Source organism: Mercurialis annua, linkage group LG1-X (genome assembly GCF_937616625.2).
Source record: "Mercurialis annua linkage group LG1-X, ddMerAnnu1.2, whole genome shotgun sequence".
Taxonomy (NCBI): domain Eukaryota; kingdom Viridiplantae; phylum Streptophyta; class Magnoliopsida; order Malpighiales; family Euphorbiaceae; genus Mercurialis; species Mercurialis annua.
Genome location: NC_065570.1, coordinates 12453721 through 12525809, shown reverse-complemented (window position 1 = coordinate 12525809; position 72089 = coordinate 12453721). Strand labels below are relative to the sequence as shown.

The 72089-nt window shown below is 33.6% G+C and overlaps 7 protein-coding genes and 1 long non-coding RNA gene across 9 annotated transcripts; 5 read left to right on the top strand and 3 right to left on the bottom strand.

Moving 5' to 3' along the window:
• The first annotated feature begins 18809 nt into the window (after nucleotides 1–18809).
• On the top strand, nucleotides 18810–21788 carry LOC126665888 (momilactone A synthase-like). The gene is made up of 2 exons (XM_050358821.1): nucleotides 18810–18873; nucleotides 20919–21788. Exons 1-2 carry the CDS (start codon nucleotides 18857–18859, stop codon nucleotides 21694–21696), a joined length of 795 nt encoding a protein of 264 aa, XP_050214778.1. The 5' UTR covers nucleotides 18810–18856; the 3' UTR covers nucleotides 21697–21788.
• Nucleotides 21789–26394: 4606 nt separating this feature from the next.
• On the top strand, nucleotides 26395–27182 carry LOC126664982 (uncharacterized). The gene is made up of 3 exons (XM_050357626.1): nucleotides 26395–26706; nucleotides 26835–26892; nucleotides 26989–27182. The coding sequence occupies exons 1-3, from the start codon at nucleotides 26395–26397 to the stop codon at nucleotides 27180–27182; spliced, it is 564 nt and encodes a 187-aa protein (XP_050213583.1).
• An 8618-nt stretch (nucleotides 27183–35800) lies between these two features.
• On the top strand, nucleotides 35801–36439 carry LOC130015620 (uncharacterized; the record flags this gene model as incomplete). Its single annotated transcript, XM_056106087.1, has 1 exon — nucleotides 35801–36439. A coding segment is annotated over exon 1 (375 nt), but the record flags the coding sequence as incomplete, so codon positions are not given.
• Nucleotides 36440–40817: 4378 nt separating this feature from the next.
• On the bottom strand, nucleotides 40818–41531 carry LOC126664822 (uncharacterized). Its single transcript, XR_007637474.2, has 2 exons — nucleotides 41276–41531; nucleotides 40818–41143 (listed from the first exon to the last, which is right to left on the bottom strand). It is a non-coding gene; the product is annotated as an uncharacterized LOC126664822 (long non-coding RNA).
• A 6596-nt stretch (nucleotides 41532–48127) lies between these two features.
• On the top strand, nucleotides 48128–48588 carry LOC126664671 (uncharacterized). Its single transcript, XM_050357181.1, has 2 exons — nucleotides 48128–48287; nucleotides 48335–48588. Exons 1-2 carry the CDS (start codon nucleotides 48128–48130, stop codon nucleotides 48586–48588), a joined length of 414 nt encoding a protein of 137 aa, XP_050213138.1.
• A 10831-nt stretch (nucleotides 48589–59419) lies between these two features.
• On the bottom strand, nucleotides 59420–63414 carry LOC126664541 (glucan endo-1,3-beta-glucosidase 5). Of its 2 annotated transcripts, XR_007637451.2 has the most exons (4): nucleotides 62848–63414; nucleotides 60591–61543; nucleotides 60413–60508; nucleotides 59420–59889 (listed from the first exon to the last, which is right to left on the bottom strand). XR_007637451.2 is itself a non-coding variant. In XM_050356973.2 (3 exons), the coding sequence occupies exons 1-2, from the start codon at nucleotides 63189–63191 to the stop codon at nucleotides 60442–60444; spliced, it is 1446 nt and encodes a 481-aa protein (XP_050212930.1). In that variant the 5' UTR covers nucleotides 63192–63413; the 3' UTR covers nucleotides 59420–59889; nucleotides 60413–60441. The 2 variants fall into 2 exon arrangements, 1 of the variants encoding a protein (XP_050212930.1); XM_050356973.2 differs by having other exon boundaries at nucleotides 60413–61543; nucleotides 62848–63413.
• Nucleotides 63415–65358: 1944 nt separating this feature from the next.
• On the bottom strand, nucleotides 65359–67647 carry LOC126678180 (ATP-dependent 6-phosphofructokinase 2). Its single transcript, XM_050373073.2, has 2 exons — nucleotides 67024–67647; nucleotides 65359–66277 (listed from the first exon to the last, which is right to left on the bottom strand). The coding sequence occupies exons 1-2, from the start codon at nucleotides 67537–67539 to the stop codon at nucleotides 65456–65458; spliced, it is 1338 nt and encodes a 445-aa protein (XP_050229030.1). The 5' UTR covers nucleotides 67540–67647; the 3' UTR covers nucleotides 65359–65455.
• Nucleotides 67648–67790: 143 nt separating this feature from the next.
• LOC126678188 (superoxide dismutase [Mn], mitochondrial-like) lies at nucleotides 67791–68420 on the top strand. Its single transcript, XM_050373085.1, has one exon. The coding sequence runs from the start codon at nucleotides 67791–67793 to the stop codon at nucleotides 68418–68420; it is 630 nt and encodes a 209-aa protein (XP_050229042.1).
• The last annotated feature ends 3669 nt before the right edge of the window (nucleotides 68421–72089 follow it).

Genomic DNA, 72089 nt, shown 5'->3' with positions numbered 1-72089 from the left:
TCACTTCTCTAGTATCTATATCAACACCATAATTACTTCAAGAATTCTAAAGGAATTAATTCTTCCATTACCACTACTTTCTCCCTTCTTTAAACTGGGACTGACCTTACTCTTCTCTTTGTTCACCCTCTAGTTCTGATTCAATTCAGAATTCACATATTCCAACACATTATCATTATGTACTAGCTCAATAACAATAGAGTAACTCACAACTATATTCTTTTTATTTTCCTCTTTCTTTTCAGTTTCCTTCTTGGCACGAGCTTTTTTTAGTATTCTGAGCTATTATACAATTCTTGACAGAATGACCCATTCTACAACATTTATCACGGAACAAGGGCTTCCATTCATAAATTATCTTTTGTTTAGAAACATTTCCACATTCATCTTAGAGCTCAACTACTTTTGGGAAGGGACCTAAAACTTCTATTTTAATACGAACTCTAGCAAAATTCAACTTAACTTTGCTAATAGTGCATTGATCACTATGAAAAGGGGTATCACATTAGCTCCCAGTCTTACTAAGGATCTCAGACGACCAAAAATCCCATGGAAGACCAGGGAATTGAATCCACACTATGATTGAATTAATAGCATTACGATCCGTATACATCCTAGGGTGTCCTTTTTTAAGTAACAAAGATTTTTGATCAAAGGTTTAAGGGCCATCACCCAAGATCTTAATATAATCATATTCATATCAAAACTCAAACATGAACATTGAGACATTAATTTTAACCACATTTTTCAATCCAAAGTTCAACCATCTGCTTCTAACAAAAGCTTTTAGTCTCTCAAATTTAAAATCACATCCAATGATAGAATACTTCCATTAATTTTTATTCTTAGTAACTTCTTTTGAATTAAAGCTTAAATATATGTAATATCCCAAAAAAATGTTAATATAATGAGACTATGTGTAATACCCCTAATTTTCAAAATATGGAATTTTTGAAAATACGGTGAATCAGAAATTAGCGGCGGTAGAGTACCGGCTTAGAAATTGATTTTCGGTGTTTAAATGCATGTGATTGATTTATTTGTGATGTTTGATTAATTGTTTAAATGTGTACGTGTGCATGGCTACGTAAATTGAATTACTGTGCATGGGTGACATTTTTGTAATTTTCGGCCATTAAGTGATAAAAATTGATTTAAATTATTAAAACGAAAAAAAAAATAAATTTTAAGTATTTATACAAAAGGTTTGACATTATAAGAGATTAATTAGTACGGAAACGTTTTCCAAGAAAGATTTTATAATATTTCGAAAAACGTCAAAATAAGTATTAATGATCCTATTTTGTGAATAAGAAAATCTAAAAATCTCTACAAAAGAAATTGAAGAGACAAATATATGATTGAGTGGGTAAGTTGCACATGGGGGTGGACACATGTCACTATGCATGACACAAAGGTGTCACTTGATTGGGGATTAATTGCCCTCCAAGACAAAAGATAGCACTTTATTAATTTAAAAGTTTATCTAAAAATAGAAACTATCCTTTTTTCTCATCTTCTTCTTTCTTAGAGAAGACAAAACTTCAAAACCTTCCATTTTTGCTCCCTAATTGCCGAACCCTAGCAAGAAAATAGGAGCTTCCATTTTCTTTTCTCTACAAGTATAAAAACATAAGCAAAAGGTATTTAACACTCTTTTAGTTTTAAACTCAAATGATGGAATTTGTGTTTTTAGTGTTAAATGTTTTAGTTTTTTTTTAAAAAAAAATAACAATTTCCTTTTACTTGAAGTTTTTACTAAAGATAAGTTACCTAGCAAGATTTTAAAATGGGTTGTGGTTATTTTTCTTAGATAATTTTCGGTTTGATTAAAGATAAGATTTTTAAAGATCAAAATCTACATGCAATGATACATTTGAGCTAACAAAGATGATCAAAAACTTGGGTAAGAGTTGTTTAAAGAAAAATCAAAGTATTTTTCATACTTAAGAGTAAATTCAAGATCAAAATCTATTTTACCTAGGCCGAATATTTTTGGTGGCCATTGCTAAGCTTTGAACTTGAAAAGTTTGTATATTTCTTTCATTTGATAAAAATTTCATGTATGATTGAAAAGTTTGATTCTTTTGGAAATGTGTTTTAAAATTATCAAAATTATGGGTATGGTTTGATTATAATAAATTTTGCTTCTTTAAGCTAAAAATCAAAATAAATAAAAGGTAATTAATATTTTCGGTAATTATAAAACTTTTCTTAAGGTTATGTTGTATATAATTTGGGTATTTTAAATTTCGTGGAAACCGAAAATATTAAGATAAAAATAAAACAAGTTTAATTATGAAATGAGTAAATTTTGAGAATTTAAAAGGAGATACCGAAATATATGGGTTAAAAATGTGTGAAAAATGATTGGAAGTTTTAAATAGAAATTGTTTGATATTTTGTTGATCTTAGCCGATATATATATATATATATATATATATATATATATATATGTGATTTTTATGATTATTGTTTTATGATTTATAGAAATTTTCATGTTATATGTGTTGTTTTAGATGAGAAATTGAAATGTGATTCATGGTAGAAATTTATTAAATGTGTTGGTAGGATTTTGATTTGGCCGAATGTATATTTTCATTGGTGCATGTTTAATTTGTAAAAATTTGTTAATGGGTATTTGTTGAAATTATATGTATGGGATTTACATGTTAAATTTGAATGATATTGGTATGAAATATGCTAGATAAGTTGTGTTGATAGTAAATTGCATGAAATGATGTAAAAATATGCTTAGCATGCAAATATTTAAATATGTGTTTGAATGATATATTTTGGGTTGGCCGAATAAATGAAAAATGAAAATAAATAATTTTTATTGTTTAGATGGCATGATATTTGGTGATTAAATGAGATTGAGATTATGTTTACATGATTATGTGGATTGAAATGTTGAAATGCTAAATTTTGGCTAGAAGCCGAATTAGTCCATGATTTAAAAGAAATTGTACTTTTAAATTTATTGATTAAGTATTGAGTTAATAAACATGCCATGAAAATGCTTAATTGTTAAAAATTGTGATATATGGTGATTTGGTGTGGTGGCCGAATAGTTGGCTATTTGGTGTTTGATTGTTTAAATCGTTTATGATGTGATTAGTGTTGTTATATTTAATCAAGTGTGATTAAATATTTTAGTAGAGTTAAATTTCATTCAATTTGAAATTGATTGGCTAAATTTTGGTATAGGTGGTAGAAAGTGGGGTGGTGGTCGGCGAACCACTACCGGCCGGTAAACGGAGCACGGTGTCTCTGTTTAACCGAGCCAAGATTTGGTCGGGTTGAAACCGAACCAATATGGACCGGGGCCAAGTGGGGCCAAAACCGTAAATTAGATCCCGGACTTAGAACTTTGGACTTTTATTTAGACTTGACTAAATAATTTGGACCCAAAGTTAAAAAAAATTAAAAGGTAAGTAATGAATTGAAAATTTGTTAAAAGGACTAAAATGCAAGATTTGAAAGTATAAGGACTAGTATGTCCTAAATGGATTTTTGGTGGACTTAAAAGGTAAGTGGAACCTTGGATTTGTTTAATTAAAAGTTTTTAAGATTTTAAACTTTTAATTTGGGCTTAGACCCAAAAGATTTATATTTTAAAATGGGTTAGAATTAATTAGTTAGATATAAACTAATTAATATTTTATTTAATTAAAATTGGAAAATTTTAATTAAAGGATATATATATGTATATATTATTTTTATAAAAGAGGATTTGAAATAAGAGTATTTTGGAATATGGAAATTAATAAGGTCCGAATATTATTTTTAAAATATGGAAATTTTTCCGAAAGGGTAAAATGGTAAAATTTACCTAAGGATTTAGAATGGACCAAATTATGAAATTTAATTGGATTCCTAAGATTGAACCCGATACGTAGTATGTGTACGGGCCACGATGGCGATCGTGATAATTAGTGGGAAACGTTTTGATTATCAAACGTTTATTGTATTGACGAAAGGTCAATCTCGGAATGCGAGACATTCACGGGGCAATGATTGAATAATTGCCGAGGAGCTAAATGTGGATTAGCGTGCGTAAATAATTGTGGAACGACAGTCTGTGAGTTTGCATTATTACATGCATACATTAAAGTAATAAAATTACTATTATTACTTTAATGTGAAAAATTAATGTCATAAAGCATTTTAAATATATCGTATATTACTTTGAGTAAATAAAATTATTATGGAATGAGTCTATGAAACGTACCATCCTATTTGGGCTATAATAGGACTATGTGATCACTAGTTATTGCATGCATATTTATCTTTACGTTAAGTGGATGTGGAAATCTAGACGACGGTCTAGAAGTCTGAGACGACGGTCCAGACATAGTGGGAGAGCTTCTAAGACGACGGTCTAGAACCCCGAACAAGTTAACGGCGACAGAACGATAGAGTTCGGCTGATTGATTTAAGGACTAACGGCGTCATGGAACATTAAATGTTATCGGTCGTTGAGTCCATGAGAAAAGTTGGGAACAGTCTAAAGAAAGGTTTAGAACTGTAAAGGATAGTGGAAAATAAACTAGAGTCGAGTGAATCTACGGGTTCAGCCGACTAGTTTATTAATCTAAGTCTGAAAAGGAGACTTAGAGGAATATGGATTAGAAACAGCATTTCATTCAAAAGCTTTACGTTTCTGTGATTGAACCGGTAGTAAATATTTAAATATATCTATTTTATGACGAATTAAATTATTTAATGTGTGTTTGTAAGATGTCAACTCACCAGTTAATCTGACCCCGTTGTTGTACCAATTTTTCAGGTACGTAGACTGTCATTTTGGTGAGGCTTCATATTCTTGTTCATGAAGTCTCTATTTTGGACGATGTGGTATTTTGTAAATATTTTACTATCTTAGTGCTGCAGTAGAACTGTCTAGACGGACGTATTTTAGCATGCCTTATTTTGCGATGAACTGCCACGTTAATACTCTGTTTAATTATCATCGCTTTATTATTATATATTTATATATGCATGCTTGTTATGGTTATTTGCGATGCCTCTCGGGTATTTGAGATACCGAGATAAATGTGGAAAACAGTAAATGAAACTGTTGGCATCGAGACGAAATGTCTATGTGGGCCCGACGTGGCATAAATGTGAATTGCATGTCATACCCTGAAAACGTTTTGAAAAAGGGTTATGAAAAATTGACATGTTGAGAAAAAGGAAAAGAGGTCCCACGAAATGGTTGACCGAATGTTTATGTTTCGGAATTGAAAATGTATGATTTTATTCCGCGAAAAATTTATAGTGAATTTCGAAACAAATTAATACGAGAAAACTTTTGTAAGAAAAGTTAAATTGTTTTTAATGGGAAAAATGGAATTTATTTTAAGGCTTGCTACGGGTTTCGGAGCAACCACTCCCATTCCCTAGCGCCGATCTCGATCCGGGAATCGGGTCGTGACACTATGCCATATGTCCTAAATTATGAAATTTTGGCTGAGTAGGTTGGAAATGCGAATCGAGTATATAAGAGCTCATCCCAATCCTCAGAGTTAGCTTGCCATCATGAACATCAATAAGAGCTCTACTTGTGTTCATGAATGGTCGCCCTAAGATCATTGGGCACTCCTTGTCAAGTGCATAGTCAAGGACAACAAAATTCACATGAATATGAATTTGTTGACCTTAACTAAGACATACTCCACAATCCTATATGGCTTCTTCAAAGAATGATCTGCTAGCTGCAACATCATCGGGGTAGCCTGTACCTAATGATCACCAAACATACTACGAAAAAGGGATAAGGGCATCAAATTAATACTGGCACCTAAATCGCAAAGAAAATTAGTAGATTGCATGTTACCGATAGTACAAGGGATAATGGAACTCCCTGAATCCTGTAGCTTAGTCAATAGATTGCTCAATATGATTGAGCAGCAGTTCTCTGTCATATGCACTGTACCCTCTGCCTCCTAACTCGTTTTATTGGTGATGATGTCTTTTAGAAACTTGGCATAGTGTGGCATCTCTCTCGATGCGTCTGCCAAACTGATTTTATCTGTAGCTTCTTGAAAGTTTCTAAGAACTAATGAAACTTTCAAGTGTCTTTCGGCTTCTTCACTCTGTGTGGGAAGGGCACCTTTGGCAGTGATAGGAGTATTTTACTCCTATTTAGAGTGTCGTTTCCGCATGCTTTCATTATGTCTTGTCATGTTTTTATGGTATTCTGAATGCCTTATTGCATGTTTTAATATTTCAGATACTTGGGAGCATTGCAGAAGCATTTTGGTGCAAAAGATGGAAAAGTCGACGAAAGAGAGGCGAAAGCTCATTTGTAATTCTGAAAAGCTGACCCCTCTGCACAATTTGACCAATTTGGATCGGTTAGAGGTCTCTAATGAGTTTGTGTTCTTCATAATAGTTGACGTAGACATCCTAAGCTTTCCAATGGTTCAAGAACCAACTCATTTGGACATTTCTACACCGAGTTATGAAGTTTTGAAGTTCAAGGTCATGAAGTCTGTGAGTTGCACGATCCGTGCAAAGCCTTGCTCGATCCGTGCATGAAAGAATGAGAAGCAGAAGTTCCCCAGAAGGTTGTGCACGATTCGTGCACCCATGAGTAAGTTGGGTTGCACGATTCGTGCAAAGGCTTAAAGTTAGAATCGAAAATCTGAAGAAAATGACAAGGTTTATGCACACTTCCTCTTTTGGCCCAACATGCTTTTGTAGGATGTTTTTATTCCCTTTTTAAGAACACTATAAGTACCACTCTATGTTTCAAATTAGGGTATGCAACATTCATTACTATTATTCCTTTTGTGTTGCCTCCATAATTAGTTTAGAATCTCTGTAGAATTTTGTGCTCCATCTTTTCCACCATTGTTGGTGAAGTTGAAGCTTTTAATGTTTGATTGAACAAGATCTCTTATTAATTAATGCAAGTTTATTTATTGTGGAATCTTCATTATCTTGTATGAGTTATTGTTCTTCCATTTTACTTAAGGTAACCTTTCTCTACATTTTAATGTTTAGTTATTTGATTAGTGCTTGTACTGAGAACTTAGCCATGTGTGGCTAAGCCCCTTGTTAGGGGGTTGGTATGATAGCCTAGGGTTGTATGATTGGTTGGTTCATAGTGTTGTTTACTCATGTTTTACTCCTATTTCTTATTGCTTGTTTAGGATTAGCTACCCTAATCATGTTTAGAGTTTGATTAATGCACCGAGAGGTAGTTGATTAGATTGACTAATAGGATTGAAAACCTAGGTTTTAGAGCGCCACGAGAGTGGGTTTGAACCTAGGTGGCCCTAGAATTGATTGATTAACCGCTAGTTAATTGTTTGGCTATGCCTTGTAACACGAGAGTGAGCTTGGTATTGATTAGGTGATTAGGTAGCGGTTTTGTTGTTCTTTGAGGCTCGAGAAAGCGGGAATGACGCATTAGACTTCACTCGGCCCTTGAAATACTTCCGATTTGACCAACCATGAATGCATAACCTAGGTGTGATTACCAATCCCTTGACGTTTCCCTTTATTGAATTTAAATCGTTGATAATTAGTGCTAATTGAGTTATTGTATTTTAGCGTTTAGTTGATTCTTAATTGTTAGAATTGTTACCTAAAACCAATCTTTAATTGTTGCTTTCCGAATTGAATTTCACAATCGATTTCACTCACTTTAAACCTTTTGTCGTTGTGGGTTCGACCTCGACATGTCGAGTACTACGAGTTGGATTTTCGCTAACAGGCACAAAGAAGGTGGTGGACGTAGCTTAGTAACTACCTTTTCAGGATCACCACCCTCACACTGTTCCTTTGCCGCCTCTGTTGTAGCGCTCACTGAATATGGATCATCTAATGCCTTCCCACTCCTCAACTCAATAGCCTTGAGATTATCTCTGGGGTTTTTCTCTAATACCAGCACGGAAACGTTTTAGAAACTGGAAACTCTCAGAAACTTATAAGGAAACGTTTCGGGCCGTTTCTGTAAATAAAAATATAAAAAAGTTGTAAAAAACCCAAAAACTCTCAACAAATTATATTTCGAACCAATTACCCATGATTTTTATTGTTCACGCTATCTACGATATAACTTATTTTCTTCTTTTTGTTGCATTTAATTACATTTGATTTATCATATAATTAATTGGCATAAATACATAAGTAAAATTTAAAATATATATCATTTTATAATTTTAATTTTATAAATTTATACCTATATTTTTATTATTTACACGTTTCCCCACGTTTCTTGCCTTCATTTTAGAAAAATGCCCGTTTTCGTGTGTCCGTTTCGTGTCGTTTCCGTTTCCGTGCTACCTAGTCTGCTGGTTCTGCAACTCAAAGTTATGAATAGTAGCAGCATGATTCTTGAACGTTTGTTGTGTCTCCGCTTCCTTCTTCTACATCAAATCAAACATCTTTTCAAACTTTCTATGAAGAGACTCTCTGCCCTCTCTGCTGAAAACTAGGTGGATGTTGTGGCCTATTGCCATGGTTGTTGAAATGTCCCTCGTTTTGGTTGTTAAAGTTACCCTGATGCTGCTGTGGTCTAAGTCCTCCCTAAAAGCTAGGACTTGCTTGAGCATTTGCATTACCACCATTATCTTTCCATGAGAAATTCGGGTGATTTCTTCATCCTGGATTGTATGTGTTGTAATATAGGTCATTGCTTGGTTTCTGTCCACCCACATAGTTGATTTCCTCATTGAACGGTTGTGACATCACATAGCGCTCGCTTGTCACATGGCTAGAATCTCCACAAACCTCACAGCTACTCTGAATTGCAGCCACACTGCCTATGTTAATTGTTGCAGCCTGTCTCATGAGAAAGTCAACTTGAGCCCGCAGTGATGTATTTTTGAATTTAAGTGTCTCCATTGCAGGGTCAACATCAAATTCAATAACTCCTCTCTGAACTGGTCCTCTAGCCCTATTAGTTGGCCAAGAAGAATTGTTCATTTCCAAATGATCCAACAAAGCAAATGCCCCATCGGTGGTTTTCCTTATCAATGACCCTCCTACAGTTGCATCTATGGTGCTTCTGCTGGTCACATTTAACCCATTGTAGAACGTATGGATCAAAATCTCCCTGTTGAGATTGTGATGATGAAAGTTTCTCTACAACTCCCTATTCCTCTCCCAAGCATCATAAAGTGATTCCCCATCATTCTGCTGATAGAGCATGATATCTCTGGTCAGCTTTGCAGTCTTCTCCATAGGGAAATACTTGTTCAAGTATTTCCATGAATCAATTCCATCTATAGGTAGAGATTTAATCCAAGATCGTGCCTTATACCTCAAAGAAAACGGGAATAGATGCAACCAAATTTTGTCTTCAGACACGCTGTTGAGCTTGAAAGTACTACAAACTTCCAGGAAGTAGAGATGCAAGCATTTTGATCCTCACTTGGTAGCCTATAAAATTGACAATGAGCTTCCAACAATTGAATGATGCTAGTCTTGGTCTCAAAGTTATTTTTCTGAACGGGATGTGCAAAATAACCATGAGCCATGTTGCCCATTTTTGGTTGAAAGAATTCCATCACAGTGGGTTGCATCTACCGCTTATCATCCTGCTGATTCGGACCTTGGGGAATCACTCTATTATCCCCAATATTATTGAAACCAGGTGGAATACCATCTTCATCCGCCATTTTAATGTTCCTTTGAACTGATTTTCTGACGCTTCGCCCAAAATTTATGAGATCCGGTTGAAAAAGTTCTAGAGGTAGTCTTTTGTGTCGTGTATTATGCATACACTACAAGAAGAGTACCTGAAGTAACAAAAACAACAAAATCCCATGTGTAAAACAAAAAAAATAAAAATTAAATCAAGCTGAGCTATCCTAACATAGATGTTAAATATATGCTTTCCCCGACAATGGCACCAAAAATTTATTGGTAAAAATCCGCAAGCGTACAGATGCCAACTTGTAGTACGGTCTGTGAAGTCCAGATATCATACCCACATGGAAAGCTACTAGATACACCCAATTAAAATACTCAATTTGAATAACAAATAGAATATTTGAAGAAAGTGATTAAACTAAATTAACAACTATAACTGAAATTAACTAAAGCTGAAATTAAACTGGGAATAAACTACATGAGAAGGAAATAAGGGATTATTAACTGTACTTGTGTTTTTCAACGAATTGGCTATGGATATAGTTGTTTTAACAGAAGTTCAGACTATTTAAAACCACCTATATCGCTCTTTTAACTCACTACAGGCAAAAACACACACACATCAACAGAATCACTCACTCTCGTATAAATTAAATAATTGAATGGCAGTTATTAAGCAAACCCTAAGAACACGTATTCATTAATTTACTCTTACGTAATTAATTCCTACGTTGTTAATTGTTATGGTCTAATTTCAATTTAGTTTTCTCGAGTCAAAACTAAAACACAAGGCAATAGGCTAAGTGTTCAATTTAAACTAAGCATTAGAAACAAGAATTAACATGCAATTTGAACAATAATCCATAAACCCAATTCAATAAATAAACATAATTCAGTGAATAATCCCCAATTAAGGGTTTAGCTACACATAATCGTTGAAAAATCAACAAACAATAATAAGGAATTCATAGTTCTAATGGTTATAATAATCAATGATCTCTCGAAAATCACCGTACCTTTATCGCTTGATTCCTTATATAATAATGCTGAAAAATCCAGAAAATAATAGATAACGATGAATAAAAACTAATGCTAAGCTAATTCTAAAGTTTAGGTCTAAAAACTATTGTGTTAACCCTAATTTTGATGTATAAAGTGCTATATATACGTCTTACGCCTTAGCTACTAACTTTAGGTCGAGTTCTAGTAAAAACCTTGAAGCACCCTTGAATTTGGTAAAGATCAGTGACATGTCGAGACATTTTTGTCCAATTTTCTCGAGTTCCTGTCGACGTGTGTGCCCGCAGACTATCCATACGCGCCCGCACATGTCGTTTTGGGGAGGTGTGCGCCCGCATATACTTGTTTCGAGCAAGTGTGCGCCCGCACACTTGACTTGTGCGTCCGCACAAGTATGTTCTGACTCAGAATTTTAGGTTTCGGTCCTACAACTCAGCTCCAATTCATTCTGATATTTAGCAACTCCTGAATTTCACCAATTTATCTCCGATTTTTGCAATATAGGCACATTTATCCTGAAAAGCTCATGATGATAATAAGATGACAAAACAACTTAAAAACATATAGAAATATGCAAGTATCGAATCATAAACATACCTAATTATAGGAGTATTTATACTCCTATCATGGAGCCCAATTCCGAGCTCAAACGAGCCCAAAAACATAAAAACCAGGTCGGATCGGGTCTAGAAGCATCTACGAAGAAAATTCTAGGAAGGGGGGATGATGAACATCGCGCCACTGTGAGTGGCGGCGGCGCCATAGTGAACCGGCAGTGGCGCCGATTCTGGGAGGTAGAGGGGCTGTTTTTTTAGTTTCGGGAAAATGCAAACGAAGCTCAAAACAGGTTAAAAACATTTTGGAAACATTTTAAAATGCTCTGGAATTGAAATAAAATAATCAAACGTGTGTTAATTACCGTAAAACATGCTTTCTAGGCTGATTTTGAAGAGGAAGCGACAAGAATACCAAGAATACGTACAAGACAGTTTATCTCTAACATGCTCCCTACATACCAGAATCAATTGGAATTCGAATATAACATAAAAACCACAATAGGACAGCCCTAAATATGCTAATAATCAAATTTTCATGGAAAATTCTATAAGTCAGGGCAAATGCAGTTTATGGCAAAAATACAATTTTAGGAAATTTCATAACCTAGCATGCATTCTAAAACATAAAATCAACAATTCTATGTTATATGAATCAAAGTGATGAGAGAATCAATAGGGTCCTCAGAAGTACTGTTTCAAGTCATTGGCTCGTGTTCTGGCACTTCAAACGTGGAATCCAGCTTCAAATCAGTGCGTAGTAGCTCGTTTTTGAGTAATTAAAGCGTTTAAGCTTCTTTTTTTCGAGACTGGAATTGACTACTTTTGTGTGTGCGTGGTCTTTAGAATTCGGCCAACACCTCTTAAATCTAGGGTTTGTGCGTGATTTTTTATTGTCTAGTGCCACCTTTGGCTAGGCTGTCTAGCAGTGCTATATATAGGGGTAAGATTAGGTCTAGGGTTAGTCAAAATCTAAGTCTGTTGGATTCTAAAAGGGTAGTGTCTTAGATAGATCAAAGAGTAAGTTGATAAGCTTTTTAGAATTAGGATTGAGTTAAACTTCCATTTAATTAATTATTTCTCGTATTAACACTTGGTGGCTAAGTAAAGTATCCTTAAAAGTCAGCTTTAGTGCCTAATAGTAGGTGTGTATCGGTCGGTTCGATTTTTGAACCGACCAAAAACTGCAAACCGATCTGTTTTTTGTTAAGTGAAAATCCAAACCAAACCAAAATAGGCTGGAAATTTTGGTTCGGTTTGATCGGTAACTGATATATTTAAAAAGTATAATTTGACAAAGAACTATAGTAGTCTGATGGTAGCGCGTGCATTTTGTTAAAGTGTGGTCCTGGCTCGAATCTAAGTGTAGAAATAATTGTTGTGTTGCAATTATTTTTAAGGAAACAAGAAAAATGTTAACTTGGAAATCGATCACAGGACAAATGGGAATATACATGGACAACTTACCACTAAACTACTTCAAAATTTTGTTATATATCTAAAAAACATATACCGACTATTTCAGTTTGTTTCGGAAAGCCGGTTTCGGTCGGTTGGATAAAAATGACTTAACACATTATCAAATTGCACCAATGAATGAGTGTCACGTCATCACTGTGTATTAATTTGGGAAAATATGAAAGTTGGTGTATTTTTATGAGAAATTTTAAAGAACGTGATTAAATTGAGAAAACGTGTAAAGTTGGTGAATTTTTATGACATTATCCTAATATTTTTAATGTTAATATCCGTGATATAATTTTAAGAATTTATTGGTAAAGTTTCATGAAATAATAAGATAGTTTTAATAATTGTCGCAGTCGATAATTAAGTAATCGGGTTAAAGTGATTAATTATCACCAAGGATTAAACTGCAATTTTAGCCAATACACTCCGCAATGCTCCAATATCCATGAAACACTCACACATGCTATAAGGTATACACTAGAAAAGCGCGGTGAAACATAGTAAAAGTATGCGGAAAACAACTCAATACATAGGACTATTTTACACCTATCAATATACTAACCAGATATGATATAATACATGCCACAGCAAAACAATTGGAATCAACCAAGCATACTTCTCCGAAAATTATGCTAAATAAGCATTCGTAGCATTTAGCCCAAAACGGATCCAAACATGCATCACCAATCTAAAACACCTTAGATCAGATTATATACATGCCATATCTAATAATATGAAATCAAATCAGATCCTAAGTCACCACAAAGCATCGAATCCGCAAACATGGCATTTTAGCATAAACCTAAGTTAGTCTCGAAATTAAGCCAACACATACTAACACCAAAATGTATCAACATTCAAAACTCATATAGATCAGTAGCATATCTCATGTGAACAAATAATATCAAGTTAGATCAGATCCAATCACATGCCGAAGTTGCTAATTCAATCGATAACGTAATTTTTTGTTAGAAATTGGCTTCACATGCCAAAACATTCCAAGGCTTGAATCATGTAACAATTGATTATAAGTAAATAAAATATTATATTAATAATTTTACATTAGTAGGTACATTATTCCAATACATTCATGTGATTACAACGTTCATAAATTATGAAATTACCATTTTTACGCAATAACACATAAGATAATCGATCACATGCATATATATTGTTGAACTCAATAAAATCAGATTATAAACATAAAATCCATCACCCTATTCATACAGATCATTAGAAATATCATGGCACATCATTTTACATGGATTTAATCAACCGAACCCTAGAATATGCAAATCGCAAAATCATACAACAACGAAACCATAATTCAAATAGGAGTGAAATTATTACCCAAAGATGATAAACAAGATGTTAATTGATGTAAATAATCAAGGTTTAAAGTGCTTGATCAAAATCAAATGGATCCAAAAGCCACCAACGAAGAACACAACGTAGAAATAACTTAGGTCTTGCGGGAGGGATGCAAAATCACGTTTTAAGCGTAAAGATTCACACCCGAACTTGTTAGAACGAAGAAAATATGTAATTTCAGTGTGTTAGGTCGTTTTAGGGCTTGTGGGGGAGAATGTATGCTGATATCTCGAGATAGGGGGTCTATTTATAGTCACCAACTAAAATCTACGGCGGCGCGTTACGACGCCCTTTGACCCAACGTGCCACCAGAAACTCGCCTCCCATACCCCCAAAACTTCCCCCCCCCCCGAAGCTTTATAACTTGATTCAAAGGCCCTAGGTTGATCCCCTAGGCCCGAGGAACACCAAACAAAACCAAAACGACACACCGAAGGTCTCACGGGTCAAAACGCGACTCCCAGAAATTAAAATACAACCCAAAGCGGCCGAAAACAAAATTGAAAAGTTCATCAGAACTAACTTGAAAAGTACGAGGTGTCATATTCTCCCCAATTTAAAAACAAAATCGTCCTCAATTTTATCAATAAAGAATCGAAAGCATAAAAACAATATAGTGCGCACATAACAAACATAAAAACACATAAACAACAAACCCAACGTACTTTAAGGAAAAAGAAAAAGGATAATATTTCCGCATATCGGACTTTGTGTCCTAAGTGCGCTCCTCAACATAATGATGAAGCCACAAAACTTTTGACCATCATAATCTCCTTGTTCTGCAACTTACGCATCTGCGTATCGACAACCTCAACAGGCTGTTCCTCATATGCCAACTCTTGGTCAATCTCAACGCTCTGGGGTAAAATCACATGGGAAGGATCACAATTGCATTAATTTATGCAACAAAGAAACATGAAACACTCGATGAACGAACGATATATCCGGTGGCAAAGTCAAATGATAAGCCACTGGTTCAACACGCTCTATAATCTCATAAGGCCCAACGTATCTCGGTGGTAACTTCCTTTTAACACCAAAACGAACAACATCTTTCATAAAGAAACACATAGTCACCAACCTGAAATTTAATATCCTTCTGCTTAGGATCAACATAACTCTTATCCCGATTAAAAGCAGTCTCCAACGTACGCTTTATCAAGGTACCTTTTCTGAAGTAATCTCATTGATTTCTGCTCTAGAAAGCTTTCGCTCACCAACCTCCTCCCAACAGATAGGAGATCGATACTTGAACCCATACAAAACCTCGTAAGGTACTATCTTGATACTAGCATTGATAATTGTTGTTATAAGAAAACTCTATCAACGACAAGTATGTATCCTAGCTACCCTGAAAATATGACGACATGTTAAATTAAAAGTTTATTTTTTAAAAAAGTTATTTTTTTGTTTTTTTCTCATATAATATAATTATTCTATATAGACTTAAATGTTGATCAATTATAATTGTATTTCACACATGTAGTAATTAATTATATTTAAAGGTATCATGTTTTTTATTTATAAACTTTATGATTTAATAATTTTTTATTAAAATTAAAATTTATATTTCTCATTTAGAGTTATTATTATATATTTTGTAATACTGATCATTTATAATTATATTTTATATAATAAAAAATTTAAAAATAATTTATTTAAATATTTTATCATACTTTTTAATTTATAATACATGTATTTCTAATTTAAATAATTTATTTTTATTTATAATTAAATAATCCGGTTGAACCCGGTTGAACCATAAACCTCCGGTGAAGCCGGTTCCATCTCTCCGGTTTTAAGAACATTGGGCATAACATGTTTGGATTGATTATAATTTTAAAAAATGACTGGCTTAATCAACAATAAAAATAAGAGACTTTTTTTAATAGTTAAAATTAAGAGACTTGCAGAATAATTGATTATAATTTGTTCATTTAATAAATAACATCAAGTAGTTGATAAGAAAAACCAAACAAATAGAAGAATTTGAGAAGACTTTCAATTATTAGTTATGGTCTACGTTCACAAGTTTTTATATAAATCTATGCATGAAGTAGAAAGATGCATCTGATGTACTATAATCTTTGCGATTATATATTCAGTACCTAACCAATGAACGAAGCATATACGTAATCGTAGCACATTATTTGTTAAATTTATTCTCATGTTTTGATCATTTGATGGAGTCATTCTGAATTTAGTGTAGGTGATGATTTTCCTTTTAATTTTAAAGGTATAAATTCGGACACTTGATATAAAAAAAAAACCTCTAAATATGTAAAATTAGTACTCTTGATAAGGGATTTTTCAAAGGCAAAATCTATCTTAAGACTTCTGTATTTTTTATTTTATTTTTATTTCGTTTTTAAATGTTTATATTTCTTTACTTGATACTTGTACTTTTAAAAATATTTTTATAAAATTATTGTATTAATAAAATGCAGAAATGTGAGGGACCAAGTAAAACTATCTTTTAAAGTAAGAAAACTAAATGAAGAAATAAAAAAATACAATAAAATAATTTTAAAAAATATAGGGATCTAAAAAAAATGAAATGTATGTACCTTAGAATAGGTTAAACCTTTCCCAAATGATGAATAAATTTTGGACTTAATCCTTCAAAAGGTCCTTAAACTTCAATATCGGGTGCTTGTTTAAAATTTATTATTCAATATAGGTTCTTATACTATTAATTTTCTATTTCTGAGTCCTTTTATAGATGGAAGCTGTGAGTGTGTGACTCAGTCGCCGTTAAATGATTAACAATTTCCACGTCGGAAATAACAAAAAGTTCTTATACTTTTAAATTTTGTTTAATGGTCCTTTGTTTAAATTCGGCTCCATGCGCATTGCAAGGTGAATGTAATGCATATATGCTTTTTTTTTAATCTAGAATACGATCCATAGATACAGACGGAAATTTAAAAAAAGATCATATAAATAAAGTTATAGAAGTGTAGAGAGCTAAAGATAGGTTTGGCTAAAATTTTACATATATATTTTTTATTTTTGGAACATACTAACTAATAGATTGGCTCAAGTTAACAATACATAAAGATTAACGTTAGAAATTTTTGTGTTATTAAATTAAAATGGAAAAATAATTTTTTTATATTCAAAACTTTCATCCTTTATTAAATATATCCATATAAAATAAGATGGTTATTATAATCCATTAATTTTACTAACTGAACAATTATATTTAATTCCCAAATAATATATATATTTTCAGAATTTAAAAAAAGTTATTTAGATTTAAAATGAAGTTGTATGTCCGAAAATAAATTTAAATAGAGGATTGAATATTTTTGTCCAATGCCAAACTAATATACAAGATGTGAGAGCCAGGTCACTCATGTCATGAGATTTATTGAAAGTATTTTTTTTATAATAATAACGATATTTCATTAATAGATAACTAAAAGTACAACTTGATTTAAAGTTAAGTTGAACAATACATTCAATGAGTATATAGAGAGTAGAACATCAGTAAAATAACAGAAATTTATATCTAAATTCTTCAAATGCGTTGACGGAGCTTTTTGGATGTGTAACTCGGTAATCCGCACGCTTCACTCGGTGGTTATATTAAACCATAAATATACTCTTTAGTGTTTGTATGTGTCCGATTAATAGAATAATAAAAATAAAAATTCTATTGATAATACTTTAGATCTACATCCTAAGATAATTTCCATGAAGGAAATAACAAGTCACATGAAATAAATAACAAGTCCCATGAAGAGTAAACTTATTGGAAGTATTTAGACGGATTGTTAAAGGCTCGTGTTAGATAGGAAGTCTGGATAGTGAAATACCAAAATTAACTTTCCCGAGAATTTATCAAGATGGTTGGACTCTTTTTCAAAATGGTAATAGGTCAGGAGTTCCCTCGTCAACACAAATAAAAAGAAAATATAATAGAATGTCCAAATTATTTTTCAACCACATGTCTATACTATATATAAAGCACGGATTGGCGGCGGGGGGCATATTTATGTTATTGTCCTTTTTACTTTATAAAACATAATTATTAATTAAAAATTGTTAAGATAATTATTAGAGTTAATTAGAGTTAGAATACTAACTAAAATAAACTACTTATAATAGTACATATAGATAATTGTTTAGAATTCTAACTAAAATAGACTACTTTAATATTAATAATTGTTATTTTAATTATTATTTAATCATTTAGAATTTTAATTAAGATAAATTATTATTAGAGTTAATTAGAGTTAGAGTACTAACTAAAATAAACTACTTATAATACTATCTAGATATAATTATTTAGAGTTTTAATTAAATAGACTACTTAAATATTAATAATTGTTTATTTTGATTATTATTAAATTGTTTAGAATTTTAAATAAGATAAATTATTTTTAATAAATTATTATTTAAAATTTTCAATTTATATTCTCTATAAATAAGATAGACTACTCCTAATTATTAACTATTATATCAATAATTATTTGATAATTTATGTTTAAATATAATTTATAATTATAAAAAAAATTATTGCCTAAACATATATATAATATTTTGACGAGTCACACTACGAGCCACGTGTGAAGTACGTAAAGCGATACTAATCTAATAAAATGGTTAAAGTTGTAGATATTTTTTTTGCAAATTAAAATGGAATGTTTTTTTTGTTACAAATAAAAGAAAAATGGAAGTAGTAGGGAAGAAAAGGAAGTTTAGGGGCTGCTATGAAAATTACCCGTTTTCCCCCCTATAAAACAAGGCAAGATGACTTGCTTTTATCTACACAAATCAACTTATAGACACTGTTAGTTTAGTAGCCTTTCTAACCCTCCAAACACATGGCAACCGAAAGAAGGTATGCCATATTAGACTCGGTTACATTTTAATTTTATTAATTTGTTTCTATAGGTATTTTTTCTTGTATTGTTCTTTGAATTAAACTATGTTATTAGTAATATTTTAATACTAGTAAAATGCCCTCATTTCGCTTCAGAAAATTATTAACATAAATTTAAAATCATGATTAAAATTTTAAATATAGATATCGCTTAACTAATTGATGAATTTCTAATTGCTAAATGAAAAATAAAATCATAAAAATATTCAACAACATATTTACTTAATATACTCCTAATTTTAGAAAGAGAAAGAAAATACAATTTTTTTCATATATATTATCAAATATTTTTAATTTATTCTTATAATTTACTGAAACCTAAAATTTACCTACACTCGAGCAAATTTTATTTTGCAATTTAGACCAAATATATATATATATATATATATATATGTAAAAAGGAAAAATACGTAAGTAATAAAGAAATAGGGATAGTTGTAAATTTAAGCTAATGAATAATTTTTTATTTATTGATTTAATTATTAGTTATTAATTACATAATGAACTTAAATCTGAAAAGTTATTTTGTTTTTTTATTTTATTACTAATTATAAAATTATTTTAAAATTTTAATTTATTGAACTAATACATAAATTAATTCAGATTTCTTTTTACTGTATGTCGAATGTCTTTATATATATATATATATATATATATATATATATATATATATATATATATATATATATATATATATATATATATATATATATTATCATAAATTAAAATTTATCGAAAAAATTAAGATAGTCTAGAATTTATAAAAATAACTATAGATATTAGTTTTTTTGATAACTGAGGAGGGCGGAATGCTTGTAGGAGAATTTAAATTCACGACCTTAGCAATTTGATGTCCAATATTTATATCATTTGAGTTACAGCTCGTTGGTAAATATGATACTTTATTAAGTATAAATTATAACAATTTGATATTTTAAATAAATTTATAATTAATTTTTTTATTTTATTTTTCTCAGTACAACAATATATAATAAATCATATTGTTATTTTATTATACTATCTTTTTTCTTTTTAAAATTTAAGTTCTTAATAATAATATTGATTTTTTATTTTATTAAAATTATAGACTAACTTATTAAAATAGCTTAAGTTTAATCAATTTGATCCTTTATTATAATTTTTGAAGCAATTGTAAGTTTTGTTGATATAAGGACTGACTGAGTGTCATATTTGAAATATTCTAAAACATTATTGTTTATATGAAAAATTTAATAGAGTTCCTAAATATTAGTGTTATTTTTATATCCAAAAAACATCATGATGAATTATTTTAAACTTATATGAATAAATATACATGTATTTTTATAGTAAGAATAATATTATTTATTTTTTTAATGAAATATTTTATTTATGTTAATCCGAAAACTTTATTATTTAAGTATATGACTAATAAATTAATATAAAATATAATGATTAATCATTTTAATCCAAGTAATATTAACTATGTAAGTTGTTTTAAGTAAATAGCAAACATCTAAATTTTAGCCGTTTAAAAGGGATTGTAATTTGTAGCCATTTAATGGATCGTTGATCACATCCCTTAACTACCCCAAGAGATAATCTGTACACAAACAAAGATAATTAAGGCTTTCTTGTAATTTCTTTTTGAAAGAATGGCCTTTATAATAAATTTCAAGCTAATGGTGAAGATAAAACAAAAATATATTGGTTATGCTTTGGGCTTTATGTAAATAAATGAGAAAATTTGTCCTTTTAAATTCGAAAGAGTTGGAATTTACCAATAGAGTCAAAATGTGGCACAAATGAATCCTCACATTGCCGAAAATAATAGAACAATAATGAATAGAATAGTAAGTGAACCCAAAAACACTGTTTAATGTATAGTGTTTTTGGGTTCCACTTTATATTATATATATTGATATATTGATGAGTCGAAAGCATATCTTAAATTGTTAACAAAATAATTATTATAATGAGTTATTACATGATTGATTGAAATGTAAAACCCTTAAATATTGTAGATTAGAAGGCAAGGTGGCTCTAATCACTGGAGCAGCTACGGCCATAGGAGAGTGCATTGCACGGACCTTCCGTAAACAAGGAGCTAAAGTGGTAATCGCGGACATTCAAGACGACTTAGGTCAATCCGTAGCGAATGATCTCGGACACGACGTAGCCAAGTTCATACATTGTGACGTAACCGTAGAATCGGACGTCAAAAGAGCCGTAGACGCTGCCGTATCCATTTTCGGTAAGCTCGATATAATGGTGAATAACGCAGCCGTGGCTGATCCACGCAAACCTAACATCACCGACAATGAATTAGCTGATTTTGAAAAAGTGTTGAGCGTAAACTTGGTAGGACCTTTCCTAGGCACTAAACACGCTGCTCGAGTAATGGTTCCAGCTCGGCAGGGTAGCATTATTACGATCGGTAGTGTCTGTTCGAGCATCGGCGGCGTTGCTTCTCATGCATACACAAGTACGAAGCATGGAACTGTAGGTTTAGCAAAAAATGCTGCTGCTGAGCTCGGACGGTATGGAATTAGGGTTAACTGTTTGTCTCCTTATTTTATCGAAACTCCTTTAGCTACGAAATTCTTCAAGATGGATGAAGATGGAAGTCGCGGTGGTGTGTATTCCAATCTTAAAGAGGTGAAATTGAAGCAAGAAGATGTTGCAGATGCTGCAGTTTACTTGGCAAGTGATGAATCTAAGTATGTTAGTGGACATAATCTAGCATTAGATGGTGGCTTTACAACTATCAATCCATCTTTTGGCTTGTTTTCTAGAATTTAGATTGAATTTCTTTGCATGCACTATCCCATTAATGTACCTATATTAAACTTTGTTTTTGAAACGACGGGCAATAAACTTTGTATTTTACTCAACTTTTTTATGTAATTTACTTGCTAAATTTAAGTTAGTTTAGGCTAATAGGCTGAAAAAACTCCGACCTTTGCTTTAGTTTTCAATTCCACCCTGACGTAGTAATTTTTTCAATTATACTCTATTTCGGATTTTTGGTTTTCAATTGCACATGATGCATCAAATTGAATTCTTTTCATTTGATTAATATTCAAAATAGGTCCTTCATTTTTATTAAAAAATCTAAAAGTTTTTTAATGTTATAAATTATACCAAAAAAACTTTCTTCTCTATAAAATAAATTAAAAATTTAATTTAAAAAAATAAAAAAATATGAAATTTCCGGAGGAGGCTGCTCCTCCTCCAGCCCTTAACGGAGGAGCTTTCTGCTCCTCCGTTGAGGACCTTCTGCTCCTCAGGCGAGGAGCATCTGCTCCTAAACGGAGGAGCAGGTCTGCTCCTCGCCTGAGGAGCTGCTCCTCGCCTGAGGAGCTGCTCCTCGCCTGAGGAGCTGCTCCTCGCCTGAGGAGCTGCTCCTCAGGCGAGGAGCATCTGCTCCTCAACGGAGGAGCATATGCTCCTGGCATGAGGAGCAGCAGCTCCTCAGGCCAGGAGCTGCCGGAGGAGGAGCACAAACACTTTGTTCTCTGATTTCGTTCGTCAAAGAAATCCATCAAATTGCTCGTGAAATCGGTAAGCATCCTTCTCTATTTTCAGTTTTAGTTCAATAGCGCAATGTTCCGTTTCTCATCAATATCTCGTTTGTTTTAGCATTGAATTGGGATCTGTCTCGTCTCAGTTGTAGTAGACATAATCCTCTACAATCCTAAGCTTTAAAATCGTAATTCGGTACATTAATCTATCCGTTATACGCCCCGTCGTTTCATCGCTTTTGAGAATAATTTTTACTGCCTTGCTCTTGATGTTACTGGCGAAGGTTTTGTTTTTTGATAAAGTTGTTATGTGGTTCCTAAGGCTTTAACTAATTACTAAGGTTGCTTGTTAACTGATTTACGCTAGTTTTTATAGATTGCATCGTCTGTTCTTCGTTAATTACCGGTTCCGGTCTCATGGTTTCTGTCGAAGGATTATTGTTCTAAACTGTATATTATGTCGCTTTAAAAAAATGATAATCTGAATTGGTTATTGATTGTGTGATTTAAATGTGAGTTGTTATTGTCCACTGATTCACGATTATGGAAATTAATTGCTTAGCTTAATTGATATGGTTATATGAATTGTAAATTTCAAATAATGGCTTTATTTGAGGAAGATGAGTTATGAATTTGGTGTTAGACGGTAATGGCCTTATTGTTCTAAATTGTTGGGCTTCATTTTGGTTCCTTATTTTTTATTGAAATAGGCGTGGGCTTAAGGATGTTGGTGTTTAATTGTTGGTCCATTTGATTTTGAATTCTTTTGATTTGGTTTATTAATCAAAGGTCATTGAATTAATTTCGATTTGAATCCGGATATTAAATTATCGTTTCCATTTCTAAAATTCTAATAGATAAAATTATTTAAATCTAAAAATATTTTCAATGTATCGATTTCAATTTAGATTGTTTTGATTATTTTAATTTAGAAACGATCTTTATTTATAACCTAAAAAATTATGTAATTACTTGGTTAATTATTAATTTTTTTTTATATTTTTGGCTTGGCGTGTTGGCTAAATTTCAATTGAGATTTTAAATTTATTTCTTAATTTATTTTAGTCAAATAATAGTCGGTAAATATTGGTTACTTTTATTTAAAGCTGTTGAGTTCCGTTTTTCAATTATGATTTATTATTATTATTTTTGGAATTATAAACTGCGGTTTATATTTTTGATAAATGTTTGGGTCGGGTTACACTTGCATCACCCGGCAAGTGAGGTAGCTTAGTAGTTATCGGTAACTCGGCTAACCCACTAATTGGAAATAGAATTGATTTATTATTAAATATTTATTTAAATAATATTTTCTGTAATGAATTTTAAAGCGAGAACTCAATAGACTTGTATTATTTTGGGCATTATAATTTATTTGAGTATTGTGTTACTCTGTATGGCTATATCTTGATTTATAAATTATGTTGGTCCTACGTGGTGTCTAGTACTCTCTAGAGTAAGGATCTGTTTTAATAATTATTTATATTATTTAGACTCATCCACCATTCGTGCTTCGAAGACAAACCAGGATTAGTTGGTTGCCAGGTAATCTGGTGGATTAGCAAGCAGTGAGTTTGTACTTAATATTTACCGATTTATTAAGTAAATTGTTATTTTAATATCTATGTATTGCATACGTACAATTGTGAACTATTTTTCCATTATGGCTCTTAGTTGGAACATGCTACCTAATGGGATTTATTAAAACTGCGTTCGCACCGGTAATGATCTGGGTAAGGTATATTGTGAATTGTGTTAATTCGGTGTGAGCATAGCTCTCGGGACCAAGTAGAGTAACTCGGTGTAGCTCAGCTCTCGGGACTCTGGATATGGATTAAGTGTGGTCGGTGGTAACTCGATGTAGCTCAGCTCTCGGGACCATGCCTTTTTGATTTACGTATTATTTAGAATATTGTGTATTAGGGTTCCAACTATTAATCGTAATGTTTATATAAAATGTTTTTAATTATTTCAAAGGTTTTCCACTTAATAAATGTAAATAGTGGTATGAACTCATCTCAGTATATCTGACCCCGTTGTTTTCCTACTTTTTTCAGGTTTATGATTTTGAGCGAGTCAGCTGATCTCTGAATTTCTTTATTTTCCTTGGAGGTTTTATTTTATTTTAATAAAGCTGTCAAACCGATTTTCATTCTTAGACCGTAGTAGTAACTAGATGTCTTTATTATTCTATTTTGTTGTCGGATTGGTCCGACTGGATTTATTATTGCTTTGGCATTGATAAATCTGGTTTTATATTTATGCCACGTTGGAGACTCGGAGATGGCCGGGCATTTATTATTTAATTGTTGAATATTATGAACTGCTAGAATTAGGTTGGAGTCTCGGTTGCCCCCGAGCAGTGGTTTTCTTGCAGGTTATGTGTTTGTATATTTTCCAAGGCTTGTTACGGGTTTTGGTACTCCATTATACATACCCTAGTGCCGGTCCTGATTCATGAAAATGGGTCATGACACTTTTAGTCCGAGTTGTCGAACCCACAGACATGAGAGGTTTAAAGTGAGTGAAATATGATTTTGAACTCGAATTCGTTTAGCAAACGAGTGCTTGGTTTTTCGATTAACACTATGGAAATGAACTAAAGAAAACAACAATTAAACTATAAAACAAACAACAATTGAACAACTAATTGATTAAAGGATTAAAAACTATTATTAAAAGCGCCTAAGGATTGCTAATCATGCCAAAACAATTCCTAGGTAGAAAGGTCGGGTATAGAGTATTGGTTCGCGTCAAGTCATTCTAAGGTATCCAAATCCGCTCTCTCGAGCCGGAAGTCGAAGAACCGACAATTGATTAATAAGTCAAAATCCAACTCACTCTCATGTAATTAGATGTCGACTACATCAATCAATCTGATTAGTCCGCAAACTCACAACCGCTTAAGCCCTAAATCAGTCTCGTGCATCTAGGTACTAAGCTCATGTTTAACTAGGTCTATTTGATTAGTTTAACTCTCGTCCTCACATCAAACACTAATCAAAGACTAATAAAGTCAACTAAACCCTAAGCCATACAATCCTATCCAATCATCTAGCAATCATAAATGGCAATCATAACAACTCCTAAACTAGGGGTTTAGCTACTCATAACTAAGCAAACATTAATTACTAAACAATAATCAATAAACATAATAAAAGTTAGAGTAATTACCTTAAGGATGAAGGGAAGCAATATCATAACAAGATAATGAAGATGGAAAACCAAAAGCTTGTATTAATGAAGATAAACCCAAGTTATAAAAATCTGGAAATAATCCTCAAGAACACCAAGAACAATGTTGATTCTATTCTAAGAGTTGAGAGAACAATAAAAACTAAAAGCTACCCTAAAATTGATGTCTCCTACACTAATGAGACATACCCTAAAAGAAGAGATAAAGTTGTTTATATAGTACTCATAGAAAAGGAATAAAAGACAATTATTACAAGAGTGTTTGGCCAAATAACGAAGTAGGCCTAAGTCTTGAGCCTTAAAATCTGAAATCTAAAATCCTTCTTTTTGCCTTGGTCACGATCGTGACCTCCTCTTTAAGTTGGATTCACGATCGTGACATGCTTCATTGGGAAAGTTTCGGTACAACTCTTATGCTAGGTCACGATCGTGACCTTCCCTTGGCTTAGGGTCACGATCGTGGCATGACTTAAATAGGCCTCTCCACCGCTTTCTTGCTCCAAGACTTTGCCGAATCGATTCTTTGCCGGCTCTTTCCGGTTTTTTAGCCAAATAGTCTCCATTACGCTCCAATGCTCCTGAAATGCATACACATATGATAAGACACTAAAACACCTCAAAATACGTGTTAAAATGTATCAAAACATAATAAAAACGACTTTAGAATATATGAGTATTTTACTCCTATCAATGGTTACCGAAATTTTTTTATCACTCCCAAACCTTTTTTTGATGGATTATATTACAAAATTTGGAAGTATTTGAAGGAAAATATCCTGATATGCAAGGGGTAGATCTTTGGAGTGTATTTCTAAGGGGATGGAAACATCTCATTGATAAAGATGGAGCTCTTTTGAAGAGAGAATGGTCGAAAGATCAAGTAAAGGAGAATAACATGATTAGAAAGACCATTGCAACTCTTATCTCCTCAATCTCTAGAGAAAAACAAGGTATAATTCAAAATTTCACTTGTGCAAAGCAAATATGGGAAACTCTAGAGAACTATCATGAAAGTACTACTCAAGTCAAGGCAAAGAAGCTTCAGTTACTTCTTGGAGAATATAAAGGCTTCAAGTTCTTGCCTCATGAAGATGTTTCCTGGATAACCTCAAGATTCCTTAGGATTATTACAAGTCTCGAGGCACTGGAAAAGTCTACAAGCTAAGGGAGATAAATGGTAAAATCTTAAGATTCCTCCCTATTATTTTGTGGCAACCCAAGGTGACCACTATTGAAGAAGCTCTTGACTTATCCACCTTAAGAATGGATGAGTTGATTGGCAAGCTACTCTTTCATGAGATGTCCTACATTAAGAACATCTAAAAGGAGAAGATAAAGGAAGACAACATTGCTTTCAAGGCTTCATAATTTGAAGAAAACAAGAAGGAAAGCAATGAGGAAAAAATCTTGAAGCTCACCAAAAGAGTGAAAGAGCTCAAATGCAAAAGTGGCAACCATAGGAGAGTAGCTCCTCTTCAAGAAAGAGTGCTAAATGAGGATCCAAAGCTTCATGGGATGATGACTCTCAATCCAACAATAGAAATCATTATGATGCCAACTTGTGTTTAATGGTATTTGAGAAGGAGCCAACTAGAGGTAGCAAATAGTTGCCCAATCCAACCTGACCAAGAAAACACATCCCATTTCTATCCAAAAAAGGTTTGGATAATTTTTGATCCAACCCATCTTAACCCAAAATATTTTGGGTCAAAATACTTTTATAAGAATGACCAAATTGGTAAAATTAGGTCCAAACAAATTTCAAATTCAATAGTATTTGACTTTTTTTGAATAATAAATAATATTAGGAAGTTATACAATTTATTTTTCTAAATATTTTTTTTTCAAAAAAAAATATTTTTTCCCGGAAAAATAATTTATTTTTCAAAATATTGTTTTTCGAAAAATATAATAAATATAGTTTTTAAAAAAAATCAAATATTTTTATTGATGAAAAATAACATTTTGAAAAATAATTTTCATTGGAAAATAATATTTTTCGAAAAAATAATTCAATTTAACTTTTTTTTTATTTTGAATTTGTTATCTCGTGTATAAATTTCAAGTATCACACCTTCTATTTTGTGTTTTTTTTGGGCTTTCATGACCCAACCCAACCCAAAATTATCCAATCCAAAACTGCCCAAAAACATTATGACCCAAAATTGTCCAACCCTAAACTATCCAAATCCAAATAAGCCCGCCCAAACTCACCCAAAAATACCCATTTGCCACCTCTAGAGCCAACACTTGAGGTAAACCCTATAACCTTTTTATCTTGAGATGGTATTGGTGTTAAATCACATGATGCATGATTAAATGTTAAAAATGATATTGTTGTTGATGATGATATTATTGATGATGATGCTGATTATAATGATGTTTATAGCATGCTTGATGAATGGTAATTAAATGTGGGGATCATAATGCGAAAATGTTTCTTTTTAAAATAAAGCTTCTAAAGCTAATAATAAAATGCTTATTTTGAATCAAGAATTTCATGAGCTAAAATTGTTTAATGAAGCTTTAAAGTTATCTTTTATTATCTATATGTAAGCAAGGTTTAAATGTTGATAACTTGCTTAAGGAAAATGATCAACAAAAGAATAAAATTCTTGAATTAAAAAGTTAATTTTCAAGATTTCAAAAAGGAAAGGAGACAGTAGATATAATTATTGTATCTCAAAGATGCCCAACCATAAAATTTAGACTTGGCTATAATCAAAATGCTTCTAATTCCGATGGGACTAAATTTGTGATGTTCACTTTGTCTCAAACTTCTTCGATAGAAATTCCTTCTAAATTTGTCAAACTAATTGCAGAAATGAAGGTGCATGCTCAAGATCCTAACCCTAAACCATTCTTGGTTCAAAAGGCTAAGAGCAAGATGGGTCCAAAATCCTTGAGACATGGCTATGTTTCTCAATATAGTCACAAGTGCAACAAGAAATCTAAAAAGAACTCACATGCTCGTTCATTTTCACATGCTCCTACTTATTCCTATGCTTGTGCTTGTTCTCATGAGACTATTAAAGCCAAATCACCTCAAATGCAATCACATGTGAACCATAAAATACAATGTTTCTATTGCATGAAATATGGTCACACAAACATTCATTGCTATATGAGAAAAGTTCAATCAAGGTTAATCCCTTTGAACTATTCAACCATTAACTTTCAAGGATCCAAAGTTGCTTGGATACCTAAGTGATTTTCTTTATAGGTACACTTTATGTCCACCATACCAAATTCAATATCATATGTGCATGATTAAGGAGCAAGGAAGCATTTCATCAGCATCCAAGGAAGTTTTTGTGTCACGACCCAATTTCGTAGATCGTGACTGGCGCTAGGATTTGAGAGTGGTAGTGCTGAAGAAAACCGCAAGTATACGGGTCGTCACAAGTAATAAAGTGGACAAAAGTCCGGGATGTCGTATCCACAAGGATGAGATATTCGATAATGAAACAGACTAAGAAACTCAATTCGTTTAGAACGGAAATTGATTTGATTCGAAACAGAACTACACAACTACTAATTGCAATGTGATTAAACGAAGATACTTAAACTAATCAAGACAATCTTAATCGAGCACAATCTTGAAAACCGCAGAATTAATGTAGTTCTGTTATGCCAGAAATGTTAGGTGGAAGATGTATCGGGGGTTCATTGTGTGAAAGAATGTGAAGAAGCCATGGCTTTTTGGTTGTCTTCTCCGCTGAGTTTGAGAATGGATAGATTAGAGAGAAGCTGATCATCACCGGAGTGGCTTTCCTTATATGTTTGGCATGTTGAAACGAGCAGAGATCCAGGTATATATTATGACGATGTGGATGATTTAGAATGCTGAGAATAATGTCGTTTTTGATAATGCTGGATTGCTTCTTTCCTTTTCACGTGCATTCCGGCCACGCTGGATGTATCAGACAGTCAGATGGATGGCGAACAAGTTATCCTATACCTACGTATGTTGTGAGAATTAATGCAGATGTTGGCATTTTCATTGAGAAAAGACTGTCAGTTCTCACCGCTGGTTGTAGAGATTGGCAGAGGACAGTTCATCAGTGTAGAGAGTTGTTCCTACATAGTATTTTGAGTACGGAAGTTGTTGAAGCGAGTGTGATGGCTTACGGATTGAAGATGGCTACCTCTCTTCCATTCGAGATAGTTATACGTGAACTAGACGCGCTAGGAATTTTTAATAGATTGCAACTTCAAAGTAATGCAGCTGACTACCTACAAATTCTGGTTAAGCACTGTTTCACAAGGCGTGGAGATCGGGATGTGCGATTTCAATACGCGAGTAGATCTTGTAATCAAGTAGCTCATACGCTTGCTAAATGGGGTGTCTTTTTTATCGTACAAATTACTTATTTGACGTAAATGTTCCGTATCCGATTAACAAGCTTGTAACCTTTGAAAGTTGTTACTAAAGTTCAAATATTCTTCTTCTAATAAAATATATTTGCTCTAATATATTAGTACTGCAACTGCCAATTCTTGCATATAGGAACCGCCATGACAGAGTCGTCCAAACCAGTATTAGCTTCTTCTTCGATCAACAGCCTCCACGCCTCAGCTACCTCCGGTGACAAGTCAGCTGTGATTTACTTCGAAAACTACCCGGACAATTGGTCTTTCGATGATATTGAAAAACTTTGCTAGGTTTGATATCAAGGGAAAGGTAACCCTAGCTAGGAGAAGAAATAGGGTGCAGAGGAGATTTGGGTTTCTCAGAATAAGGGATGATCGTAACACAAAGACAATTTTGCGTAAATTGAATCAGCTTTTTATCGGTTCCTTTAGGGTTAGGGCTTTTCGTGCCAAATACCCTAAACCTAATTCCCCTACTCACATGCAGCGTGAGACACAAAAAGTAACAGTTCCAAGAAGAGCCATCATCGAGCGACCTGCTTCTCCAAAACCCATTCATTCAGCAGCAACCCGTGATTCCAGATCCTATGCACAGGTCGTCACAAACGAACCGCTGTTTTTTGAAGCCTCCACCTGCATGCCAGATCATAAATACAATGCTTTAATTGTACAAGTCACTAGTATGGATAAACTCCTAGTTATTCAAGAAAAGATGATGGATTTGGAAATTGTCTTCGAATCAATTTCTTTTCAAGGAGGTTTATTTATCATGATTCGTTTCCATTCTGATAACTACTTGGCAAGATTTAGAAGTGACTTCACCAAGTTTGATGTTCTCTTTTCGGCAATTATTCCCTGGGAAGATTACAGTCCTTCGAAGGAGAGATTTGTTTGGGTCTCCTTATCTGGTATTCCTATTTCAGCATGGTCTGAGGAGTTATTTTTATTCATTGGTAATAGCTTGGGTAAGGCTATTGCTGTTCACCCCTCAGTAATCTCAAGAGATCGAATGGATTCTGGATCAGTCCTCATTTCAGCAGCTTTTACTCGTATTGAATGTATTATTCCAGTTATGATCAAGGGAGAATCACGTTTAATTCATGCTCATGAAACTGAATTCCCAAACATTACTAGCAACTCTTTGGCTGAGTTTACAGACACTGAATCTGATTCACGGTCAGTTTCATCGACACCATCAATTCTTTATGATGAACCGAATGGAAAACGCACAACAGCAATACTGATTCCTTCCACAGTTCTTGAAACTTCTTATATCACTCCAGACCTTAGCCGAATAACCCATCGCAGAAATAGAGTTTTGTCGCATACAGACAGTCCTTATATCGGTGACAGCAGCAATAAGAAGGATTTACAGGAAAAAGATTCTGAAGTAGCCAAAACATATGATATTGGTGTGAAGTTGGGTCTCTTCGAAGTGCAGCCTGAAGTTCAGTATGCTGACTTGATCTCCAAAGAAATTGCAAGGGAGTCTATCAATCACTCTTGAAGTGATTAATCAAGGTCATTTTATCTTTTTATGTCAAGCTCATTTAACTTTATTACTTGGAATTGCCGTGGTGGTCTCAGTCATTTTCGAAAACAACGTGCTATTCGCTCTTTTGTTTCTCAGCATCGTTTGATTATCGTGGCTTTAGTGGAAATAAAAAAAGAAACACTGGATGATTTTTTGATTAGGAAACTTTGGCCAAATCAAGATTTTGAGTTTCGCTTTTCGGGATCTATTGGTGCGTCTGGAGGTTTAGCTTGTATTTGGAATTCTAGTTTAATTACCCCCACTAGAATTGTATCAAATAATAGATGGATTGTCATTGATTTTACTTGGTCTTCTTTGCCGATTCGATTTATCATAGTTTATGCTCCAAATTGCCCGTTTGAGAGATCAGTTCTTTGGCTTCATATTCTTCCAGAGTTAGATTGTGATAGATTATGCTTTGTTTCGGGAAACTTTAATGAGATTTTGGTACCTTCAGAAAGGCTTAATTGTGTCTCCTTTTCAGATTCAATGATAGCTTTTTCGAGATTTATTAATGAGGCCAAGCTCATTGATATTCCTTTGCAAGGTCGTTTTTTCACTTGGCAGAATCGAGTTTCTAAATCCAAAATCGATAGATGTTTTGTCTCGTCTTCGGTTTTGGAGAAATGGCCGAATTTAAAGCTTCAAGCATTATCTCGTTCCTTCTTTGATCATGTCCTGTTGCTGTTAACCTCGGTAGCTCGCGTTGATTGGGGTCCAAGGCCTTTCCGTTCCTTGAATGTTTGGTGGGATCATCCAGATTTTAAAGAGTTTGTGGATAATTGCTGGAATTCTCTTAGGGATCAATCTTCTATGGTAATTAAACTGCGTGTATTGCGTAACCAAATCTCTTCTTAGAACAAAAACGTATTTGGAAATCTGAATTGCAAGATTGCTGCTGTTTCTGAGCAGATTTCTGTCATTGAAAAAGCTGCTGACTCTAGAACGTTAATGAATGATGATTATTCGACCCTTGCTTCTCTTAATAATGATCTTCATGGTCTTTCTAAACAGCTAGAAATGGTTTGGCTTCAGAAATCGTTTTTGAATTGGAATCTCTTAGGAGATAAAAACACTACATTTTTTCATTTGGCGGCCTCAATTCACGCGAGAAATAATCAGATAACGGAGGTTACTATTGACGACGTTTGTTACTCCAATCCATCTGATATAAAAGCTAAGATTAGTGATTACTATCGTCATCTCTACGAGGAAGATTTTCAGGTTAATCTCTCCCTTATTTTGCTGCGGTTTAAGTCTTTGTCAACTGTACAAGTCGAAAGTCTTACTTCAGAATTTTCTTTAGAGGAATTAACTTCGGTTGTTTTGTCCTGTGATGATAACAAAGCCCTGGGTCCTGACGGGTTTAATATGTTCTTCTATAAGCGTGCTTGGCAACTTATACAAGGGGATGTCTTCCGGCTTATTGAGAATTTTCACAAAACAGGCTCTTTTCATGTGGGTTTGAATACAGCGTTTTTGACTTTGATACCGAAGTTTAAAGGAGCTAGCAATATTAAGGATTTTCGTACTATCAGTCTTATTAATGGTATCTTCAAGTTTCTGTCGAAAATTCTTGCGAACAGGCTAGCTCCCCTTCTGCCTTCTATCATCTCAGACAACCAATTCGGGTTCATCAAAGGTCGAAATATCCATGAGTGCCACTCTATTGCTTCTCAAATTATTCATCTCAGCACAAGACGTAAGGATTCAACTTTCATTATCAAGTTGGATTTTCAGAAGGCTTTTGATTCTGTTTCATGGAGATTCATTTTAGAGACTATGCGTATGATGAAGTTCGAGTCCTCTTGGATTAATTGGATCAATGCTCTCTTGAAATCTTCTCAGATGTCAGTTTTGGTTAATGGCTCACCGACGGAGAATTTTTAAATGGAGAAGGGTGTGCGGCAAGGAGACCCTCTTTCTCCAATGCTGTTTGTTATTGCAGCAGAAGGATTTAAAGCAATAATAGAAAAGGCAAAGGATTTATGGTTGCTAGAAGGTATTTACATTAATGGGTTTCGGGAATCTTTTTCGTTGCTCCAATTCGCGGATGACACCCTATTGTTTCTTCCAAATGACTTGGATTTGATAAGAAACTTGCTTCTAATTCTTTGTTGCTTTGCTATAGTTTCTGCGTTAAGAATTAATTTCCAAAAGAGTTCTATTATTGGATTGAATGTTTCAAATACTGACATAACATCGGCGGCTTCTATTCTCAATTGTAAGATTGAATCGTTGCCTTTTACTTATCTCGGGCTTCCTCTTGCTAGGCGGAATTTAAATGTCTCCCATTTCAATCCAATAATTCAGAATTTTAACTCTCACTTGGCTCTTTGGAAAGGAAATATGCTTTCTCCAACTGGTCGTCTTGTTCTAATTAAATCAGTCCTATGCAGTTTACCTGTGTACTCGATGTGCTGTTTTGCTATTTCATCGAGCGTGATAGCAGTTATGGAGAGATATTTGAGAAATTTCCTTTGGTCGGGTTCGGCTTCAACTCGTGGTATTTGTAAAGTAGCTTGGAAGGATGTCTGTTTGCCGTTTATTTTGGGGGGTCTTAATGTTCCTTCTCTTGGTCTTCGAAATCAAAGTTTTCTCTTAAAGTGGGTGTGGAAGCTCTTATCCTGTGACAGAGAATCGCTATGGTTTTTGGCGATTCGTACTAGTTCTAATTTGAATTCATGGAATGATTTAATTGGTCCTAGAAATAGGAATTTACCGCCACTTTGGAGAGGTATTCGTAAGATTTGCGTTTCTAATGATTCATTTTGGAGTTCATTTTCTTCCAATATTAGATTCAAATTGGGAAATGGTACAGACATTATGTTTTGGCGGGATTTATGGCTTCCAAATCAGCAAGCTCCTTTGAGCTCAGTTTACCAGAATTTGTTTGTTTTGGATATGAATCCTGCTGTCTCTTTGGTCTCAGAATTTGCAGCTGTCTCGAATGTTGCTGCAGTCTCGGATGTTGTTGCAGAATCTGTTCAGCAGTGGGTCTTTAGATGGAAGCGGCGTCTTCGTTTGGGAGGGGAAGCTTCATTCCGGCAGCTCATTGCTCAGCTACAGCAAGTTAGGATTTCTCTTCGGTGAGATGGAGTTTTCTGGCAAGGTACAGACCACTTTAAACCTGCAGATTTAGTTCGTTTATGGTCGGGTTCAACTTTGCAGAAAGATGGTTTCTTGATTCAAGTGTGGAAACATAGAATTCCTCCTAGACTTCAATTTTTTGTGTGGCTTTTACATAGAGGTCGTATATCGTCTAGAGAGTTTTTGGTTCATCGTCGGGTGCTTCTTGAGGAGCAGATTATATGTTGTTCTTGTGCTGAAGTTGAATCTGCAAATCACATAATCATGTATTGCCCTTTTGCTTGGCGTTTCTGGACTGAATTTCTTTATAATATGGGGGTCTCAGCTTGGACGATTCCGGGAGATGTATCGAGCTTTTATTTCCAATGGATGGATTTGGCAAATCCAAAATACAAAGCATTATGGGCAACTATTTGGTTTTTTAGTTTATGGGAGATTTGGAAAGCTAGAAATAAGAAAGTATTCCGCAACGAAGAACCGTCTTACAAGGATTTAGTTTTCCATTGTATCAATAAGGGTGTGGTTCATTACAAATACCACAACCCTTCTTTTTTTTATGGTGGTAATGATGTATTTAGATGCCTAGATTTCTTTTCGAAATTCTAGCATTTTTTGCCTATCACTGTTGGTGGGTCCCTCCACATGTGGGCCCACATTTAGTTATAAAAAAAAATTAATTAGTAATTTACTTGGAGTAGCCTCCAAGTAAATTGACTTGGAGTAGGCTCCAATCAAAATTACTTGGAGGCTACTCCCCTCCTTGCCTATAAATAGCAAGGAGGAGCATAAGGTTTTATATCACTAAAATTTCACAAATCAAGTTTGTGAGAGTTATTAGTCTCGGACTAATAGGCGAGCTAGAGAAACGTTTTCTCTAAAGGGTGAGGGGTGAGAGAATTGAGAGATAAAAATAGTGAGGTTACGGGTGTGCGGGAAACACTTTAGTGTCATTATTTTGGTGAGATCTCTCTGTAAAATTACTCTCTTTGTATGCCTGCTATTTTGATAGTGGAAGAATTATTCGGACTTTGTCCCGTGGACGTAATCCAGCTTTTTGGGTGAACCACGTTAAAAATTCTCGGTGTCATTTATCATTTTGTTTCTGCCATTCTTGATTTATTTTCGACGCTAACGATTAGGCTAGTTGGAATTTCCTATTGTGAAGTAAGTTATATTGTGTTAAATTCTGTCTAGGAGGTTGGTACTTGAGTGGTCCGCTCGTGACCCTCCAATCTGTCCTGGGAATTTTTTCGGTATAATTATTAGCACAATACGTTATTCACTAGCATAATTAATTGAATTTCCGCTGTGCCGCCCAACAACTGGTATCAGAGCCGGTTTGAGTTTTTATATATCTATTTATCGTATGCTCTGTGGTTGCCACTAGATAGTGGATCCTCCACATCAGAAAATAAATTAGATATATTTATTGTACTGGGCACTTGTCGAAAATATGGAGGCAAAGACTGGCAAGATGGTCAGTTTAAATGGCACAAATTACCACATATGGAGAAACAAGATGAAGGATCTCCTATTTGTGACGAAACTGCATTTACCAGTGTTTTCAACGAATAAACCCGAAGGAAAAACGGATGAAGAATGGGCATTCGAGCATGAGCAGGTGTGTGGTTACATTCGACAGTTCGTCGAGGATAATGTGTACAACCACATTTGTAATGAGACTCATGCTCAGACATTATGGAAGAAGCTTGAGGAGCTGTACGCGTCGAAAACCGGCAACAACAAATTATTTTATCTGACAAAATTAATTCAGATAAAATATCGAGAAGGGACTTCTATAGCTGATCACTTGAATGCAATTCAAGGGTTGTGGATCAGTTATCAAGTATGAGCATAAAGTTTGACGATGAGGTGCTCGCTCTCCTCGTGCTTGCCTCTCTACCAGAGTCTTGGGAGACTTTGAAGATTTCACTAACAAATTCTGCACCAAATGGAGTAGTAAATTTGGAAGCCGTGAAAAGTGGCATCCTGAATGAAGAGAGTAGACGAAGATCACAAGGTTCTTCTTCATCACAGTCAGATGTTTTTGTTGCAGAATCTAGAGGGAGGAGTGAAGCTAGGGGTTCAAAAACCAGACACAAAAGCAGAGGAAAGTCAAACAAATATGCCAATACTGAGTGCCATTACTGCAAGAAGAAGGGCCACATCAAAATGTTCTGTCGAAAGTTGAAGCAAGACCAAGAAAAGAACAAAGGCAAAGATGTGAGGAAAAATGACAGCAGTGATGATGAACAAGCAAATGTTGTCGGGGAGTTCAACGTAGTCCATGATGAAGATATTGTCAATCTTGCAATCCACGAGACGAGTTGGGTGATTGACACTGGAGCTACCATTCATGCTTCATCTTGAAGGGAATTCTTCTCATCTTACACATCAGGCGATTTTGGAATTGTAAGAATGGGAAATGAGAACTTTGCAAAAGTCGTAGGCAAAGGTGATGTCTCTCTGGAAACAGAGAATGGTACGCAATTAGTCCTGAAGGATGTCAGGCATGTCCCAGATATGCGCCTGAATTTAATCTCGGCAGGAAATCTGGATGATGAAGGTTTTTGCAGCACCTTCTTTAATGGCCAATGGAAGCTTACCAAAGGTTCATTGGTGGTGGCCAAGGGAAAACGACATTCAAAACTATACATGATGCAGGCGAAGCTCTCCCATGACGATGTCAATACAGTGGAGAATGATGATATAGTTGAGTTGTGGCATAGACGACTCGGTCACATGAGTGAGAAAGGAATGTCGATATTGGCCAAAAGAAATATGTTGCATGGATTGGATCGAGTCCATCTGGAGAAATGTACTGATTGTCTGGCAGGGAAGCAGAACAGAGTTTCTTTCAAAAGTTCCCCTCCTTCTCGAATGAAGAATGTTTTAGATCTGATTCACTCAGATTTGTGTGGACCAATGCCAAAGTCACTCGGTGGTGCTCAATACTTTGTGACTTTCATTGATGATCATTCAAGGAAGACATGGGTGTACCTTTTGAAAACGAAGGACCAGGTGTTAGAAGTTTTCAAGCAATTTTTAACTCTGGTGGAGAGACAGACCGGCAAGAAGCTGAAGTGCATTCGAACAGACAATGGTGGAGAGTACATTGGACCATTTGATGCTTATTGTAAAAATAATGGTATTCGGCATCAAACAACACCTCCTAAGACGCCGCAGTTGAATGGTTTGGCTGAGAGGATGAACAGGACTTTGATGGAGAGAGTTAGATGTTTACTCTCACATGCAAAGTTGCCTAAGATGTTCTGGGGTGAAGCTCTACTGACAGCAGTTTATGTGCTCAACCTTTCAACGTGCATCCCTCTACAGTCTGATACTCCAGAGAGAGTGTGGACGGGAAAAGAAGTTTCCTATGGTCATCTGCGGGCGTTTGGGTGCAAAGCATTTGTGCATATTCCCAAAGACGAGAGGTCCAAACTTGATGCTAAGACACGAGAATGCGTGTTTGTAGGCTATGGTCAAGATCAGTTTGGCTATAGATTTTATGATCCAGTCCATAAGAGGCTTATCAGAAGCCGTGATGCCGTGTTTGTTGAAAGTCAAACCATTGAGGATATTAAAAAGGCTCAGAATGTTTCTGAGGGATCCAATGGAGATTCAACAGGCTTGGAATTGATTCCTCCAACAACGGTTCATAGACGTGTTGGAGATGAAGAAGGTGACCAACCGGAGATAAGTGGTCAAGATGCTCCCATTGATTATGAACCAGGTAATGTTGATGACTATGGTGCTCATCATCAACCACCAGCAGATGTGGATTCTCCAGTTCTGCGGAGATCTGATAGAGTTCGACAACAATCTACCAGATACCCAGAAGATCAGTATGTGTTATTAACTGACAGGGGAGAACCTGAGAGCTTTGAAGAAGCTATGGATGATGAACACAAGCAGAAATGGATTGAAGCCATGCAAGATGAGATGAGATCCTTGCATGAGAATGATACTTTTAAGCTGGTGAAGTTGCCTAAAGGCAAGAGAGCTTTGAAAAACAAGTGGGTGTTCAGGATAAAGAATGAGGAACACGGTCTCCAACCACGTTTCAAAGCTAGAATAGTTGTCAAGGGATTCGGCCAAAGAAAGGGAATTGACTTTGATGACATTTTTTCACCAGTGGTGAAAATGACATCCATTCGTACAGTGCTAGGGCTCGCAGCATGCCTCGACCTGGAGATCGAGCAGATGGATGTAAAGACTGCCTTCCTTCATGGTGATTTGGAGGAAGAGATATACATGGAGCAGCCAGAGGGTTTCGAAGAAAAGGGGAAAGAGCAGTACGTCTGCAAGTTGAAGAAAAGTCTATATGGCTTGAAACAGGCACCGAGACAATGGTACAAGAAGTTTGAGTCTGTTATGAGGGAGCAAGGGTATAAGAAGACTACTTCAGACCATTGTGTGTTCGTCCAGAAATTCTCTGATGAGGATTTCATTATACTTATGCTCTATGTGGATGACATGTTGATCGTTGGCCAGAATATTTCAAGAATCAACAACTTGAAAAAGCAGTTGAGCAAGTCTTTTGCGATGAAAGACTTGGGCTCGGCAAGGCAAATCCTAGGCATGAAGATAACCAGAGATAGAGGCTCCAAGAAGCTATGGTTATCACAGGAGAAGTACATTCAGAAAGTACTTCAAAGGTTCAACATGGATAACGCTAAATCGGTTAGCTGCCCCCTTGCTAATCATTTTAGATTGAGTTCTGAACAGTGCCCTTCTACTGAGAAAGAGAAAGAGGAGATGGAAAGAGTTCCATATGCTTCAGCAGTTGGGAGCTTGATGTATGCCATGGTATGTACACGGCCAGATATTGCTCACTAGGTTGGAGTAGTAAGTCAGTTCCTTTCAAATCCTGGAAAAGAACATTGAGCTGCAGTGAAATGGATTCTTAGGTACCTTCAAGGTACATCAAGAATGTGTCTATCTTTTGGAGATGGAAAACCTGTGCTAGTTGGCTACACAGATGCAGATATGGCTGGCGATGTTGACTCGAGAAAGTCTACATCAGGTTATCTGATTTCATTTGCAGGGGGAGCTGTGTCATGGCAGTCGAGATTACAGAAATGTGTTGCACTCTCAACAACACAAGCAGAGTTTATTGAAGCAACTGAAGCATGTAAAGAGTTGCTATGGATGAAGAAGTTCTTAAGTGAACTTGGTTTCCAACAAGCGAAGTACGAGCTGTTTTGTGATAGTCAAAGTGCTATTCACCTCGGGAAGAATTCCTCCTTTCATTCAAGATCTAAACATATTGATGTGAGATATCACTGGATTCGAGATGTACTGGAGATGAAGCTGCTGCAGCTGGAAAAGATCCATACCGATGAAAATGGATCTGACATGTTAACCAAAGCTCTTCCACGGGGAAAGTTTGAATATTGTCGACAGGCAGCCGGAATGGTGGTGCCTCCCATGTAGTCGGGAGGGGGAGATTTGTTGGTGGGTCCCTCCACATGTGGGCCCACATTTAGTTTTAAAAAAAAATTAATTAGTAACTTACTTGGAGTAGCCTCCAAGTAAATTGACTTGGAGTAGGCTCCAATCAAAATTACTTGGAGGCTACTCCCCTCCTTGCCTATAAATAGCAAGGAGGAGCATAAGGTTATATATCACTAAAATTTCACAAATCAAGTTTGTGAGAGTTATTAGTCTCGGACTAATAGGTGAGCTAGAGAAACGTTTTCTCTAAAGGGTGAGGGGTGAGAGAATTGAGAGATAAAAATAGTGAGGTTACGGGTGTGCGGGAAACACTTTAGTGTCATTATTTTGGTGAGATCTCTCTGTAAAATTACTCTCTTTGTATGCCTGCTATTTTGATAGTGGAAGAATTATTCGGACTTTGTCCCGTGGACGTAATCCAGCTTTTTGGGTGAACAACGTTAAAAATTCTCGGTGTCATTTATCATTTTGTTTCTGCCATTCTTGATTTATTTTCGACGCTAACGATTAGGCTATTTGGAATTTCCTATTGTGAAGTAAGTTATATCGTGTTGAATTCTGTTTAGGAGGTTGGTACTTAAGTGGTCCGCTCGTGACCCTCCAATATGTCCTGGGAATTTTTCCGGTATAATTATTAGCACAATACGTTATTCACTAGCATAATTAATTGAATTTCCGCTGTGCCGCCCAACAATCACATCTTGTGGTAGTGCTAATATAATCATCATTTTAACAAAAAAAAAATATTAGTACTGCAATGAAAATTACTTTGTTTCAATTCAACACTTTGTTTCCAAACTTGAATTACATTTAGTGTTGATATAATGCTGATCTCATTATTTTTAATAACAATCCAAAAGCTGAAGCACAAGAGATATGGAAACTTCATACAAGTAGAACCTTATAATCACGTATTCAATTTACTAATTAAACGCAAGCCACAGTTTATTTAGTGAAAACCTAAACATGAAAACTCCATTGATTCTTCAGTTTTTCAAGCAACAATTAACCTCGCAGCACACTGTTACGCATTTGAGGTTCGGAGGCCTTCCTGTGAAGCAACAGTGACAACCTGCACAAATCAAACCATTCATTACTTATTTTGCAAATTATAATTTTCTTTTTTCTGAAACTTCTAAAACTTTTTTCCGCAGTTTTTTATCGGTCAGCTCAGCTGAAGCAACAATGTTAAATATATTACTACCTGCTTGGGGCTGAACCAAATGCTCAAATCTATGCAGACGAGGGGCTGCTGTTGCATTTGCAGATATGGCAATGGATATGAACACTAAAACCCATGTCAAACAAATAAACAAAGCTTCTTTTCTCATCATCTTTTCTGAAGATATTCAATGGATGACCCTTCTCTAAATTATATACTTCTATTTATAGACATTTTAAATTTTGGCATTAGTTAGATAAATTAAGTATCGACAATTAGACATCCTTATCACAATCTCTAATCGTCAACAAGTCTAGATTTCTTATCTGCATCACATGGCCAACTTGTTGTTTTGAAATTATTGGCTAGCCTCAACTGTGTGATTGTCGCATACATCAACTTTTTTTTTGACAATAGGCGCATATGTCGACTTAGAGTCGAATAAAATTAAAAACTCGAACTAGATCAAATTATTATTTTTAAATATCCAACTCGCATATACTAGAATAATTAAGGATCGTACTCAACTGAAACTAGATTATTTGTATAGATTTTTTAAAGTTAAATGTTGACATAGAAATAAAGATATCACTAAGAGTATATTTAGTTATAAAGAACTAACATAAAATTTATTAACTAAGGCTCGGTTATGCTTGATTTATATTTTGATGCTCGCACTGAAACTTACACTCTTACTCGACTAGATATATAAATTTGTAAAATGATAAAAAAATTTAGTTTTTTAGCACCATTAGATCTATACATAATTAAAATACTCTTTGTGCGTTCTTGATTAAGAGTTTACGAATTTAAATCTTTGATAGTTACTCCACATATTGAAGGATGCAGTTCGCCTTTACATTAATTTGTAAACTAGTTGTAAGTCCGCACATTTGTGAAAAATTAAATTTATACATAATTTAAAGTGTGATTAAATTTTAAAAAGTAATGTAATCATTAAAAATAAAATTCATAATATATGAACTAATAAAACAAAATAAATTAAGAGAAATTCACGATTTTACCTAAGATTAAAAGATAATAGGGTTCTATACCTCAACACGGAAAAGATGACAAAATTACATCACATATTTCTTAAATTTATGTTTTTACTCCATGTGTCAAAAAGTTAACAATTCTACTCTAACATATAAAACACGTGACCTGACAGTTTTCTTTTCATTTCTCTTTTTGTCTCTCTTTTTACTTTTCTCCTCTTTCTTTCTTTGTCTCTCTTAATTTCTCTTACTTCTTCTCTCTTTTTTTCTCTGTACATTAATCTTTCACTTTCTCTTATTTTAAATAATGTCACCTTTAACCTTACTTCCTAAAATTTACAAATTATTCTGAATTTATTATTTTAAATCTCGCAATTTGATATTTTTCTTTTATTTCAGACCTGAATTTTAAAAATTAGCAACAAAAAATTATACATCAAAATGTAGTTTTTCTATAAAAATAGATATTATTAACGATTTATATTAATTTCAACTTCTAATTAATTATAAATAATTATTTTAATTTCAGATTTAAAAATCTACAAAAAATGAATTATAAAGAAACAAATTTTTTTCATAATTTTATTATGCAATTTACGAACTTTATCGTAAAAGTATCATTATATTGTCATAGATTTTGCATAACTTTTAACATAGTTTATACATAATTAGATTACATTTTTATAACAGTATCATGATGTTATCACAACGTTATCATAATAATATTATCATCTCGGTAACATTAGCGTCTGATTATCATCACGGTATCACTACAACATTATAACCTCGGTATCATAACTTTTTTGTAGATATTAATTTTCGTATTTTATCATAGTATTATCATTAACCTTATCATAATATTATCATAACCTATTTTTATAAAAATTATCATAACATTATCATACATACTTTATCATAACAGTATCATATGATTATTACAGTTTCACCTTATCATGTAATTATCAATGTATCATATTGCATTGTCATCTTATTATCATGTCATTATTAGTATCGTATATAGCAGATTATTATATGATAATGTGATGATACTGTTGGATAATATTAGACAAAACCACAGTATCACATTATCATATGATTATCACAGTATTACAGTATCATATGATTATCACAGTTTCACCTTATCATGTAATTATCAGTGTATCATATTGCATTGTCATCTTATTATCATGCCATAATCGGTATCGTATGTAGCAGATTATTATATGATAATAATATGATAACCTTATCATACAATTACAATAACGTTATCATGATGTTATCACAACGTTATCATAATAACATTATCATCTCGGTAACATTATTGTATGATTATCATCTCGGTATAACTACTACATTATCATCTCGGTATCATAACTTTTTTGTAAATATTATTTTTCATACATAATTAGATTATATTTTCATAACAGTATCATGATGTTATCACCACGTTATCATAATAACATTATCATCTCGGTTTCATTATCGTCTGGTTATCATCTCGGTATCACTACAAAATCGTTTTTTCTACAGTTTATGATACTGATATGATAATATTGTAGTGATAACGAGATGATAATCAGACGCTGTTTTCTGCAAAAAAAATCGTTATTTCTGCAGAAAATTATTTTTTTCATCATAAAATTGTTATTTATGCAGATTTTTTAGATCTAAAACAAAAAAAATTGAAGAGCAATTTTTTTCAGATCTGAGCGTTAAAATAACTCGTAATAATCACCACGAGTTAAGAAAAAAATTGCTAAAATTTAATATAGAAGAGCGGCGGATTGACGACGAAACAACGGCAGATCGGGGAAGGATTGGCGAACGACGAAAAAAAAAGATAGAGAAGAAAAAGAAAACGAACAAAAAAAAGAAGAAGAAGAAGAAGAAAAAGAAAAAAAATAGAAGAAGAAGAAGAGAAGGAGCATTAATTGCTATGAGAGTATAAAAATAAAGTTATAAAAAAGAGGGAGTAAAAACATAAAAAAAAACAGGTAGTTATATTAAAAAAAGTCACGTCAGAGTAAAAACAGAAATAAAAAAAACGGGAAGTATGTTTCATATCTTTTTTTTGCTGAAGTAATATTTACAATTATTTTCAAAAATGGAGTGTTTTCCCTAATTTTCTCATAAATTAAAATCTATTCTAATAATTCTAATAATTGTTTGCACCAAAAATAAAAATATGGCTCAAATTCCCATAAAGCTCATTTTCTTTAAAAAGGGCCATTAAACTACATTTAATTGGCCAGAGGTTGACTACAGAAATTGATGTCAGGGGTTGAGTCCAAAAGTTGATGTCAGAGGTTGACTCCAGAAGTTGATGTTAGAGGTTGACCCCAGAAGTTAATGTTAGAGGTTGATTTCAGAGGTTGACTCCAGAAGTTGACCAAGTAATTCCCAGAAGATTCAGAAGGCCCAAGTCCATTTTCAGAAGAATAAGTCTATATTTAAAATGGCCATTCAGAAGGCCCAAGTCCATTTTATTTCATAATCTTTTAATATTATTAATAGGGTTAATTCCTAAAAAAATCACGAACTTTACACGAAGTTTCATTTTAATCATGACCTTTAAAATTTGCCATTTAAAGGCACGAACTTTCATTTTATTTCAAATCTATCATTTCAGTGTATTTTTGTTGACTAAATTCTTCAATAAGCCATTAATGAAAGACCCAAATTATAAATCGACATTAAATCTTATTATCTTTTAGTTAGAATATATAGGATTAGGAATTTTTGGTTCGATAAAATACACCGGATTTTACGTTGGCGACAGATTTGAAACAAAATGAAAGTTCGTGCCTTTAAATGACAATTTTTAAAGTTCATGATTAAAATGAAACTTCGTGTAAAGTTCGTGATTTTTTTAGGAATTAATCCTTATTAATATACCATCAAAACTCTTAAAATTATATAAATTATAAACATAACTAGAACACTTCAAATTTCATAACCATCAAATTTATAAAAAAATTTAAATTTAAATTTTTATTAATTAAATTAAATTTTAAAAATATTATATTTTTTACATCTACCAATAAAAAGAATTAAAATTTCATTTTTATAAGTTATATAATGTTATTTTAAATATACATAATGTTCAGTAAAGTGTATTCTTAAACAATTTATTAAATAAAATTTATTTATTGGTTTTAAGAAAAATTATTTATTTAACTTATTATAAACTAAATTATTCAACTTATTAATACTTATTAAATCTATAGTTTAACAATTTAATATAATATCATAGTTTATCAATTAAATTTTATAAACATTCTTCATTAAAATAACCAATAAACATTTTTATAAATTTATTGATTTAAGTTTTGAAAAAATGTTTTACATTAAATTACTTATAAACACTAATTATATATTAAATTTTTAAATTATAAAAATTAGGCTTTTAAAATTTTATAAATTTTAACTTTTCATATTTTATAATTTATAAATATTAATATTAATATTAATTAATTAGAAAAATATTTAATAGAATAATAAATCAAATTTAAATAAAAACCTATCACTTGGCAATTAATCAACTCACTTGTCAAAATATGTTTAATACTTAATTTGAAACTAAAGCAGACGATGCAAACACATTGCACGGAAATTAATTAGGAAAACAATATATTTATTATTATCAAAAATATTACATTACAAGTGATTAAATATTAGAATAAGAGACGTCCGTAAAATAAAACTATAATATTCTAGTTATTCATATTGATGGATACTGAATCCTATTTTAACTACAGTGGAGCCGAGTTGCAGGAGATCCATTTTCAGACGATATCGGACTCCCGCCAAAGGGCCAAAACAGATGAAACAGGCAGCTGAATCCATAGGATCCGCCTTGACTGGAACATCATCCGACAGGAATAATACTGGAACACCATCCGACAGGAATAATGCCGAATCCCTGAGGACTCGGACAAAACGCGTCGACCTTGGGATTCGGACAGATTACCAAATCTACTGAACATTCTCGAGTATCTTACCTATTTGGATACAAACTCCAACTTAGGAAGATAACCTCTAACTTAGGAAGACGAGACTATTTAGGAAGACGTTCCTAAATAGGACTCATGTTTAAATAAGGAATATCAATCCTAATCAAGGTCAAACCCTACAAAGTAGGATTCACCTTCCTATTACAACTTTACAAGGTATACTATCATCTACTATAAAAGGAGTTTGAGATATGCCTAAACACACAACTACATTCATATGCACAAAACGCTGCTTAAGCTCAATACTGACTTTAGCATCGGAGAGTTAATCGGACAACCACCGTCCGGTTAGCTTCTGACCTGTTTTGCAGGTCACATTACCGGATTAGAAGGCAGACTCCATCAATTTCCGCCGTCTGTGGGAAAAGCTAAACCAACTTCAAATCGAAGGAGTTTTCTGAACTCAAATAAATACTATTGAAGAAGATGACTTCTGACAGAATAAACCTGAAAGACAAACAGCCGATGGACCCGAAAACCCATCAAAACACACCGGAGATAATTAATGTTACTGAAGATATGGCTCTGCTGGAAGCAGTAACACAAGAGGAACCTCCTTGTCCACTCCCCAGTACCAGACCAACCCAATCAGGGAAAGCAATCTGATTGCTTTCAATTTAGGAGCTGGTGGTGAACAAACGCTAGGTATGGCAGCACAAGACATGTACAACGAGATCCTGAAGAAAGTACTGGAATCTGTCCAGACGAATTTGGACAGATTGGCCAGCGGAGCCAAGAGAATAAACGACAACCATGACGAAACCATGAAGATCCTAAAAGAAAACTTCAGCCCATCTTCTGCCAGACGAAGAGGCAGAACAGAAAACGCAGACCTAGGCCACCAAGGACCAACTAGAGGAAGAAACGAGCAAAGGAACGAACAAAGAAACGAATGGGGAAACGAAGGAAGAAATGAGAGGAGGAACGAAGAGGAAGAAAACCTAGAGAACCATGAGCACTGAAAAGATGGTTCCGGATAAGAAAATCCACGAGAGACGCCTAGAAACGGCAAAAATCAAGATGATGCCCGGACTAGGCTCAATTCTAAAAGAGAAGAACAAAGGGAAAGAGAAAAGGAGGACGCGCCACCAAAAAGCAAGAAACATGATAAAGACACGGGCAAAGCACAGTCAAAGAAGAAACACCAGGAGGGAGAGGGCGAATCCTCAAAGTCGCCCCAGATGAGTAAAGCTACATATGTCGCTGAGGAAGATTTGAAAGAAAAGATTGCCAAAGCAGTAAAAAAGTTGAAATCTGAAGAGCTAGACATAGACGACCTCAGGTAGAAGGGTTCGCCCCTTTCAGCCGAGATAATGGAGGAAACGATCCCGTACAACATGAAGTTGCCCACCTTGTCAACTTTCAATGGAAAAGGAGATCCGAGGGACCATACGTCCATATTTACAGCCACCATAGGGCTGTTAAGCGTATCAGACGTGATCTTGTGTCGAGTGTCCTGAGGTCGTGTATTCAGGAGGAAGGAGAAACACTAAGAAGCTATATCGAGCGATTCAACAAGCAAGCCATGAAGATAGACAACTTGAATGTCGACATGGCGACTGAAGCATTACGAGAAGGAACGCGATTCGGCAAATTAGTGCATAAACTGCTGGTTAACAAACCCACCACTTTCTCAAACCTGATGGGTATAGCCTAAAAATACTTCGAGCTGGATGAAGGTCGTATGGCTATTCGTGGAAAATAGGCGAAGGGGAAGGAATCAAAAGAAAAACCAAAGAGAAGTCGAAATTAAGAACAGAAGATAGGGGGAGACCTGAAGAGAGCAGGTGATTCGCCCCCCAGGGAGATACGAACCAAGATACGACCCCCGAGATGATGAACGCAATTATACACCGCTGAACACCAGTCGAACTAACGTCCTCATGTGGATCAAAGAAAATGTCAAAAACGTAGTGTGGCCACCTAAGATGAAAGCTGAAATTAGAGATACAAGGAAGTACTGCAAATTTCATGAGGATTACGGACACGAAACGGATGGGTGCCGAGACCTAAAAGTGGAAACAGAGAGAATGATTGATGCAGGTGAGCTGAGGAAGTTCATAGCTCACAAAACAAAGAGCAATGATAAGGGAGTAGGGACGGCAAAGGAAAGAAAAAGGAAGAAAAGAGGTCATCCAAAATTCTTGAAACTATAAATATGATCAATGGAGGAGGGCATAGCAGTTCGACTATCAGAAGAAAACAGGGAAGAGAAGTAATGAATATCAGAGAAACGCACATGCCACCGGTGATTTTTGATGTTGAGGATTACGAGCATGTGAAAGCACCTCATAATGACGCTCTGGTGGTGACAACCATCATCAAAAATTGGAACATGGAGTGAATCCTTATTGATGAAGGAAGTGCAGTAAATCTAATGACGAACGCTGCATATAAGATGCTGGGAGGGACCGCAGTAAGGTTGCGCCGAGTACCGATCCTGCTATCCGGACTCGGAGGCCCCTTAATCAACCCACTAGGTGCCATTTCACTAGAAGTCATAGTCGGCCCGGAAAGGGGGATCAACAAGAAGGTCATGTCCCTATTCAACATAGTTGATATGGAACTGACATATAATGCAATCCTCGGGAGACCATTCCTCCATGATTCAGCTGCAGTAACCAGCATAAGAGCCTTGACAATGAAAGTAACGATTGAGAAGGGCGTAGTAACTCTGAGAGGTTACTAGAATGATACGACGAGTGTGTTATAGATCTTCAAGAAAGCAAATCAGAGAAGAAAGGAGAGTAGGAGGATTTAAATAACCCATCACTAGTAAAGACCTTATGTCATACCCGATGGTATTACAATTATCTTTAAATTTTTGTAAGCAATTATTATTTTAATAAAAGTTCAGTTCAAGTAATGTGTGATTTGCCAAACGCAAAAAAGGAACCGGAAAACAAAGCAAAAAGCCAAGATAAGAGTTTAAATTAACTCGAGCAAGACGAAATGATAAAAATTAGAGTTTAAATTAACTCACACAAGGCGAAACGCCAAAATAGGAGTTTAGATTAACTCGAGCAAGGTGAAACGCGAAAACAAAAGTTTAGATTAATTCTCGAATAAGGCAAAATGCCAACAAAAGATAGAGTTTAAATTAACTCTAAATATAATAGAAAACAAGAAAATGATAAATTAACTCGGAAAATACCAGGTGCATTTCAAAGAAAATCTTAACTCCCATAAATACAAAAACATCGACAACAATAAAATAAAGCACAGGCAAACCAATCAGGCGAAATCCAAAACAAAAATAAATTAAACCAAACATTCGAATCAACAATGAAGGAAAAGAGCCATATATTCATAAAAAAAAAGATCCAGGCCACAAAATCACTACAATGATACAAAAAAGGCGAAGGCCAAAAAATCAAAAATCTACTTTTTCGACAAACAATCCTTCGCCATCTTCTCGAGCAAGTCATGAGCTATAATTTGAGGATCTAATCCATTCACGCCAAAAAATCAATTTTTGGCTTCTGCTCCAAAAGCTTCCTCCCAATGGCGAGACGATACTCACTGATCAGAGCGGAATAAAAAGCTTTCGTAGCAAGTAAACAAATATGAAGCTTCTCCACTTCTGCCCTCAATTTATTCCGCTCTTCCCCAACATAAGTATTCACCTTAATAAGCTCCTCGATCTCCCGAGTCAGATCGTCAGTTTTCTTTTCAATCACATTGACCTGACGATTGTTAATAGCGTCTTGAGCCTTCAGCTGCAAAAGAAGCGAATCATGCTCTTCCAGCGAAGCCTTCAACTTCGCCTTCTTCGACTCGGACGTCGCCAAAAGAGATGTAAGGCGTTCAGCTTCCTCCTCGGCACATTGCCGCGATCGTTCAAAACCAGCACGGCTTAAAAGGTCTAACATAAAAGTGGCAAGGAAAATAAGTTATCAAATAGAAATCAACAAGGAAAGCAAATAAGCGGAAAATAAAATTAAAATTAATTTACCGAGAAGCCATGAAAGCAAGCGATATCCGAAAGCTCATGACCGGACTTAGAGGCAAACCAAGTAATATCCTCAGGAATCGCCAAACTTCTGATGTACTCTGCCTGAACCCGAGTGTTCAGTAGACTCGCCGGGTCATGGCGCTCAACCCACTCCGCTAGCTTCGGAGCGGATGACGAACTGCCACTAGGGCCTTCCCCTGAGAGGGACCCTTCATCAACCCGACGCCTCTTCCGAGAAGGTGAATCAGCAGGACCTCGACTCGGGGAAGCCTCCTCATAGTCTAAGACGATGGCCTTGTCCAGGACTAATACCTCCACCTCTTCCGAAGGAATCACCGGAGCTAGGGGAAAGGGGATAACAGCCTCATCATCTGCAGGCTCATCAACCGCAACATCTTCTGCCACGACGATTACTCCGTCACCGGCTAACAAGATCACCCCAGCAGGAACTAAGGCGAATTGAGCTTCAGCTTCAGGAATCAGCTCGGCAACAGCATCCACTTCAGGACCGCCCATCGGAATGTCCAGATCTATTTTGAAACCGGAAAGCATATCATCAGATGAAGAAGACATTCTACAAAACAAAAGAAAAAGAACAAGATTAGACATAAACACCTTCAAGAAACGTATAATGAAGATCCGCCAAACCGCGCGAAGGATCTTCCAAAGGAAGCCATCGACACTGAACGTGACTGTTCACCAAGACTTCTAAAACAGGACGTTGAAATATACTATGAAATGATAAATCAAAAGCAAGGATCGACGCAGACAAGTTAAAGGGAGAAGGATAATTTGAAAGACAATAAATAGAAAAACCATCCGGAAAATGAAAGAAGGCAAAATTATGAGTAACAATGACAAAGCGTTTTCGCCAACCATTGTCCAAACAGGGCAAATAGATAGAAGAACGACCCATACGACTTACAGCGAAAACAAAACAACTATCGCATGTCTTCAACTCTACGAAGTAATAAAAAACATTAAGATTCTTAAATCTCTACATAACTTTAATAGTCTCAGGATTGACCCTGAAGCCTACACGCTTCGACAAAGGCAAGAAGAACTTTAATAGTCCCAGGATGCAGCTCCCCTATTGAGATTCTTAAATATCTACATAACTCTACTACGAAAGCATCTAAAGGAAACCGAAGACCAGTAGCGAGCTGCTCCTCAAAGATAATAGCTCTATAAGGCGAACCGGGAGACCCGAAAGCAGGTTTCCCGAAACCAATAAACCCATCTCCGTTTGCATCGAATTTTATGATAGGGCCTTTGATGACGGTGATGTCAGTCATAGAAGCAAGGAGTTTGACATTACTAGTGTTGAAGGCTACAGTAGCAACTGTGCTACTTTTATCGGTTTCATTGATTTTGACTTATCTTTCTGTACATTAACAATATGTTAAACGTCTTTCACTATTTCTGGTAGTTTAAGTTATATTTCTAAATATTTTAGGAAAGTGGGTACCGAATGATATTAGTAAAACATGAAAGGTATTTTTAAATTTTTTTTATAATTTATCTTTATATTTGTTTCTTCAAAGTAGGATAGTTTTATTAAAATCCCAATTTTTATTGCAAATAAATATAGTCGATCCATATATATTTGATATTTTTGTAAAAAAACTTTTATTTGTACATGATTCAAATTTACATCATGCTCAATGTTTTTAAAAATGGACCGGAGAACGAACCAGCTTCACCGGAGGTTCATGGTTAGACCGGTCCAACCGAGTTAGATCGTATTTTTTAATTATAATAAATATAAATTATATAATTAAAAACACTTAATTTTAAAATGTAATAAAATATTTATTTAAAAAATTATTATGTAAAATATAATAATAATAAATGATCACTTTTCAAAAGTATATAGAATAATTACTCTTAATGAGAAAAAAATAATTTTCTATTTTAATCACAATAATTATTAAATTAAAATTATATTATCAAAATTTATAAATAAAAAATATGATGATATATTTAAATAAATTTATTATTAAATTTGTGAAGTGTGATTGTAATTGATCAATATTTAAGTGTGTATAAAATAATTATATTATATTAAAAAATTAATTTTAAAAAACAATAATTATTATACTCAGTAATCAAATTTAATAAATAAAAAATGCGATAAAATTTTAAATAAAAAAATATATTAAATTATATTGTGTGAAATATATTAATAACAATAAATATTTTAAAAGTATGTATAATAATTGAAGTGTTTAAAAGAGAGAAAAAAATGTGTTATGTATAAACGAGAGAAGAAAAATATGTTATGCGTAAGAGAAAAAAAAATTATTGTACAAAAAAAAATACTTATATAAACGAAAAAAAATAAATATTGTGTTATGTGAGAAGTTGACACATGTATAGCGAACCATATAAATTTATTTTTGATCAAAGAATGGACCTTTTAATCTATTTTTTTTTTAAGTGGATTCATCCGGATTTGGTCAAAAACCGAATTCTACCAATTCAACCCGATTTTGACTGGATTTTTAACTATTGGATTTTTATGTATAGCCAGCCTAGACACTTAATTGGTTTCCTATTAACCCATTCTGACCGGCCGGTCCGGTTTTTAAAATATTGATCATGCTAAATGAAGTCTGAAAATGTTGTAACTTTGATACGGATTGTCGAATTTTTGGTACCAATTGTCGTGACCGGTTCGTGACCGGATTGGTACGCGCAGCGGAATCAAATCCTTTCTATAATAATTATGGATTTGATCAACAAATAATAAATAACACAAAAGATTTAAGTGTTTATGCATTAAAGCGTACATACACGGGCGAAACTAATCATCAAAAGGAGTACAAAATTGGTGGAGAATCACCAAATAGAGAACATCTCTAATAAATATGCCCTTAGAAGAAAAAACTCAGAAAGTGTTTAACTCTTTACAAGAAGTAACCCGAAAGGGTTAGAATTAACTTTTACTCCTCACAACACACACACCCCCTTTTTCCCTTATTCACATCAATGTCTATATTGTGTGTTCGGTTTTGGTATATTCTAAAAGGTGAATAAGGTAGGCAATATATAGGCAATAAATAATCTATATGGTATTAGGAGTATGAATCCTAACTGGATTTATACTTACTAATTAGCTAATGATAAAAAAAGTTATCCTTCTCCCGAATACTTCATTAATTAGAATGCTAATGCAAATTAGAATTCTAAGCATATTCCAACAATCTTCAACTTGACTCGAATTCTCTAATAAGCTATGATTACTGTTGTTGTACTCCACCTTCTCCATTTAAGTCCAAACTGAACTTATTCCAAATGAGGTTCTTTGAGGAGGACCAAACAAGCTTCAAGAACGTCTTTGAACTTGTTGAAATCAAAATGACTTGAAGATTTACTATCTTCGGGTGTATCAATCAATATTTCACGAGCCTTCAAATTTTTTTGGTCTTAAAATTGATACGAGAATCAAACATCATTATTAGCCTATAATGATTAAATCAAAAAACAAATGTTGAGATCGTATCATATCCCATTAATCTTCATAAGTCAACCAACCCAATGAGCATACATCATAAGTGTAGCATCCAATCTCACTTCATCGCCGAATAACCCATAAAACTCGTAATTTTATATATTGAGATACCAGACATGTGCATATAGAAATCATGTTGAACAAACATTATTGTTCTAACTGCCTCATTATGCATCTTGCCCTTTACTGGACCAATATCCAAAATTTTGCATGTACTGACCGTTGCACATAGCTACACTCTACTATCATCTCAGTTGTAGGCGGAAAACCAATCAAAATTGGCACACATGTGATATGAACAACCTGAATCTGCATAAATTTTGGATAAAAAAATAATTATGCTGCAATTTAAGCCTAGACCGGTTTTCTGACCCGATTCGCCTGTAATCGCTAGCACTTAGTCCTTATCTAAGTATCTCCAAACAAATCGACTCATGAGCAATCTAATAGTGACGTCATTCCAAATTACAAATATTGTAATCCATCTTGTGTATAAGATTGTTACTTATTCAAAACAAAATCTCTTTTACAATGTCATGATTTTATCAAAATCTGGCTATGGCCAAACAAACTCTTTATTCAACAAACTCTTAAAAGCAATTTTTAAATTCAAATCACTAATAGAATTTCATGAGAGTATAAAGAGATCACCCCAATCATTTATCTAACAAAGACTCTATAAAATTCTCAAATAGTGTGTTTAGAAAAGTCATACCTTTTTTCTTTATAGTTTAAAGTAGCATATTGATCTTTATCACAGAAATCTTTTTAAGAATTTTAAAACCCAAGTCTGTCTTCAATTAACGACTTTCGGCACTTTCAAATTTGGTGGCTTCTCTATCTCCAAAAAAAAAAATTGTGTCAAGTAATTGCGTCTTGCAAAATCCTCCAAATAATATCTTGTCATAATAATCATAATCCATATTAAATTTGAAAACCAAATTGGCTCTGATACCAATTGTTGTAATATTGATATCGATTATCGAGTCTTTGGTACCAATCGTCGTGCCGGTTCGTGGCCGGATTGCTATGCGCAGCGGAATCGAAACTATTATGTAGGTATTTAATTATGGATTTGATCAACAAATAATAATAATAAATAATATAAGAGATTTACATGATTCTGTATTAAAACGTATATCCACAGGCAAAAGAATCGAGTCATCTACTAATCATCAAAAGGAGTATAAAATTGGTGGAAAATCACAAAATAGAAAACATTTCTAATAAATATGTCTTTAGAATAAAAAAAACTCATAAAATATTTAACTCTATATAAAAAATAATCCGAAAGAGTTAGAATTAATTTTTATTCCTCATAATAGATAAGGATTCAGCTAGTACACATTTGATGTTCAGTGAACCAAACAAAATCTCTAGTAATGCAGTGACACAAGTCAAAGAATTGAGCTCAAGTTGGTGCACTTAAAAACAAAAGTAATAGACTGTGGTAGACCAACGTGGAAAATAAAATATCTTTTTTTTAAATGAAAATATAAATATCTTTATTTGCTTATTAATCTTGTTCTTAGCTTTTTCGATTTTAAAAGAAATAGATTACCTATACCGAATTCATAGTGAACCATTTTTATAAGAGTACATTATAATTTAAATAGGCTTTTCTCAAAAATATCTCATTTTTTTAAATTATTACAAAAATATTTCTTTTTGATAATTTATTAGTAGATTACTAGTGACTAGTAGATTAGAGGTAAAAAAAATATTTTTATAAAATTCTCAAAAAATAAGATATAGAGAGTAATTTTCCATTTAAAAACGTTTGTAAATTTTATCATAAACATACAGGTCAAATGAAAATTTCATAAAATAGTCAAAGTTTAAAGTTATGGCCAAATGGCCACTGGTGAATTAATTGTTTGTGAAGTAGTGATAAATCTTGATTAACAAACTAATATTATCATTTATTAAAAACAAAAGGTGCAAAAATGACATTAATGTATATTTCGCATCCTTGTTTGCATTTAATGTATTTCGGATCTCAAATATGGCTCTAACATTGTAAAAAAGTATCACTAAAAACACAAAAAATGGATGGCACTAAACAGAAATATGTACAACGTTAAACGGAAATATTAACGGAAGGGCCATTTTTTTATACTTTTTCAAGACGTTAGAGTCATTTTTTAGTGATGTTTATTACCTTTGGTGGCGCTGTTCTTCCTTAATAGGCGGGTTCCCTACATTATTATGGAAACTGCATGGATATTTGCTAGTTCATGCAAATTCACGCTCTTTATCAAAAAAAAAAGGGTCAATTTTTAGATCTGAAATACATGAAATATCTATATAAGATATGAGTTATACATTAGGGTCATTTTTGCACTTTTTCCCTAAAAAAACTAATATCATATCATAACTTATAAAACTTTATTAAATTTAAAAAATATTAGGTAATTACGCATCCAACAATCCGTTAAAGAATTTTGAATATGGAAAGAAAAGATAAAACATTCTCAACAAATTATAAAATTAAAAATCATCTCTCTAAAGTTTAAGACTAACATATATATGTTATAAAAATAATAAAATTCAAATAATATATTGAAAATGAAATCCTAAGCAAAATTAATAGCATTACATGTATTAATTGAACTTTAAAATACAGTTTCAGATCTCTATACGAAGAAGGAAGTTTTAAGGGAAATTTAGGTATTTACCTAAAAAACAAAAATATTTGCACTTTATACCTCAACAAAAAAAGTTATAAAAAATACCTCACCTTTTTTCCATATTTATGTTTTTACTCTCGGAATTAAAATAATTATAATTTTACTCCATTATCATAAAAGCAGCAGTTACGTTATTATCTCGATATCATAATTGTTTTGTAAAAATTATTTTTCGTACGTTATCATCCTATTATCATTAACTCTGTCATACTATTATCATAACATAATTTTATAAAAGCAACAGTTACATTATCATATCGTTATCACTGCGGTGTTATGATAACGATATGACAATATGTAGTGGTACTGATACGATAATCAGACACTGTTTTATCATAATAGTATCATAAATATTATCATAACATTATCATATAGGTACCATAAATATTATCATCTCGGTATCATATGATAATGTTATGATAACGACATGATAATGTTATGATAACAATATGATAATCAAACATTATTTTCTGTAAACAATCTTATTTTTTCTGCAATATTATGATATGATAATCAGAAACTGTTTTTTTATTGAAAAACATTTTTCTCTGCAAATTTTATGATAATGATATGATACTGCAGTGATACTCATATGATAATCAGATCATGTTTATTTGCAGAAAATCGTTTTTTATGCAGAAAATCATTTCTTTCATCATAAAATCGTTTTTATGCAGATTTTTAGATATAAAGTTGAAAAAATTCAAGAAAAATTTATTTAGATCTGAAATTAAAATAAATCGTATTTATTACCACAAATTAAGAAAAAAATCGCTTAAATTAAATATAAAAAATCGGCGAAACGACGGCGAAACGATGGAGGAGCGATGGCGGAGAGATGACAGAGCGATGACGGAGCAACAGCAGAGAGGCGGCAGAGAATAAAGAAGAAGAGAAGAAGATGATGAAGAAGAAGAAATCAAAAATGGAAGAAAAAAATATTCAGGTCAAACAAAATGGATAAGAAAAGAGAGGGGGGGAGAGAGAGAGAGAGCATGTGAAAATGACAAGTGGTAGTTGGGAGTAAAAAATGATGCTTGGAGTAAAAAATAATAAAAAGTAAGTATTATAATAAATAAAGATATGTCTTGAAGTAAAAAATAAATGGGTGATGTATTTTCTCTAATTTTTCATTGTTGAGGTAAAAATTATAATTATTTTACAAATTGGAGTATTTTCTCTAATTTTCTCAAGTTTTAATCGTTGGCCGTTTATATCAAATTAGACCCATAAATTGTCTAATTGTCAAGCTTTCACATTCATACAAATTTTAAAAAAAAATTATTTAGATTTTCAATCGATTTTTTAAAAATTCCAAATCTACATCAGTATTTCATTACCAAATATTAGTTAGCATTAATTAAGGATGTAAACGGGTTAGGTTATTCGCGACTTACTTCATATCGACTCGTACTCGGTTTTATTTGACTCGAGTTCGAGTGTCAATTAAAAAGGCTCACGGGCATAAACAAATGAGGAAATTACACGGAGCACTATTAATCACCAAAATAATCTCACTAGTACGGGCATGCATGTGCCACTACAAAAGTACGTCAATAGTCTTTTTCCTTTCTTCTTCATGTTTTTACTTGATGTTTTTACCGTGTAATATATTGAAAAATACAGCTTTTTCTTTTCAAAATAGACAATACGCTATTTTTACCAGATGGATTTGTTCTACCCAATATTTTTTTGTTCTAGATGTTTAGCCTCCACAACAGTCGTCGCGGTCCTCATCGCCACTGTCGCCTTCCCCGCTATCTTTACTGTCTCTGGCTAATACGTCAACACCCGGATCCTGAAATTAAAAAAAGACTCCATTTTAAGACTCCATTTTAAGGAGTTTACAATGATCGATGTTAGAAATGGGAAACCCAGATCAAGAAACAATAGTTTCACCATCCCACAAATTATTTGGAGCTTGTGATAGTGATGCTGGAGCATAGAAACCGCTAGATGCGGCTTTTTATACACATTACCCATAAATAGCTCATGCAACTCAGTAGGTAACAGGGAAGCATTTTCCATATAAAATTAAGAAATTCTACATGGTCAAGGAACTTGAATTTACATTAGATTTATCAGGGTTACACAATTTATTTATGTTTTTAAAATGAATTTAATGACCCAATGATAGTAAATCATTAGTAAATTGATTTATCTTTTAATAAACAGATAGTAAACCGTAAGTAAACTAATTTATCTTTAAACCGATAGTAGACCGTTAGTAAATTTGTTTTTTAATTTAACTGATAGTACACTTATTTTTATTGTAAAATAAAAGTAATAAAATTGAAACTAATTTAGTATATTTTATAATATTGTTGGTTAACTGATTGTAAATTAAGTAATAATTTATTCTAACATTTTATAATTTAAAAAAAAATAGTAATTTGATTTTTAAGTAATCCAATAGTAAACCACTAGTAAACTGTGAACTTATAGTAAACAGATGTTTAGTAAACCGTTAGTAAACTAAAACCATATTTTTGCAAATGAAAAAATTATTTTTGTAAGAAAATTTAGTCAGACCGTAAATTTCAACTAGTTTTAGTCAATGGGTATTTTTGAGAATATTTAGTTATTTGATAGGTATTTGTTTAAAAAAAACCCCAAAAAAATCTCTTACGCATAAAATAATAATTTAATCTTTTGTTGTAGTTTTTCATATCTTTAAATTTAGGTGTTAAATTTTTATATTATAGTAAAAACAATCAAAATACATCTAATATTATAATTATAAAATAATTGTTTCTATTCTTTATTATTCGAGTTGAGCTCGGACATTATTCGAATTCAAATAAATCGGATACCATTCAATCTTAAATTCGAACTTAAAAATTTAAACTAAATCAAACTCAATTCTGGCCTAACTCGTGCTCGGCTCAGTCATTTACATTCCGAACATGAATGTTTAAAAGAGGTGGGAAACGAGAGTTTGTCTTGGGGCGTAGAATTCAACAGTTGAGGCCATTAACAGCAAGTTGGCCTTGTGATGCAGATAAACACCCATACCTTTATGGAGATTATGATTAGCTATTGCGATAAGAATGTCGACACTACTGCAAATATCTCACTCAGAATTACAGTATAAATATCTTACAGAAGACTTGTCATCTGAATATCTTAGAGATTGTTCAAGCAGAGATCAAAATTATGATGAGAAAAGAAACTTTGTTTATTGCTTTGACATGGGCTTTATTGTTCGTATCCTTTGCGATATGTGCAAATGCAACAGCAGCCCCTCGTCTGCATGCATTTCATGAGCAAGTAGTTCAGCCTCAAGCAGGTAAAATTCATCTCTCACTTGATGATTCCTTATAATTAGCAGTTGCAGAATAACTAATGGTTTGATATTTGAAGGTTGTCGCTGTTGCACTTTCATCGGAAGGGTTCCAAACCTTCGTTGCGGAACAGTGTGCTGCACCGATGGGTGTTGCTCCAAAATTTGAAGAATCGATGGAGTTTCCATGTGTAGGTTTTCACCTACATTCATCGACTTACGTATTAAAGTCATCCTTGCTTTTAATAAATTTCAAAGCTCTCTGCAACTCTAAGTTTCTACTTATATGAGGTTTTCAAACTGATGTACTTTCTACTGTTATCGATAATAAAGAAATCACCTTGATACATACTCAAGAGACCGCATCACAAAGATTATCATCACTAATCCATAAGCACATGCAACACAAATTACAGATCAATTCACATTTCAGAAGGCAAGCATACACAGCACCGTAACAAAAGGCCTCACATGCGAGAGCACAAACAAATGAGAATAAATGCAGATGAAATACAAAATTTAAGGTCAATATGATTTCAAGATGAAATGATCTGACACGTATGAGTTTACACTGTTACCTAAACAATGCTATAGGCATACAACAATAGCCTGCAATTCATAGAACAGACATCCAAATCCAAACTAATATGGTATACAGGTATAGTATGATCTGCCTACGTAAAAATATTTATATAATATACCTAATAGTAGTTTCAAAAGAGGTACCTTTAAAAACCTGCTTAAGAAGCTTCACTTTATATAAGAAAGATCAACGTCCCCCATAGCATCCAACTCCAAATTACAACCCACCTATGATATGTTCTGAAATTTGACGAACTGGTATCAGTAACACCGACAAGAAATCTGCAATCACCAACTGAAGGGTCTAGGAACGTCACCATACCAAGTCCATCGAAATCACAGCTTTGTTCATTCTGATTCTGGAGCTGATAGTAACTGTTGAATGCATAAGAGATATTTCCCTTTGCCCCAATTTCATTGCATGTTCCCCCGTAGTTAAGTGTCGTGCAATCTGCAGCACCACAAGCAATTTTAATATGGTTTGCAACATTAGAAAGATCTTTGGCAGGGTCAGCCACACACCACCTAGATGGAAGATACTGGACAGTCCTGGCATTCTTCAGTACCTTGTTTCCCAAACCAAGGTTCAATGCATATTTAGCCTGTCCATCAAAAGAGAAAATACCCCAGTGCCTTTCAAAATTCCCTGGAAGTACACTCTTAGCCCCTTCATCAAGTAGGCCAAAGAGATAAATATCCATAGGTGGAGAAGCTGGCCTCAGAGGTGTCCCTTTGTTACTCAAAACTTGATTTATGAGGCCCTGGTTGAAAGCCCTCGCCGCAGTGAGATTCGCACTGATGGCTCCATCGGTTGGCCAACCCACCTCCCCAATAACTATTGGCATCTGACCGTATCCAATTTTACTGAGCGCTGCAACTAAAGTGTCATAATTACCATCAAACGCATTGTAGTAAACATTAGGCCCATCTTGCACAGGATGGGTACTCCCTTGGAAAAATGCGTAGTCTTGTGGAAAATCTGTGTTCCCATAGAGGCTAAGAAATGGATAAATATTGACAACAAAAGGTGACCCATTCGAATTTAGGAAAGAAACCATTTGAGTTATAATATCCATTAACTCGGGTCGGAATGTTCCTTGAGATGGAAGGGAGGACTCATAGGCATCAGCATTGCAAGGGACCACCAACTTTACATATCCAGCAAGATTTGCTTTAGCCAAGGACTGCTGCAAATTTTGCAGGGCAGGGACTACATATGACTGAAACTGACCGGAGTAACTTGAGAGGAATGGTTCATTTCCTACGGCAATATACCTGCACTTGTATTACAAGAAAAAGAACAGGTGAGAAATCAGGTTCTACTGATATACACAGAATGTTATAGCATGTCTCCAGTTAATAGAAACTGGAAGTACTTCAATGCAATTAACTTTGGAATGTTAGAGTTCAAAAAATGAATAGATTTTTTGTTGTTGAGATACTCGGAATCATATCACGAAAACTTGAATCTAGCCAGAGATAGTAGCTATCTACTTAACCTTCATAGTTATTGAGAGTTATTCAGTTATCCTCTTTCCAACAAATCTGTATCTCTATCTCTATATCTCTCAGAGAAAAGAAACTAATCTTAGTTGGAGACTACAAATGCAGGCACAATAAAAACACAAACAACGATATGATTTGCACCCATTATCTAATTGTCTCAAACACAAAAACAATGAAACAAGGATAGAAGTCTGTTCTTTTTGTGCTAAGACATTATTCTAATGAAACAAATTATTAAGGATAGGCAGTTGTGAAATGGCATATACCATTAGACGTGCAATGCTGTCTATATCCTAGGATGCGGAGCTGTGCTGTCTGCCATAGGAAGTCCACTTAGCAACCCACAGTGTTCATAGACAGGACAATAAAGTGTTGATCAGGAAGTAGAAGTAGAACAAACGTCGGCTGCATAGGACTAGTAGAAAATTCAAACTGAGGAACAATGTCATCATAAACAAACTCCATAAAACTAAAAATATCTTATTTCCAATTACCAAATCCGAAACTCTAATCTTCGCAAATGAAGTGAAGATCTATTCCTCTTAGACTACAATTGGCCAAGAGAAATCCTTTATCAATCCTGGTAATCCTAACCAAATTAGCCAAAGTCCATTCAAGAAATATCAAAGTACACTAAGTTTTTGTAGCGAATCATATCATTATCATAGTGGAGCTAATTAAAGGGCTCGTTCGCAATAATCGTAAGCCAAAATTCAATAAAATCCTTGCAAACAAATGTCAAATTCAGTTTAAGTTTTTGCACAACTCTAATTATTAATTACCAAACCAAGGAACTGAATAAAAATAGAAACCAATTGAATTTATTCTTGCATATTATTAGCCTTTCCAAACACTGAGGAGTTGTCTGTTTTACAGCATTCTAACATAACTAAAATATTGTCGATCACTTAAAAACCTAAAGCATAAACTCCCAAATACGACACTACCATATCTACAAAGATACTATATCAGGCACCGAACAACTCAAAATAAACGACACCCATTAGCCAACAAAACAAAAAAGACAAGATCTTTACAACAATTAAACAAAAACAGAAACATTTTTAGTTTACCTGATATCAGCACCACCTTTAACCAAGTAACTCGAAATATTCTGACGAACCCACAAATCAGAGTAAGAAGTAGAAGAGCTCAGAGAAGCCAACATTTCATTAGGAATCCCAACCATAACTTCAATACCACTACCCATTAATGCTCTCAAAACATATGGGTCCGTATCAAATAACTTAACTTTCTGTATCTTGTTGTCTTTAAGCAGATCCACCACAGTTGATGGGTTCAGCTTTCTAAACGACACCGTCCCCCAGTTTACTCCTATTCCTGTTGATTCTGCTACTATTATTAAGTAGCTTAAAAATAACAATACCAGATTACTAGAGGCTTTTAAGCCTGACATTTTTTGAATATGATTAGCTTTATTTGCTGTATTAGTCAGCAGAAATGTTCAGTTCCGGTTGTATATGAAGTGGGTTTCTGATTTTCCGGTGGTGTTGCCGGTGGCGGTGGAAGGTAAGAAGTGACAATGGAGTATGAAGTGACAAGTTTATAAAGAGGAGTTAAAGCAGTTGTAACGGTAGAAAGAGTAAAGTTTAAGAATGTAGTAGAGATGATAATTTTATATTCTTGTGAACATCAAAGGCTAATACCCTCAAAACTTACCTTTATTTTTTATTTTTAATAGCACCACGATTGTATAATTTCGTCAATTACAACCTATTTTGTAATTTTACATTTCAATAACAACCTAAATTAAAAAAGAATAGATGATTTTACTATTATAAAAATTAAATTTTATAAAACAATCAAATTTAAAAGTCATTTTATACCTTTTTCTACTTGAACAAATTCAAATAAGTTCCTTAATTTAAAAAAAATTAAAAAAAATTTCAATAAAAAAATTAATTAAATAAATATATAATTAATTATTTTTAATTAAAAATTAAATAAATATTTAAAACTGAATCCACCATCCACCTTTTCTGCTACCACTGCCGCTCTCCGTTTCCAGTTTCCAGCTCGTCTCGGGTGGAAGACCGGTGATAGCGAGCGGAAGCGGCGGGTCCGAATGGAGGTGGTGACGGAGAGCGGCAGCGGATCCGAAGGGCGGCGGTGATGTTTTATTTAATTTATTTATTTATATATATTTTTGTTATGGAGAAGAGGGTTTGTATGTATAATTTAAAACATCTTATGATATTTAGAATTTTTAAAACATATGAAGGATTTATTTTAAATTTTATCTAAATGAAAGAGTTCAATTTGATATTTTAAGATACTATTGAAACGTAAAAATATAAAATAGGGTGTAATTGACGAAATTATAAATCGCGATGCTATTAAAAAAATGTAAAGATCGGTAGTTTTTTAGGATATTAGCCAATATCAAAAGAAGTTTGAACTGATATTTTTGTTTAATCATTTGGTGAAATCTCTTGAATGCCCCTCTGTTGCTGTGTGAAGCAATGCAAAAAAGTGTCTTCACTACTTGTAAAGGACGAGAACTGATTTTTCTTCACATGACATATCGCTTGGGGCTTATTTTCCTCCCCCCGTCTTTGATTTTTGAGCCTTTTATCTGTGATGTTTTCAAATTTTATTTTTGGCCTGTAAATCTTGTGATATTTGATTTGATGATTATAAAAGCTTTTTTTTTTCCCCTAAAAATTGACTAAAATATTCTAAAAATGTGTAATTAACAAAATTTAGCCCAATCCAACCCAACATAATCAAACCTAAAAAACCCTAATGTCTTAAAAAAACTCCGATCTTATAGCCTCTTTTCGATTATACTCTAAATTGATTTAAATTAAAAGCACAAACAAAGCACCCAGATTCGAAATCAGATATAAGTCCGGGAGAGCTCCCACAAAATCCGCCCTGCACACAATATCCTTAATTAGTTTATTTATTTTTAGTCATCTATATTTCTCTGTTTGATTACAAATTAATTAATAATTTATATAAAGTTAATAAAATAAAACATAATTATAAAATTATTTATGTGGAAATAAAATAAATTACCTTGTGTTCTACAAATGGTAACTTGATGTATTAATTATAAGTTGTTATTATAAGTATTTAGAAATGTTGCAATAAGACATTATATTTTTTTAAATTTAGAATAGTTAAAGTGGATTAATAGAAATAAAAGAATAAATTAATTAGATTTTGCAGATTATGAAATTTTACATCATATACACATGAAATTTATGATATTCTTTAATAATTAAATGTTATAAAAATTAAATCTAAATCAATTTAGATGTAATTAGATCTCACATGCCTTTCATGACTTAATATTAATCAAATCCTAATTATAAGAGTGACCATATGCAAAAGCATTTACCTAATTGTGCATTAGTTGGCTTTTTTCCTTTATAAAAGAGTGTCAAACTCCCAAATTAAAGGCAAATCTTACCTTTTAGGATATGGTCATTCGTTGCTCAAAGCAGCACTAATTTTTTTTTTTTTTATCTGATCATGAGGTGTTCTAGAATATTATTTTAAAAATTTTAGAAACGTTAATATCACCACCTAAATTAAATCAAAATCACTATATTTTCTCCAAATTTTTAAAACTTAGCAGTTTCACCGTGGCTTTTACTCAAAAAATTTAAACACCAGATACATCATTTTAGAGATGATCATGAGTATGTATGATCATCTCCTAACAAAATCAGGCTGATTAGTGACTGATCTCACCCAAGCCCATTTGTGATCTTTTATGCTAACTATGTTTTTTGCCTGTGCAACTTCTTCTAATGGGATATATGCATAGTTACCGTTAATTGGACCACACACGAACCCAGTGTAACCTCCCATAACTCCATGAATAGCAGAATGCGCCAGAAGCGTACAGTATAGATTATCGGTAGCATTCGCCGGAACTGCTCGTATCATGTATGTCGGATCTATATGCTTCACCGTAAATAACTCATTCGGGTGGTCTCTCGACCACCATTTCTTCAGCTCCGACTTCAACCAAGCACCGACATCTAGGAAAACAGGGTTGCCCGATTCATCTCTCTCTTCTTTCTGAGCATCACTTCTCGGAATCTTGTCCTGCCCGGCACCTTCTGCCACAACAAGAACTGCGTGGCCATTCTCTTGTAATCGCTTCCCGAGAAATTCAAATAACCCTCCCTTTCCTTCCAAGTAAAAATCAATTTCGGGTATTAAACAGCAGTCGACGTCACGACTGCTCAATGTAGCGTGGAGGGCTATGTGTCCTGTACTTCGACCCATGAGCTTCACCAGTCCGATACCATTAACTGCACTCTCTGCCTCAACGTGAGCTGCATTGATTGCTTGCTGGGCCATTTCGACTGCGGTCTGGAATCCAAATGATTTGTCGATAATGCCTATATCATTGTCAACTGTTTTGGGAATTCCAGTAACTCCGATGTTCAATTTTCTTCTACGGATTCCATCATATATTTTCACAGCCCCTCGCATAGTTCCATCCCCACCAATAATATAGACCTGTACAATTCATACAAAGAGTCAATTACATACCACATATGATCTTTTCTAGTGATAACAGAAAGGAAAATACCAACAAAAAATATATCACATAATCTGTTTCTAAGTTCATAATCTGGAAAATGATGCAGAGGTGCATAGATGAACCTCGAGTCGAGAAGACAATGATTCATGCAGAAAACATAAAATTTCAAGAGTCAGAACAGCTAGTACCCACAGACAAGAAATAATGGATGAAATCCGATTTCAAGACCGTCGCATTTCTAGCGTGCAATTTTGTAAATGCAAAGAGGTTTTACACTAAAGCTTTTGTCAATCACTCAAAGTTAATTTTTTAGCTACTGAATGTTCCCTGGGGCACAACAGCCCTTCGAACAATTTGAACCCGGCAAACCACTTTCGAGACCTCCTGGTCTCCACTTCAATACGAAGTATGACAACTATCCGAAAACCCGATCCTTCTTCACTAACTCCATTGCATTATGCAAATCTATACGGGATTGGAACTTAATTGATTTCTCTAACTTACACTCAAGTTCTTTGCCAACTGAGCTACTAGTGGTATGGGTTCACTCAACTGTTAATTGCTACCCTTATGCAACTCGCATTATTTCTTCAACAACAGTAACATACAGAGCCTCAATTTCATCAAAGATCATTATAAAATTATATAAATAGAACAGCACTAAAATAATGCAATTAGATGCATCTGCTTACAAATTAAAGCAGTAAAAAAGAACTAATACCTGATTAAAACCACGATCTTTGATGCCATCAACAATCTTATTAAGATCAAATCCACCTCTAGAAGTCTCAAGAACAGTACCACCTCTCTTATGCCAATTATGAACAAGTTTAGGATTCAGCTCAACAGTTTCTCTCGAATAAAACCCTCTATAACCCGCCACTATCCCATAAATCTTCCGCACTCCATACAGCTCCCAAAGCCCAACAACCAGCTCTCTGATCACCGTATTCATCCCAGGACAAAGTCCACCACAGGTAACAATAGCAGCACAAACACTTCCAGTTTCAAAGTAGATTTCCTTTCGCGGACCGGCGCGATGATAGGCCAAATGAGGAGTTGAGCCACTTGAGGAGTCGAGGATTGTCTGCCGGAGAATGACGTCGGTCGGGTTGATGTAGAAGCCTTCAGTCGGACGGTAGAAAGGGTTGTTTTCTAATGGATTGGTGTAGGGTTTCAGGTTTTGACCAATACAATCAGCTAAATGGGGAAGTTTCTGGAGGTTAAAAGCAGCCATGGTTGATTTTCTTATGATGCTCTGATGCAGAGTCGAGAAGATGACGATGATGATGAACTATAAAAAGAAAAAAATGGACTGCGGACGTGGCGGGGGCAAAGAGAGGGAGAGATACGTGGAAGTTAATGGCGGCATGCAAGAAAAAACTTCGCTAATTACGACACGTAGTGAAAGATTGTGATAAACACTGAAACTTCTTTATAAAGGTCAACTATAGTCGAGCTGAAGATAGAAATTCAAGAGATATTTCCATGGCGACACTGAAAACCTTAGCTCTCCCTGATCTCCCGTACCCCTACGATGCTCTTGAGCCGTACATCAGCAGCGAGATCATGCTTCTTCATCACCAGAAGCACCACAAAGCCTATGTAACAAACTACAACAACTCTCTCGAGCTTCTCCACCAAGCCATCGGAAACGGCGACTCGTCCACCGTAGTTAAGTTGCAGAGCTCGATCAAGTTCAACGGAGGAGGCCACATCAACCACTCAATTTTCTGGAAGAATCTAGCACCAGTAACCCAAGGAGGCGGCGTCCCTCCACATGGACCGCTCGCTGCCGCTATCGACAGAGAATTCGGGTCTTTGGAGAAGTTGATGCAGAAGATGAACAAAGAAGGCGGCGCCGTCGACGGATCTGGATGGGTGTGGCTGGGGTTGGAGAAGGAACGGAACAAGCTGGTGGTGGAGACGACGATGAACCAGGATCCGTTGGTGACAAAAGGACCAACGCTGGTTCCTTTGGTGGGCATTGATGTGTGGGAGCATGCTTACTATTTGCAGTACAAGAATGCGAGGCCGGAGTATATGAACAACATATGGAATGTTGTGAACTGGAAATATGCGAGTCAAGTGTACGAGAAAGAATGTGGTTCAGCTTGATTAGAGTGGAACGGTGACATGGGGTGTGGTTTTTTTTTGTATATTATGATGTATATAGTTAAAGGGTGAAAGATGGGAATGTTCTGTTTATGTGAATATTATGAACTGTGTTGTTTTGTAGCCTATGTTGCATGATGTAATAAAATGGATGATGTTCTAATGTGTGGTACAATGAGGTCTTTATTTGATATCAGTTCAAGTAAATGAATATCTGCACTGTAACTATATTGCATTCATCGAACCAAATGAGCTAAATTTCTCTCACTATGATCAAAAGTGACTCAATAAACCTGCCACTCCAACCAGCCGTCAGATTTTAAAAAGGGAAAAATTGAAAATTACGTGATTTATGATAAATAATTCTAGGCAGAAGGCACAAAAAAGCCCTCGAGTTTTTCTCAAAAGTACAGATCAGCCCTTTTACTTTAATTGGGCACAATTAAGCCCCCGTATTTTTAAAATCGAACAAATAAATCCTTTTAGTTTACTTTTGGGACTATTACCCCCTCAAATTTTTGGTAAATAATTTAAATATTAAAATTATTTTTGAACTTTTTTCCTATATGATTATGAGAGACATGTCAGCCATTAACGAGTGTTTTTAAAGATGTTGGATGAAAGGGGTTATTTGTTCTATTTGAAAACAAAGAGGGCTTAATTATACCCCAAAAAAGTAAAAGGGCTGATTTGTACTTTTGTGAAAACTATGAGGGTTTTTTTGTACCTTTTGCCATAATTCTATAAATATTCATGTGCTTAATTTTTTGGGGTAAGTACTTAATGTTAATCCTAATTTTTTTTTAACACTTGATTAGTCATAATAATCTCACCCAACACGTGTTCTTCATAAATACAAAATTCCAAGCTACCAAATTTTTTAACAGATGCAAAATCAAAAGCTATCAAACAAAAAGGTTAGATTTTCCGATAAACCATTCTTCTTCTTCTCCAACTCTCTACATCAGAAGTTATGGAAACAAAGATTTCAGCGATTTCAGATCTGAAATCAATTTGATCTTCACTGAGATCAATTTGATGGAGACGAAGCTTAAATCGATAACGGCAAAGAAGCTTATCAGTGTTTATATGCGATTGGGAATGAAAATTGTACGTTATATGATTGTCGATCAATGATTGATGAGGTAGATAAAAATGGAGATGAGTTTGTTGGTAGATTTAATATCGCTCTTTAACTATTTGTTAAAATGCCAATGTGAAACAACAACAAAAAATTGTCTTTATGAAGATCAAACATTGTGTATAATTGTTGCATACTCTAATCTTATATTACTAATCCACTAATTTATATTTTGAATGCATTGGGTTCTTATATTTGATTTTTTATTGTGGTGTTGTTATTTTCCTTTTCTGCTGATGCTGTTGTTATTTTTTGCTTTTGTTGTTGCTTTTCCTATTATTGCTGTTGCTTTATATTGCTACTGTTGTTTTCGCCCGCTGATGAACCTGTATACTTTATGTATATTATGAGTATACTTATTGTATTCTTTTTTTAATGTTTCAGAAATAACAATAATAACAGATAATATTCATTATAGTGCAAAATAGGATGATAAATGAGATTTCAAAAAATTTGAGCTGTAATAAATTATAATATAATGAAATAGATGCTAGAATTTGTTTGTTTTTTGAAAAAGTTAGTAATGCAAAATGGGATAGAGCACATACAACTATCAACAAACATATGTTTCTAGAATTTCATATCATCGGTGATTTTCATCATTTTCATGTTTTTTTTAATTATTTTTCATATATTTGGTCTACTTTTGGTATATAAATTACATGTATTAAAAATGTACTATTAGATTTTGCAATGTCTTGTGTTTATTTGTTATGTTTTCAAACTAATAAATTTTAGTATACCTTATATATATTTTATATATAATGTATACTCGTTATATATATTGATTTGTTCTATATATTCATTCTACTATTTTAATGATTATAGTGTTTTGATATGATTTCTATATATATACGTATATTGTAAAGTAGTTATATATATATTAATTCTCTTATGTTTAATTATTACAATATTTAATATACTTTTTGTATGTTTTCTGTATACTGTAATTTCATAATTTGTGATTGATTGTTTCTGCTTACATAATATTGTATACTTTATGTATATTTTTGTTATACTTATTGTATTCTGAGGTCTAATTTTCTACATAGCCAAGCATAAGCTAACTAAAAATCCAGTCAGTTACACTTACATGGCCATGAGAAATCTACCTAATGCTTTTAGTTTCTTCATCGTAATTCTCTCATTGGAATAATATACTATCCAACAATCAAAAATTATCTTTCTTTAATTATATCGATTATCCGTCATAATTCTCTCAATGGTATATATGATCACGAGGTCTACTATGCTTCTTGTTGTTTTGAGGACGAGGGAGTGTTAGTTTAATTATGAAAGATGACCGCATTAACATGTATTCAAACTTTATATAGGGATTTGAAGGACTCAATGGAAGAAAAAATATTGCAGCACAACTCGTAACCAATTGTTGTTATGGATAGTATACTTTGTGTATACTATACTTTATAAACTGAATATTATTGGTGTATAAATTTTATGCAGAAAGTATACATAAAGTATACAAAAATAATAAAACTATAAACAAAAAAACTAAAACAAATATGCAGAATAGACATAAATTATACATAAAGTATAGCAAACGTCTATAAGTAATAATAATTATATTAATTTTAAAAATTAAAAAAAATGGGGTAGTATGTCCAATGCTTCTTTATCGTTTATTGGATATGTTGATTCCTTATCAACGATAATTGTCTCTTTTTTATAGAATTTTGAGCTCTAAGTTATTGTATCTTGGTGTATGCTTTTCATTGCTGCCATTGCATGCTGGCATGGTATTTTATACTTTTGAAACGTGTTGTATGTGCATGTTTTCTCTTTTAAGTTTACTAGTATGTTTCTCATTCAGCACACTAAACATAATTGAATTTATTGGCACTATCTGTATTGGATAGTATTAGAAAATTTTCACATTAAAAATAAACATGAAGTATAAAGACGGTATGCATAAAATATACAGACGGTATACATAAAGTATGCAATTACACTGTAAATAGAAAATAGAAAGTAAAATGTATAATAAGAATGTACACAAAATATATACAAAAAATACCAAACACTACAAAAATATACAAAAGGTAATGCCAAATATTGATAATAATCAGTGTTGTCATTTCTAAAGCGTTACTTAAAATATAGTAAGTATACTAATAGCATACATAAAGTAAACATAATTTGATTAGCATAAAAATTGTAATATTAAAATTAATTAATCTATATGAACTTTGTCATTTTAATCTTTAAATTGCGTCAGCATATAAAAAGAAATAATATACTAAAATTATATAAGGGTATACTAAAAAAGTATACTAATAAAATATCAACAATAGTAGATGCAGAAAACAACAACAGCAGTAGCAGAAAATAAAAAACAACAGCAGTAGCAATATGAAAATACAACAACAATAAATATTAAAACTGAGTTTGAAACAGTTAATTTTTAAATTCTAAACCAAACATAACATAATCTAACAAATAAAACAAGAAGAATATATAAAGTAAAAGAGAAAAAATACATAAAATACAAGAACATTATTGCAAAGTAATTT

What these genes read in the sequence shown, in the direction of transcription:
- LOC126678180 (XM_050373073.2), bottom strand. Translation starts at nt 67,539, where the DNA reads ATGGCTGCTTTTAACCTCCAGAAACTTCCCCATTTAGCTGATTGTATT. An exon ending in AAGATCGTGGTTTTAATCAG is followed by an intron (nt 66,278 to 67,023) that starts GTATTAGTTCTT and finishes TGAATTGTACAG; the next exon opens with GTCTATATTATTGGTGGGGA.
- LOC126664982 (XM_050357626.1), top strand. Translation starts at nt 26,395, where the DNA reads ATGCAAGGGGTAGATCTTTGGAGTGTATTTCTAAGGGGATGGAAACAT. An exon ending in AGTTCTTGCCTCATGAAGAT is followed by an intron (nt 26,707 to 26,834) that starts GTTTCCTGGATA and finishes TGGCAACCCAAG; the next exon opens with GTGACCACTATTGAAGAAGC. An exon ending in AAGAATGGATGAGTTGATTG is followed by an intron (nt 26,893 to 26,988) that starts GCAAGCTACTCT and finishes CATAATTTGAAG; the next exon opens with AAAACAAGAAGGAAAGCAAT.
- LOC126664671 (XM_050357181.1), top strand. Translation starts at nt 48,128, where the DNA reads ATGTGGATCAAAGAAAATGTCAAAAACGTAGTGTGGCCACCTAAGATG. An exon ending in AGAGAGAATGATTGATGCAG is followed by an intron (nt 48,288 to 48,334) that starts GTGAGCTGAGGA and finishes AGCAATGATAAG; the next exon opens with GGAGTAGGGACGGCAAAGGA.
- LOC126664541 (XM_050356973.2), bottom strand. Translation starts at nt 63,191, where the DNA reads ATGTCAGGCTTAAAAGCCTCTAGTAATCTGGTATTGTTATTTTTAAGC. An exon ending in AAAGGTGGTGCTGATATCAG is followed by an intron (nt 61,544 to 62,847) that starts GTAAACTAAAAA and finishes ATACAAGTGCAG; the next exon opens with GTATATTGCCGTAGGAAATG.
- LOC126678188 (XM_050373085.1), top strand. Translation starts at nt 67,791, where the DNA reads ATGGCGACACTGAAAACCTTAGCTCTCCCTGATCTCCCGTACCCCTAC.